This window comes from Prionailurus viverrinus, chromosome D2 (assembly GCF_022837055.1).
Source record: "Prionailurus viverrinus isolate Anna chromosome D2, UM_Priviv_1.0, whole genome shotgun sequence".
Lineage (NCBI taxonomy): Eukaryota > Metazoa > Chordata > Mammalia > Carnivora > Felidae > Prionailurus > Prionailurus viverrinus.
This window is the reverse complement of record NC_062571.1, coordinates 31,087,824-31,158,347: the sequence shown is the minus strand read 5'-3', so window position 1 is coordinate 31,158,347 and position 70,524 is coordinate 31,087,824. Positions and strand designations below refer to the sequence as shown.

The window sequence follows — 70,524 nt, the reverse complement described above, 5'->3', positions numbered from 1 at the left end:
GGCCACTGAATGGGGAGGAACAACCGGAGTGCTCTTAAGCTGTTCTACAGATGCTTAAACAGAAAAGGGAAATATGATCAACGGAAAATAAAATTTCTAAAAGGAATGAATGAATGAATGAATATCTGCGGGGTAAACAAATGAATAAATATGCAGAGACAAGTGGCATTTAGACAAGTGCTTGTAGTGGGGTGTAGGCTACAGAGGCAAGAGCACATGGTAGGTGAAGAACAAAGGTAAGGTTTGGTGAGGGAAGGGCACAGAAATCGCTAGCAGGGAGAGGTCGATGCTAAGATTTGGGTTAGAGGCATCTCTTTGCAGGAGAAAGACTGAGCAGTGACCCTCGTTAGGAGCCTGCCTCAGTCAGGTGTGAGATGAGGGAGACGTCGGGAATGGGGTGCTGATTCCAGAGAGACTCAAGAGGCAGACCCACCCTGGTACCTGGATGTTGGGGCTGTACAACAATGGGCTGGGGTAGGTGTGGGTCAGACAGGGGCGTCAGAGGTGTCAGGACAGAGGTGGATCAATGAAGACCCAGGAGGTTCCACTTTGGGAGCCTGAGACGGCAAGTTTCACGGTGAGAAGACAGGTTAGAAGGAACATGAGTTTGGTTGACAGTGTCTTGTGGTTTTGAGCTGGGACATCCAGGTGGATGTGTCCTAGAGGCCATGGGATTTGTGGGGGATGGAAATAAATTTGGGGGTTGTCAGGGAAGAGGTAATATTAAAACAATGAGAAGCCTAAGGAAAGAACCCAAGGCACATTCAATGCATGGGACCAATACTGCAAAATTCCCTCACTCCAGAAGGTATAGTCTTGAGACTCTATATATTGCACACACACACACACACACACACACGCACACCTTGACCGCAGAGGCCTGGGCAAGGTCCATAGGAAGATGCACATGGCATGCTCAGAGAAGTAGGAAAGGCCAGGGAGACAGCGATTTCCTGGAAACCAAGAAGACAGTATAAAAAGGCAGGGCTTTCCACGGGATCAAATGCCACATAAAGATGATGAATAGAGACTAGAAATGGGTAGATGGCAAAGAAATACAGGGCAAGCTCTGCCCTGACTAGCTGGTATTCTGGAGCCAGCCCCCTGGCCTCAATTACCTCCTACAGCAGGTAAATGAGCTGAGCCCCCGGAAATGCCTGGTGCGTGCTGAGGAAATGCCGGTACCTGCCTTATTGGTTATGGTTGTTCTCTTTTCACCTTCGCTAAGTTTCCTTGGCTGCTTCAGCCTGTGCAAACCACCCCCATCTTGGACCTCCCTCCCTGCCTCCCTCTCCAAGCATCCCATGTGACTGGAGATCTCCTTGAAGACTTCGGGGGTGCCCCTGGGTCTCTCATTCAGACCTTATCTCCCCAGTCTCCACTCTGCCTATCATTCTGAAGGTAGAGATGGCCTAGAGGAGCAGATGGGAACAGGAAGTCGCCAAAGCCCAGAGTGCTCCCTGATTGGTCAGTGGCCAGTGGGCAGGGCCGTTGTCTAAGCCACGCCCTTGGCATGAGCTGCCCCTCCCCCAGCCTTCCCAGTTTGCCGGATTTTCCCAGGGTCCTTGTGTTCTGAGCTCTTTTGGAGCTCTTCTGGAGCCAAAACTTTTCAAAATGCCCCCATGGATTAGGAGAAGCAAGCAGTGTTTCCTGTTTGGAGCGGGCATTGGCAAGGACACGTCTAAAATCCTGAATCCTGCACACTTCCGAGTCTCCGTGCCTCAGGAAACTCTGATCCACGTGTCCTGGGCAAAAGAGTTCAATTAGCCGGGAATGGGGGGAAAGGGGACAGGGGGAGAGCCACAAAGGGGCGCACTGTGTGGACTGGAGGTTGGCTGGCGTCTGCAAGCTGATTTCCTCTGGCTGGGCTAGAGGAACCAAATGCTAATGTCTTCCAGAAGAGGGTCTGCTTTCCTTTCTCCCTAGTCCAAAGGGGAGGGAGATGGGGAGGACTTTCTCCGGGAGGACGTTCTCGCTGCCCTGGGACCAACATCCTCCTCCACAACCCCAGGCTCCTCACACCCTCTGAGACCCCAGTGAGCACCGAAAGCGGTTCTATCTCGTATGTAGTAGCCCCGCTTTGCCCCTATTTCCAGCTCAGCAGTTGGGCAAAGGAAGGTTCAGGGCAGCCAGGCTGAAGCCACCACAGCCTAGCCACTGGGAAGAGAGGTGTTCTTTTTCAATCCTTTTGATCCTCCTGGATTAGGCCCAGGAAAAGTCTGGGATTGTTGCAAACACTCGCTCACACCCGCCCCAAGAGAGCCTGGGGGTTTCTAGCTCCAAAGCCCTGGGCTGCCCTAGCTGAGGTGTTAACAACATCGGGATATTTGAATGCCGTTTCTTCTTAGAATTAACTTCTTTCTCTGTTTGCAGTTAGGATATAAACTTTTCCTTTTATGTGCTTTAAGTAACATTAAAGAGAAAGAATTAAAAGTTTAGGTGGACGTGGTGAAGGCAAAAACTGTGCAGCGGGTCCGTGATAACTCCATTCGGGGAGCCCCCGGAGTGAGGGGCGGAGAATGGGGTTCAGAGAGGCTGGGGCTTCCCCGGAAGGAGCTGGGGGGGGGGGGTGGTTTGCACCACCCACGCAGCTACAAAATGGAGGCTTAGCTGCGCAGTGACTCCAGGGACCTGAAGCTTCCGAGGCAGATCCCGTGGCGGATCGGAATCAATTAAAAGCCCCCAGTTCCACTTTCCTGCCTGCTTGCCCCTATACCCCATGCCTCCTAGGGCTGAGGGCTTTGTTTCTTCCTGGCTTGGATGGGAGCCTCCCTACACACACACACACACACACACACACACACTCTCCCCATCTTCCCCTCCCCTTCTCTCCCTAGGCTGTGAGGCCCCTCTGGGAGCCCCTTTGTAAGGTAATTGGATTTCTCCCCTTGTTAGTTTGCAATGAAAATGTCATCTATTCCAGGCCACCGCCGCTGAGGAGGGGCCAAGCCACCATTCAGCTAGCCTGGCTGAGCTGTGAAGCTATTCAGGAACTCCCTGCCTCCCAGTCGGGCAGCTGGCTGCTTCCCTGACAATGCCCCCTTTCCCCTCCACCCCTACCAGTGTACCCAGCCCACCAGGGAGTGGCCTTGACAGGGCCAGGGCTTGGGACGCTACAGTCTGAGGTTCCTAGGTCACCACCACCCACTTCCAGCAAGTAGGCGCTGGAGGAATTTGATTTTAAGAGTATTCCCCACCCTTAAGTATGGGCACTTGGGAGGGGGCAAGAGAGAGGGAAGGGGCTAGGGGGAAAATTCCAGAAGTTCGACAGACCAGGCCAGAGCCGACCAATCCAAAGGCCACCGTGGAGCTACCTGACCTCAACTGGAAGTTCCTCGGACACAGCGCTCACTCCTCGCCCTCAGGGCTCCTAGTTGGAAACATAAGCAGGGGAAATGGCTCACACCCCATCCAGGCACCTGCCAGTCCTTCCCCCAGAGCTTGCGGACAAAGTGAAAAACCAGACGGAAATGAGATGCAAAGGCAGTCATATGAATCTGTAACCTGTTCCCCCAAAGGAAGAGAGATAAATCCCCCACCCTCACCGTCACTGTTAAGTGTGGAAACCGAGGTCCATACTGCCTGAGTAACGTGCTCAAAAGGGCACAGATGACAAATGGCAGAGAGGGGTTCAAACCTGCATCTGTCCCATTTTTAAGCCTACTGTTTAAAAAGCAAACCCAGTTTTGGATGGCATTGACCTTCCCTTCCCCATCCCAGGAGCCACACTGCCCCTTTCATCAGGTCATGCCGGGACTATTGTGGGGGGGGGAGGTGTGGCAACAATAGAGACCTGACCCGTCACCTTCCTGCTTCAAAAGCCATCAGTGGTTCCCATCACCCTCCAGTGCAAATTCCGAGGCGTGACCTAGCCCTGCGTCCTGCTCCAGCCTCTCTACTGTCGCCCCTTCCTTCCATCCTATGCCTCAACCACCCACAAACTCTGAATATGTTCTGGTATTTCTTTTTTTAATTTTTTTTTAATGTTTATTTATTTTTGAGAGAGAGAAAGACAGAGTGTGAAAATGGGGGAGGGGCAGAGAGACAGGGAGACACAGAATCCGAAGCAGGCTCCAGGTTCCGAGCTGTCAGCACAGAGCCTGACGCGGGGCTTGAACCCACAAACCATGAGATCATGACCTGAGCTGAAGTCGGATGCTCAACTGACTGAGCCACCCAGACTCCCCTGTCCTGGTATTTCTCACTGTCTGCTGTGCTGGAGTGTTCCTTCTCTGCCCAGCCCACTCGTTCTCCTGAAAGATGCCTGCTCAGTGGTCTAGTGAAACTCTCCCAGACTCCCTTCTCTGTCCGAGCAGTGACCTTGGAAGTTATCTGCAGCTCTGACACTTGCTAACTGTGGCTCGGGCAGTTTATTTTCCCTTTCTCTATGTCTCAGCCTCCTCATCTGTAAAGTGGGGCTAACAATAGCTGTTACCTCAAAGGGATTGTTGGAGGATCCAATGAGTTGATGGTAGCTGGTCTCCCAAGATAGCTGCTGATGATCCATGTTCTAGGCAGTCTCCCCCAACATTGAACCTGGGCTGGCCTGGGACTAACAGAACATGGAAGGAGTGTTTCTGTGCCAGTTCTGAGCCTAGTCTTCAAGGTAACTAGCAGCCCCTGCTTTTTCCTTCTTGCAATGCATGGCTGTGAGCTGCCACGGAAGAGGTCTAGATGTCCTGATGGAGCAGAGGCCACCTGACCAGGTCATTGAGAAGAAGTCCTAAGACGACTTCATGGAGAAGGAGTGAGGACCAGCCATGCCAACATTCAAGAGCTGCACTCCAAACGACCTCAGGTCCAACTGTCACTTGATAGCACCTGCATGAGACACTCCAAGGAAGACCAGAAGGAGAACTGTCCAGCTGAGCCCGCTCATCCCATGGAACTGTGAAGGATCATTAAGCCACTAAATTCTCAGATGGTTTGTCACACAGCTGAAAAGAACCAAAGCAGAGTTAAGCAAGTAGTGTGCTGAGAACGGCATCTGGCCCACAGTAAGCACTGAACGTGTTGGTTCATTGCCACTTATCCTAGAATCCTCATGGCTGTCATCTACACCATGTGTGCTCTTGGGGACAGGTGCAAGAAGCCAAAAGAAGAGAAATGTGGAATCGGAAAATGTACCCTGGTGAAGGTGGTTCTCTTGATATGGGTTTGGCTGGAGAGTTGATGCCTTGAGGCTAGATGCCAAACAGCTGGAGTTATCTTCTTCCAAAGTGGAAGCTGGTTTCAAGGTCATTCCCACCCTCACTGGCTACCATGATGCCCTGAGCTTCCCATAATTTCCCTTACTGAGCCCAGTCCACCATAGTCACGTAAGCTCAAGACTTTCTCCTCTGGGGACCATATGCTGGGTATCTCTAGGCCTGTGGATCCTGTGGGACATGTGCCATGCCAGGCTCATGGGGAAAATAGAAGCCCTTATATCATACCAGATATTCTATTTTATCGGCTGGAGTAAGTTTAGAAAGCAATAGTCCCTTTCATTTATTATTTGGTGTGTAGTATTCGTATAAGAAAATTGCTATAAATGCTTGATTGTTTCCATTGATTGATCAGGCTTTAAGACAGTGAATTGCTTTTCTGTCATCCTTCAAAAGAAACCAATTAATTGTGTGGGTTTTGTTGTTGTTGTTGTTGTTGTTCAGTATCATTATGAACTCATGGGTCAAACATCCAATAGATCGCAATCCATTATCATTATCAACCTCATTGAAACTCAGATTGTCCCATTTTGGCCAGTGGAGGCCTCTCTCAGCTGGCTCTTGGGTCCCTTTGACATAACCTTAGCAGCTTGATAAATTTCTCTCTATCTAATATAGCAAGATGTTCCAGACTCATCTGAGCCGCTTCTTGTCCCAAACTAGGAATCTTCTATTTCTCCAAAACCCTGGTTTCTTTTCTTGGGAAGTAGGAAAGATAGTGTAATCTGGGCCCTAGGAATAGTCATTGCTGCTGGGTTAGCCATTGTTCCCAGATGTTTTCAGTGGACAGAGATAGAAAATGTAAATGAGAAATACATAAATACTTTAAGATCAAATACTGCAACCGTTTCATACTGGGTCTTCCAAATCCAAATCCAATATTACACAGCTGTTATTTTAGCCTCTACTGTCTCCTTTTTCCATATCAAGATTCCTAGTTCCCAGTACTTGGGAGACGAAGAATTAGAATATCCCATAAACATTTGCTTTACCACACTCTCATATGCAACAGTATCAGAATAGTGATATTTATGTTACCACCATCCATATGATTATTGAAAGTGGTTTAAAATATCTCTGCATACGCACTCATATTTCTCCTCCTGCCCCATAATCTGTGGTGGACGGTGGAGACGAAGGGACATGCAACTTCAAGTTCCAGTGGGAGGCAGCCACCCACCAATGAGGGGCATCTGTTGGGGTCTCCATGTGAGTAAAACATAGACTCCTATTGCATTCAGCCCCTGGGATTTAAGGAGGGAGGTTACAACAGGTAGTATTGCTTTTAATCTTGTAGTTAACAGTCAAATTATCTTTTTTAAAGTTTTACCTTTTTAAATTTATTTTTAGAGAGAGAGAGAGAGCACAAGCGAGGGAGGGGTGGAGAATGGGGGAGAGAGAATCCCAAGCAGGCTGTCAGTGTGGAGCCCCATGTGGTGCTCAAACTCACGAACTGTGAGATCATGACCTGAGCCGAAATCAAGAGTTGGACACTTAATTGACTGAGCCACCCACGAGCCCCAACAGTAAAATTATCTTGATCTGATGCATTTCTAATCATACATCTTTTAACAGCTTTTTTTAAAGTTTTTATTTTTAAGCAATCTCTGCACCCAATGTGGGGCTCGAACTCACAACCCTGAAATCAAGAGTTTCATGCTCCTCTGATTGAGCCAGGCAGGTGCCCCTAAGAGCTTTATTGAGATGTAATTCACACACTATACAAATCACTCATTTAAAGTGCACGATTCAGTTGTTTTCTGTATAGTCACAGGGGCAACCATTATCACAGTCAATTTAGAACATGTTTGTCACCTCATAAAGAAACCTCCTACCCCTTTGCTATCACCCCCCTAATTCCTCTGCCCTCACCCCTAATTCTCAGCAACGATTAACCTACTTTCTGTCTGTATAGATTTTCCTATTCTGGACATTCCATATTAATCAAATCACATAATTATGTGGTCTTCTGGGACCGGCTTCTTTCATTTATTTATTTATTTTTAAAGATTTTTTTTTTCAACGTTTATTTATTTTTGGGACAGAGAGAGACAGAGCATGAACGGGGGAGGGGCAGAGAGAGAGGGAGACACAGAATGGGAAACAGGCTCCAGGCTCTGAGCCATCAGCCCAGAGCCTGACGCGGGGCTCGAACTCACAGACCGCGAGATCATGACCTGGCTGAAGTCGGACGCTTAACCGACTGTGCCACCCAGGCGCCCCTATTTATTTATTTTTAATGTTTACTTATTTATTTTTGAGGAGGAGGAGGGGCAGAGAGCGAGGGAGAGAGAATCCCAAGCAGGCTTCGTGCTGTCAGCGCAGAGCCCGACGCAAGGCTTACACTCACCAATCGGGAGATCGTGACCTGAGCCAAAATCAGGAGTCTGATGCTCAACCGACAGAGCCTCTCAGGTGCCCCTGGCTTCTTTCATTTAATGTGATGCTTTAAAGGTTTATCCATACTGTAGCCTGCGCCAGAATTTCATTATGTCTTATGGCCAAATAACATTCTATCGCATGGCTGTAACACATTTTATTCATCCATTCATCCACTGATGGGCATTTGAGGTGTTTCCACCTGTTGGCCATTAGGAATAGCGTTGCCGTAAATATTCGTGTACAAGTTTTTGCGTAGACATATGTTTTCACTTCTCTTGGGTTCATGCGCGGAGTAGCATGGCTGGGTCATATGGCAACTCTGTGTTTAATCATGCGAGGGGAACTGCCACACTATTTTCCAAAGTGGCTGAAGCATTTTACACCCCCACCAGGAGTGCGTACATGTTCCAGTTTCTCCACATCCTCGCCAACACTGAGCCACCCAGGTGTCCCTTGGCCATTTTTAAATTAGATGATTTATCTTTTTATTATTGAGTTGTGCTAAGTCATAGATCTTCATGACCTTTTAATCTTGTGTATTGTTATGGGTCTATTTAATTTGGGGGAGGGGATGAGTTGGGTGATTTATCTTCTAAAAAGCTATGCGTTTCTCTAGTTCTTTAAATTTATTGCCATACAGTTGTGGGTCATATTCACTTGTAATTCTTTTCGTCTCTTTCATGTGTGTGGTTCTATCACCTTTCTTGCTCCTAATATGCGTTTTGAGCTTCTCCCCCAATCTGAGTCAGGCTTGTTAGAGGTTAGCTTTTTTGTCTTTGTTAAAAGCTAAAGTTTTGTTTCATTAATTGTTTACTGTTTTTCTTCTTACTTATTTATTCCCTCTTGACTTTGTAGATATCCCCAATACTGCCTTTCTATTTTATTTCTTTTATGGCTATGTATCTTGTTTTAAGTCTTTTATTCTGAAAAACAAAAATGTGAAGGCTATGCATTTTCTCTTGTGAAGAGTCTTGAACGTGTCTGGTAAGTTTTATATAATTTGTTAATAATTTAAATTTTGAGTTTTGATTTCGTCTTTGACACAGTGTTTATTTTAAAAGTGATTGGGAGCATCTAGGTGGCTTGGTCAGTTGACCTCTGACTCCTGATTTCAGCTCAGGTTGTGATCCCAGGGTCGTGAGACTGAGCCCCACGTCAGGGTCTGTGCTGAGCATAAAGCCTGTTTAAGATTCTCTCTCTCTCTCCCTCTTTCTCCTTCTCTCTCCCTCCCTCCCTTTCTTTCTCCCTCGCCTTCTCTCTGGGGGCGCCTGGGTGGTTCAGTCAGTTGAGCGTCTGACTTCAGCTCAGGTCATGATCTCACAGTTGGTGAGTTCGAACCCCGGATTGGGCTCGTTGCTGTCAGGCACAGCCCGCTTCGGATCTTCTGTGCCCCTCTCTCTACCCCCTCTACCCGCTCATGCTCTCTCAAAAATGAATAAACATTAAAAAAAATTACAATAATCTTTCCGTTTTTGAGACACCTGGCTGACTCGGTGGAGCATATGACTCTTGACCTCAGGGCTGCGAGTTCAAGTCCCACATTGGATGTGAAAATTACTTCTTAAAAATTCTTAAAAACATTTTTTTAATAAAAATAATCTTTTCATCATTTAATTATCATCCAAACGAATTTAGATCACGTGAATTTGGCCTATAAAAGCTCTACTTTTGGAAATTTATTGTGTATCTTTGTGACCAAGTAAGGAATACATTTTTGTTAGTGTTTCGTATAGTTTTACGCGAGACACGATAATGCGAGATGCATATATATGTACATATAAGGTGCATTTATATATGATCTTGGTGTTTTAATTATTCAGACCCTCCACGTCCTTGCCTAGTTGTGTCTACTGAATTGTCCAATTCCAAAAGCTTTGTGTTTGGATCACCAGCGTGACTGTGGGGCCTTGCCAGTTCCTTATTTTTCAGTTCTGTTTGTATCTCTAGAAGTTTTTGCTGTGCTTATTTAACTGCTGTGTGGTTCATGCTGTTACGTTCTTCATGAGAAAGGAATTTCTCTTTTAGAAGTGCGTGTTGAATTTGATCTGCTGACACGTGGGAACGGAATCTCCTAACACCGGACCGTCAAGTGAAGCCATCTTGAACCCTGATACATGAGCTTTGGTTCCTTCCTGTTGAGTGCCCTGTGGTATATATCCCACAGCAGGAAGACATCATCAGGTGTCCTCTCGCTGTCTCGTGGTGGACACCTAGGAGTTTTCCCATTTTCACTGTTACAAACCGTGCTGCAAGGAATATCCTTGTAACCACTCCCAGAGCACCTATGTGAGTGTCTCCAGGGCTCGCCCGCATGTTGTGAGCAGACCACTGGCCTTTGAGATTCTGGTGCCCGAAGCCCAGCACCTGGGTGTCCTTACTCTTTACTCAGGAAACTCATAAATATTATCACTATTAATATTGAAGAAGAAACACTGAAGAGAACTGGGAAGAATTGTCATAAGGCTTACACATTTGTTTTAACTATTTATTTGAGAGAGAGAGAGAGAGAGAGCACCAGTGGGAGAAGGGCAGAGAGACGGGAGGAGAGGGGGGACAGAGAATCCCAAGCAGGCTCCGCACTGTCAGCATGGAGCCCGATGAGGGGCGCAAGCTCACAAACCGTGAGATGGTGACCTGAGCCGAAGTCCGGCGCTTAACTTACTGAGCCACCCAGGTGCCCCAAGGCTTACACATTTTTAACTCTATTGGATTTTTTCTCTTTTCAATCAAGAGTTTACTTCTTTCATAACTTTACTGCCTATCTCCTTTTCCCAACTGTGTGTGCGCGCATGCATGTGTTACGTGTGTGTGTGCGTGTGTGCATCTGGTGGAAGGCAGGGAATGCCTGTCGCACCACGGGCGAGCCTTCTGTGGCCCTCAGCTTGTCTGTTCTCAGGGAAGCTGCTGCCCTTACGCTTTTCCTTTGCATCCTGGAAATGTTTCTCCATTTGTATCTTTCAGTGGAAATTTACACTTTCCGTTCAACTCTCCATTGCCTCCGAGGGGAAGGTACATCAGCCACTGTATTTTTTGTTCATCGCTGTCTCTTACCATGAATTGCCCTTCTTTCATAGAAGCAATGTGTAGTAGGAACCTACTATGTGTTTGTGAGGTGCTACAGCGACGGTGATCACGAGATGCGGCCCTCGCCCTCGTGTCCTTCTTCCCCCTTTGCTGCACTGTTCCCCACTGGCCCCTACTTTTCTCCCGAGGACCCCTCCTCTCATGAAGAGTTCCTTCTCTGGCCCTTTGTCGGATGCACGGATTGCCACAGCGTCCGCATAGAACCCTCAGCTCCGATGGAATCTTCCTCACGGATCTAAGGTGGAAGACGTTGCGGTATGTGGTACTTGGCCAGGCCCTGGCCAGTATTCTTCACATGCTGGCTCCCCTTCCGGGTGTGGGACCCTGTGCTAATCCTCCAGGCAACAGGGGCCATAGGCCAGGGATCTGTCTCCTGCTCCTACCGCCCCCCTCTCTGACTTGGGCAGCTCTCCTCATTGGAGTTCCGAGACCCACGTTTGCTGCCACAGGGTCCACATGGGCCTGAAGGGACCTCTCCTGCCTTGCTCCGGAGGCCCCCCCGGCATTGCCCAGGTCAGCGTCAGGAGGACAGCAAAGCCAGTCATAGAACCCCATCCAGGACGCCCAGCCCCCACCCGCCCCTCACCAACAGCATCTTAGTCTGGGCCCTTGCTAGAAGCTGCTGCAAGATCTGCCCCGACACAGGCTTGGTCTCTGAAGCTGATACAGATACTGTTCTTATTTGCGGCAAACCCAGGTTTTTCATGAGATATGGGGAAGGGGAGAGGCAGCCATGACACGTTTACTTTAGAGACGGAGGAAGGGATACAGGAGCGGGGAGTGTCCGGGGACAGCGCGGCCATTGGCAGGGTGACCCGGTGGTGTTAAAGAGCATGCTTACATGTGGCATGGCTGCTCCCCGAGCCACCACATGTGGAAACCCTTAGGATGTTCCCTCTGGAGAGGAGAGAGAAGCCCTAAGGGGGACATGGCTTTGACCAGGCTGACAGCCCTTGGCCCTTTGGGGCTCGCGGGTGGAATGCCATGCGCCCACTGAGTCCCAGGGGAGCTCCTGGCCATTTCCATCCCCTCAGTCAGCACCTCCTAGGGAGCACCCACCAGGACCACACACCATTAGCTTAGAACTGGGGGGACAGAAGCACATGAAGCCAAGTCCTGCCTGTCAGAGGAGGAGACTGAAAACACTCAGATCCGTAAAAGAGGTAATATGCTCAGTGACCGCTATGTTCCGATCATTGCTTGTTAGCATGGCCTGCTAGGTGCAAGGGGCAGGGGGTGGGGTGGGGTGGGGTGGCGTGTTGAGCCCTCACAGGACCATGGCTCTACACAGTGGTCTCAGTCACCCCCCCCCCCCCCCACCCAGTGACCTGGCCAGCTGAGGGTGCTTGTCCTTTTTTCACAGACCAAGAAACTGCCCTCCAGAGCCCAGGTGCCCGCACTGTCTCATTCTGACAGGTAAGACCCCGCCACCCTCCCCTGGCTCATTCCAGGCCCCTCCGTGGCCGTGGAAAGGTGGAGGCTTTGCAGTTGCTGGATGCCGTGGGTGCTAAGGCCTCGCCGCCCGAGCGGGGGAGGGGCTCTTCACCCGGGGTCCTGTTTGGGGTGGGGGAGGGGAGGCACCGGAACTAACTGGCGACCCTGTTCAGATGCAGGCTGCTCCAAGCCCCGGTTCTTCCCTTCATTCCTCTAACTGGCCTCTCCAAGCCCTGGCGTCCTCACCTGCAAAACGCGCATAATGGAGCACCCGCCTCATTGCTCAAGCGACAGCTAAACAGGATGGAGAAGAAAATACACTAAGCACGGTGGATAGCAATAGTGTTGGCATCTGGCCTCAGCTTCCTAGTCTATAAAGTCGGGTCGGAAAGTCTCGCCTACGCCAGCTTCACAGAATGGTCACTGGTTTAACGACCATTTATTGAGCGCCTACGTATGCAGGCATTTATGGTGTTTTGGGCTCCCTCACCCTGTGTCTCACTCCTAGGGGGTAGGGGGTGGGAGGCTCACTGCAACTGCAGCCCCAGCACCCCAGACGCGGTGGGGGGGGGGGGGGGGGGCAGGCTCGGAGGGGAGGAGAGGGTGGAGGTGGCGTGCTGGACTCCAATCAGCGGTCCACAGCGCCACCTAGTGGCGACAGGCAGCCATGCCAGAAGACTTGTGCCTTATGTCTTTCCGGGCTCTCAAAGACGACCACCAGGCTCCCTTCAAGGGCTCACAGACTGTGGGGAGCCAGGACTCGGTGCCAGAGCCAGCGACCCCATAATATTTCTGGGCGCTTCCCAGGCTCCAGGAGGGTGGCAGGCAGAGCAGGGGCTTGGAAGGAGCCAGGCTCTGGGGTTGCTGGCAGGGCTTCTTGGCATACAACTTACCAACTAGTCTGGTCTTGGTTTCCTTCCTCTGCGAAATGCGTGATAGTAAAATACGTCCCTCCACACCCAGAATGGAAGCGAGGCCAGGAGGAGACAGGAAAGGGAAACGTGGAAGAGTTGGCTACGTCTTTCTCATGAGATGATGGGTAGTACCGTGTGAGCTAGGAATGAACTGGGCAAGTCCAGGAACCTACTGACTGAGCCAGGGTCCGGGGGTGAGGTTGGAGGGGTCAATGGGCCTTCCAGGGCCAGGCTGGCACAATGTGTGGGAGCAGGGGCTGCTTGGGGCTGATTTCCCCACAGAGCGTATCTCCCCAGCTCATCCTTTCTTGCCCTTCCTTCAACCAGTCTGAGCTGCTCCTGTGTGTCAGGCACTGGGCTGGGTGCTGGGAACACAGAGGGGACCAGACACCTCTACGCTGCGTTCTGTCCAGGACTGCCTTACCTCCAGCCTGCCCTGGGCTCCTCTGAGGCCGAGGGTCTGAAATGCCTGTTTTTGAAACAGCCATAAAAAGCGGTGGGGGGGGGGGGGCACCTGTCTGGCTCATTCAGTAGAGCGTTGCAACTCTTGATTTAGAGTTGTGAGTTTGAGCCCCACATTGGGTGGGGTTTTTTATTAAAAAAATAAAATAAAAACTTTAGCAAAGGGGGGGCGTGCATCTGGGTGGCTCAGTCGGTTAAGCGTTCAACTTTTGATTTTGGTTCGGGTCAGGATCTCATGGTTGGGATCTCAATGTGGGATTGAGCCCCACATTGGGCTTCTCGCCGAGTGTGGAGCCTGCTTGAGATTCTCTCTCTCCTTCCTTCTCTCTCCTCCTCCCCCGCTCATAAGAATGTCTCTCAATAAATAAACATTTTTTATTTTTTTTTTAATTTTTTTTTCAACGTTTATTTATTTTGGGGACAGAGAGAGACAGAGCATGAATGGGGGAGGGGCAGAGAGAGAGGGAGACACAGCATCGGAAACAGGCTCCAGGCTCCGAGCCATCAGCCCAGAGCCCGACGCGGGGCTCGAACTCACGGACCGCGAGATCGTGACCTGGCTGAAGTCGGACGCTTAACCGACTGCGCCACCCAGGCGCCCCTAGATAAACATTTTTTAAAAAGACACAGGGAACAGATTGGTGGTTGGCCAAGGGGAAGGTGGGAGTGGGCAAAATGAATGCAGAGGATCAGAAGGTATAAACTCCAGTTAAAACGAGTAAGTCCTAGGGACGTCCTGTAGAGCACGGTGACGACAGTTAACGGTACTGTATTGCATATTTGAAAGTTGCTAAAAGAGTAGATCTTAAAAGTTCTCATTACAAGAAAAAAAAATGTAACTGCGTGTTGTGATGGATGTTAACTGGACTTACTGAGGTGATCACTTTGAGATGCGTACAAATAGCGAATCGTCTTGTACCTCTGAAAATAATGTTTGTACTGCTATTTGCGCACATGGAATAAATGTTATGTGCCAATTATATCTCATTTTCGAAAAAGATAAGTAAGTGGTGATGGACGTGTTCATGAACTCAACGGTGGGGATCCTTTCACAGTGTGTACCGTCACATTGTACACTTCAAACACCTAATTTTGTCAGTAAAGTTGGGAAGTGAAGTTATTAATAGAATGAAAAAATAAATGTTAAGTGAATCTGAAGAGAAAGAGTGGATCAGAGGGGAGGAATCAGAGACAGAGTATGGACACTCTTTCAAAATGGTTGCAGTGGGAGGAAGGCAAGATATCGGGTGGGGGGCAGGAGGCTATGGAGAAAGTCGGATCAAGAGAGGAGCGCTTGTTTGTTTCCAGATAGGAATAGCAAAGCTTGTTTGTATCCTCATGAGAATGACCCAGCTGGTTCTTTGAAGGGATCAATACAATTGCTAACCCCCGGGCCAGACTCAGTAGCGAAAATGGAGAAAAGTCAAATTACCAATATCAGGAATAAGAAAAATGTGATCAGTACACATTCTGCAGATATTAAAAGGATTATAAGAGAAAGTTCTGAGCAATTTTGTGCCCATAAATTTGACATCTTACATGAAATGGGCAAATGCCTTGCAGGATTAAGCTGCCAAGCTCTCAAGAAGAAAGAGCCTGATTCGCCTAATATTCAGTAAAGAAATTGGAATTATTGGGCAAAATCTGCCTACAAAGAAACCTCCAAGTCCAAGTAGCTCCACTGGTGAATCCTATCAAACTTTTCGGGAAGAAATTACAACTCCGCACAAACTCTCCCAGAAAATTGAAAAGGAAGGAATACTTCCCAATGAATTCTATGAAGCCAAGACATTACAAGAAAACTACAGCCCCAAATCCCTCCTGAACATTAGTGCAAAAATTCTAAACAAAATTCTAGCAAATCAAACCCAACAAATTATTGTCAAAAAAAAAAAGTGAGGGGCACTTGGATGGCTCTGTCAGTTGAGTGTCCGACTCTTGATTTCAGCTCAGGTCATGGTCCCAGGGCTGTGAGGTGGAGCCCCATGTCAGGCATCATGTCAGGCTTGAGATTCTCCCTCTCTCTCCCTCCGTCCCTCTGCCCCTCTCCCCTGCTACACGCATGCTCTCTCTCTCTCAAAAATAAAAACAAAATGAGTGGAGCTTATTTGAGGAACGTGAGGTTGACTTAACACTTGAAAATCAATCAATGTAATTAGCCATGTTTAGAAATTTTAAAAGATGTAGAGAAAGCATTTAACAAAACCCAACATCCATTCTTGATAAAAATTCTCAGTTAAGTAGAAACACAACAGAACTTCCTCAAACTGATAAAGGACATCAATGAAAAACGCACATCTAACATTATATTTAAGGATAAAAGACTGAATGCTTTCCACACGAGATCAGAAGTAAGCTAAGGACAAGGTGCCTGGGTGGCTCAGTCAGTTAGGCATCCAACTTCAGCTCAGGTCATGATCTTGCGGTTTGTGAGTTCGAGCCCCACATCGGGCTCTGTGCTGACAGCCCAGAGTCTGGAGCCTACTTTGGAATCTGTGTCTCCCTCTCTCTGTCTGCCCCTCTCCTGCTCATGCTCTGTCTCTCTCTTTCTCTCAATAATAAATAAATGTTAAATTTTTTTAAAAAAAAGAAGTGAGCCAAAGGCATCTATTCTCACACTTTCTGTTCAACATTGAATGAAACAGAATAGAAAATCCAGAATAAACTCACACGTATGTGAACTGATTTTCAGCAAAGGCACAAAAGCAAGTTGGTGGAGAAAGAGCTGTCTCTAAACAAATGATGCAAGTGCAACTGGATATTCATTTACAAAATAACCGAATTTCGATCCCTACCTCACACCATACAGAAAAAATTAACTCAAAATGGGCCATTGCCCTAAATGGAAAAGCCTTACATCATTATAAAGCTTCGAAAAGAAAATAAAAGAGAAAACCTTGCAGCCCAAGGGTTTCTTAAGTGGGATACCCAAAACACAACGCACAAAAGAAAAAAAGTGATAAACCGGATTTCAAGTTAAAATCTTCTGCTTTGTGAAAAACACTGGTGAGAGAATGGAAAGACAAGCCATAGATGGGGAGAAAAGACTTGGAAATCCGATATGTGATAAAGGACTTATATCTAGACTATGGGAAGAATTCTCAAGCCTCAGTAAGAAAATGAGCAAGACAATTTTTTGAGAAAGATTTGAACAGATACTTCACAGAAATTAGTGCGTGGTGAACACAGCCATGAAAAGGTATCCAACGTGGTTAATCATTGAGGAAGTGCAAAGTAAAACCACGATGAGGTATCACCACACACCCACACCAAATCCTGGCAAGGACATGGAAGAACGTGGGGGACCCTACATGACTGGTGGAGGTGTAGAATCATGCAACCACTTGGGAAAATATGCTGGCAGTTTCTTATAAAGCTGAACATATACTTACAGCTTTCCACCCCCGAGTATTTGCCCAGGAGAAATGCAAGTGTGTGTCCATATGAAGGCATGTACGTGAATGTTCATAGCGGCTTTGTTTGTAATAACAACAACAGAAACCTGGAAGTAAGACGAGCGCCCATCAGTAGGTAATGGATAAGTAAGCTATGGTATATCCATTCAGAGGAATATTGCTGAGCAGTAAAAAGGAACGTGCTACTGATACATGCTACAAAATGAGCAAACCTCAAATTAATCATGTTGAATGAAAGCGGCCCAACAAAAAGAAGAGTACATGCTGTATAAACCCACGGGTATAAAATGTTAGAAAATACAAAGTCATGTATAGAAATGGACAGCAGATTCACGGTTGCCTGGAGATGGAGCAGGGGTGTGGCGGGGAGGCCGGTAAAGAAGGGATTCCCAAGGCAGGGCGCCTGGGTGGCTCAGTGGGTTAAGCGGCTGACTTCAGCTCAGGTCATGATCTCGCGGTTCACGGGTTTGAGCCCCGCGTTGGGCTCTGTGCTGATGGCTCAGAGCCTGGAGTCTGCTTCAGATTCTGTGTCTCTGTCTCTCTCTCTCTGCCCCTCCCCTGTTCACACTCTGTCTCTGTCTCTCTCTCTCTTTCTCTCAAAAATACATTTTACAAAAACATTAAGGAGGGATTCCCAAGGGGCAAGAGGAAATTTTTTCTTAGCATGATGGAAATGTTCATTATCCTGATTGTGGTGATGGTTTCCTTAGTGATGTTTGTCACTTTAAATAGGTGTGAGCCCCCCACCCCCACCCCGGGTGGCTCAGTCTGTTAAGCGTCTGACTCTTGATTTCCACCCAGGTCCTGACCTCACAGCTCATGAAACTGAGCCCCATGTCGGACTCTGCCCTGACAGCACGGAGCCTGCTTGGGACTCTCTCTCCCCCCTCTCTCTGTGCCCCTTCCTCTCCCTCTCAAAATAAACAAATAAACTTAAAAAACACGTGGTTTATTTTACCTCAAGTACACCTCAATAAACTGTTAAAAAATAAGTTTGGCGAATATCGTATTTGGGATTTGTATTCCAAGTCAGTCTTCTGGGACACGTGATTGTTTTGTTTCTCTTGGAATTATGGAACAACAACAAAAAAGCCCAACATTAAAGCCTACACACCTCTCCCCGTTCCGCAGCTATTGCGGGCTGCAGTAACAAGGTCATTTTCTGTATGTGCCACGGTGAGGCAACAGGATTAGTCTTGAAGGTCATGCTTCCATTCTTGTGAGATGAGGGGCCGAGAGGATGTTGTCGCTTTGAGCACCAAAAGAGGGCAAGAGCAGAAGCATCCCAACCTCAGGACTGAAAAAGTCCCCTCCTTGCGTCCCGTTTTGCGTTCTAGAGAGGTGAGTGGCTGCGGCTTGGAAGGAAAAGAAGAGTGAAGTGTCAGCTGGAGCTCAGCCCTCTGTGGCCACCCACCCCGCCCCCTGGTCCCTGTAAGCGGCAGTGTCACGTAGAGGGGCGTCTTTGCGCCTGTGCAGTGGTGGCAGAGAGAAGGAAGACAAGGTGACCAGAGGTTTTCAGGTTAGAGGGTACTATGACTTTGGATAGACACACTCTATCCAAAGTGGGAGTCTCAAACTCGCTCAGTGCCTCTGACGTCTTGCTGCCCCAAAGACAGCTGCCTCCCACTCAGCACAGAGAGAATCCTCAGAGAATAGCCAGAGCCAGGAGGCCACCAGCCAGATGCAGGGGGTGACCTGGCCTTGCACGCGTAGGTCAAGATGGGGACCGGGTGGAGGTTCCAGCAACAGCTGCTGTGACCACCCCTTGGGGACAGCTGCAGTATCGGCCATCCGTGCTTTGCACACCCAGGACCATGCAAGCGTCCACACCGCGGGGGAGATTGTACCTGGCCTCACATCACGGCTTGGTCACTTACCAGCCCTGTGCTTTGGGCAAGTTACTTGACATGCCCCAGTCTCTCCATCAATAAAATGGAGACAACACAGTTGCAAGACTTAAAGGAGCTAGTAGCTGCCCAAGGTCTAGACGGGCTCCCGACACAGTGCATGCTTGCTGACGCGTTTGCTATTGTTGCGTTATTCTATCTTTTTACACACCCCTCTCCTGCCCTTTTCTACACCCATCGGAACTCAGGCCCGTGTACGTGGCCGACCAAACATCCGACCGCTTCACTTCTGGGTGTGGCGGGCAGTTCCCTAACACAGACCGAGTTCTTCAGGTCTGGGGCTCTTGCTGTTTATATCTACCGCTCTAGCTACTAAGAACGGCACGGGAAACCTGGAACCCACGTCTTGGGGCAGGGAGGCCTGGGCGGGCTGATCCGTGCAGTTCCTGCCATCTCCAGCAGGGGGAGATCGGCACCAAGCTTTGCTGGGCATCCAGCGTTGTTCCTCCCGACCCGGGGCGGGGGGGGGGGGGGGGGGGGGGAGGAACCAATCGCTGCTTTCTGTTGGAGGGAGAGCGGCTCAGGTTCGAAAGCTGCGGGTGGATTTGAGGGCACAGCGCCTCCCCAGACCCCTGGCTTTCCTAGTTCCCATCTGTCCCCGCTTTCTGGAGGAGGAGCCTCTTGCCATAGGTGGCTTTGCCTCAGTTTCCCAGTGTGTAAAACAGGGGTTGTCATCTCTGCCTCCTCTGAGGTTTCCCGCAGGTGAATGAATCGCTAGCAAGAAGGGCAGGTCCGGGAGGCTCCGGGGCCAGCCCACGAACACAGCTGGGAAAAGCCATTTCCGTAAGAAGCAACACCAGAGAAAGGGAGAGGCTGTCCCAAACCCGGAGCAGGCGGCCTCCAGCCAGCTGCTGATGCACCAGCTGCAGTGTCCCCAACTGTCCCAGATCTTGGTCCCATAGTGCCCTTGCCCTTCCCCGCGTGTCCCACCCCACCCCCCTCCCCCGCGTCAATCCTTGCACCAAGGAGGGGCTTCTAAGCCCGAGTTGAGGACTTCCCCACTCCCTCCTGATCCTAACGGCACAAATGAAACACCAAAAAAAAAAAAAAAAAAAAAAATCAAATTTTATTGTTTGATTAATAAACTGGATTGGAGGGGCAAAAGTGGGGTGTGTGGGGACACACCCAGCTTTGATTAGTCAGAAACTCCTGTTAACCATGTACAAAATGTTACAAAAATCACGTAAAAAAGAGGGTCAGCAAAGCAGCAGCCTTAGGGAGGGCTCGAGGTTCCTGGGAGGCTGGGAAATGGGCCCAGCCTGGCCTCCGGGGTGTGGCCGTGGGACTGCGGGCGCCTGGGGGCCACACGCCCTCTCCACCACCAGGCACCCATGCTCTCCTCCCTCCTCGCGTACAAATTGCTACAAAATCGCCTTCAAATGGGCATAAACACCACAGGCCAAGGCACTGCCAGAAATGCCACGGGCCCTGAGCTGGGCGCTGGGCACCCCCTTGCCCGGTGGCCCAGGCCTGGAGAAGGGACGCTCTTGTTGTCCGCCCCTAGAGTGTGGGCAGGCACAGGACCCCGGGACTGGGGAGGGCCTCCGCTCCCCAGAGAGGCAGCGGCCGTGGGAGGTCCGAGCAGGCCGCCAGAGCAAAACACAGCCGGGGCTTTGGACAGTGCCAAGTCTGCGGAGAGGACCCACAGTCCTGTCCGGCCACTGCGGTGTGGCCTGAGCGGTGCTGTCGCGGCACGGTCCTGCGGGAGCTGCTGCCCCAGGCCGGGGCTCTAGTTGGGGTAGCACATGCAGCATCCTGTGCCTGCCGCCTCCACGCTGGCCTTGGCACCAGGTCCCAAGAGCCCGTCGGTGACAGAGTGCTCCATGATGATGTCCTCTACCCGGGTGATGTACAGGACTGTCAGCAGCACCCCCAGGAACTGAAGAGAAAGGGCAGGGTGGGCGAGAGCATGCAGGGGATCTGTACGGCCCTCTCTGGCAGCCCCCAACCCGGACCCTCCTCTCCCCCTCCCAGGAAATCCCAGAGACCCTCCGTGCGCCCCATCAGCAGAGGCCCCTCCGCTCTGGGACCCCTGTCTCCACCCAGGCCATGCCACTCACTATCCAGGGGACCTCGGGCAAGTCACTCAACCTTGCCAAGCCTCAGTTTCCTCCTCTGTAAAGTGGGCATGATAACAGCATCTACCTCACAGAATTGAAGAAGGCAGTGTCGGCGAAGCACTTGGAAGAGCTTTATAAGCAGAGCTACTGCCATTCCCCCTCCCTTCCAGCCCTTTCTGCCCTCCAGGTGAGCCCAGACTGATGGTACAAGAGCGTTCTTCACCCCACCCCGTTGTACCTTTTCTGCTCTCTGTCACCACCAAGCCATGCTTTCTCCGAACCGACACCTTGCCCGCCACCCTACTTCCAGCTCCCCTCCCTGGGTGGAGGGGGGACCAGCCCACCTGGGGGAGCAGGATGCCCAGCAGGAGGCCCGCCATGATGGTGTAGTTGTCCATGAACCAGATGATCACGGCGTTGGTGCAGCCTCGCACGTAGATGACATCCTGCACGCTGAGGCGCTGCACAGGGAGAAGCCTGGCTGACACCTGACCCGGCAGAGCCCCAGCCCCCACTCTGCTGCTCACTCGATGTCCAGGCAAGTCCCTCCACCTCGGTGAGCCTCAGTTTCTCACATGCACTATGAGCAGGTGGCTCTAACCGGCGGGTCTCAGTGGGCAGCAGTGTTCCTTAGAGAGCACCGAGGACATTCTGGTGGCGCTTCTGGGTGTCACAGCAGCTGGGGTTGGGGGCTGAGGGACTACGGAGCTAAGGGCGATCCTATCCCACAAACAACGGCCCTGTCTACCTGCCTCTCAGAAGTCCCCCAGGGGCATCTAGACGGCTGGAAACCCATCCAGAATTGTCTGAGCCACAAGCCCAACTTCAGGTACTTATAAAAACCACAGTGTTTTCTGTGTGGTTTTACTGTGCACAAATACATAGTATACATACATACACACACACACACACACACACACACACGCGTATGCTATATATAACTTTGCAGAAATACTACTATGTAAATTACAGAATGATTATACGGTATTTTGTCTGGAATTTTATCAAGAATTGGTCGCTATATTGGAAAAATAATGCCTGTGGTATACACGTTGCCACTCGCCCTGCCGGGGGTGTCAGCTGCCCCTGTGGTACAAACCCGTGACTGCTTTTTTTGTGTCTTCTGTTGTATCTAATGCCTGAGCATTTCCATGTGAAGTATGCTATAGGATTGTAAGTTGTTCTATTTCTCCTTTTATCTCGGATCCATCCCTCGTTCTGAAATTGGGTGTGTCGGTAGATTATATTATCTGTGGATTTCATTTCGAGATAATAACAAGGGCATTCCCACATGATTTTATAATACCTGGGCATCGGGTCTGATGGCTTGAGAACCTCTGCTAGTCTATGGCTCTCCAGCTGAAATGTGTGTCAAGCACCTGCTGGGCTCTGCCCCAGGAATGTGTGTTTCTGGCAAGTTCCCAAGGCTGCTGTCATTGCTGGCCCAGGGAACTCACTCCTCACAGGCACCTCAAGCCATCATGATTTTTAGCTCCCTCCCAACACCACCCCAGTGTCTCTCTTAGTCCCCGGAGTTGCAAGGCAGACCGGCGCTGAGCACGGCTGGGCACACGGGCGTGCGGGGGGCACCGGCAAAGGCACGCTGACCTCACACCGAAAACCCACAGTAGGTGCTCAGTAAACACAGGCAGGCAGCCCCTCCCAGCCTGGGGGGTTCTTGGCTCCCTGAGTCCTTCTGTATCTGGGCACAGGTGGAAAATCCTGGCAGCACCTGACTCCTATTCACAGCCAGGAGCCCCACCCCCAGGAACCCTTCCAGTCACCCCGCGGAGGGGACAGGAAGAGCAACCCTTCTCAAGGAAAGAGATCCCAAAGACATTACCTCCTTGTCAATAGTTCTGTAGCCGCACATGGTGTTGACAACTTCTGTCTGAAACAGAAATGTGTATTAGCTGACACATAATGGTTACTGTACAAGACGCTATCAGTCTCCCCTTTTACTGATGAAAGGACAGAGGCACAGAGTCCGTATGAATGGAGCTGAGATTCCCTCCCAGGCCATCTGGCTAGAGTCTGCATCCTAGCCTCCCCACCCCCCCGCGCCCGCCAAGAGATGCCCAGGAGGAGGGACAGGAAGGTTAGTTCTGCGGCATGTGGGGAAGAGGATGACTCCTCCACCAGGGGCAGCCCAGGAACCCGGAGAAAAGCGTGCCGTCCCAGGCTCCCTTGCCGCCCCAGGGCCACGGCTTTGCGACATGGCCATACTCGGTCTCAGAGATGAGGGCTGGGCTGTTCTTGCTCCGCGGACTCTTACGAGGCAAAACCTCAGAGGGCAGCCAGGACCCTGGCCAGCTGTGGTTTACCTGAGGACAAGGCTGAGGCCGCTGACCACACTTCCCTGCCCCTGCAGACCGCCAACCCACCAGCCAAGGCACCACCCGGGTGTTCTTCTGGGAAGAGAGTTGCTCTCAGGACAGGGAAAGCTGGGGTCAGCCCTGGACGCCCTCAAGCCCCTTCTCAGCGTCAGGACTGGCAGGGGCACATTCCAGCACTGTCTATGCCCCGTGCGGCCTCCTTTCATTCTACAAAGTGACAGAAAGCTAGATGCCCCGGCCCCACCCTGTGACATCCAACTGAGAGCTGCTGTCGCTCAGGGCACTGCAGGTGGCAGCAGTGAGAGCAGGAGAGTGGCCTGGGCAGCCTCTGGCATCATGCTTACCTGGTCCGGGTCTGGCTCTGCTACTTATGAGCTCTGTGACCCGTCTTAGATGGCGCTCAATCAGTATTTGTTGAATGAATGAATGAATGAATGAATGAGATTCCTTGGTGTCTTCGATGAAGCAATGGTGATCAGTAAACCCACCTCACGGGGCTGTTTTGACCATAAAGTGAGGTACACCCGTCAACAGCTTATCTCAGGGCCAGCCACGTGGAAGAACAAAGGGATGCTGGCTGGAGTGACTTTGGACATGATCCCAGCCCCTGGAAGGCAAGGAAGGCTGTCAACTCCCCTTCCAAAAGAGCAGGTTGGACCGCAGGCCTCATCTCAGATGTCAGGACCTGGTTTGTGGGCAAAATAACCTCCCTCAGTCTAGACTGTACCCCAGGCGCCCCCTGATCCCAAACTGGCCAGCATCCACTTAACACAGGTCAGCATTTGTGGCTCCTCCAGGGGGTGAACATGACCCCCATGGAGAGGGTCAGGCCTGGGAAGCAGGTGCATGATAGAATGACGGGAATGATAGAAAATGGTAGAAAACACCTTACTTGTTCATTCATTCACTGAACAAATATTAACTGAGCACCTATTATGTACCAATCAATGGTCTAGGTGTTGGGAATGTAGAAAAACAAAGGAAAGTCCTTGCCTTCATGGAACTTATATTCTAGAAAGGGGGACCCACAATGAACATAATAAGTAGGTCATCTGCATGGTATATGGAAGGCAACAAGATTAACCACTTTGCACGGTGCTCCCAGCCCTGGAGGCATCGCCCCTGCCCTCAGGGAGCAGACATGCACCTGGCAAGGCCTCCTTTGCACCCACAGCCCCACAGCCCCGACCCCTCCTCTGGACACGCCTCCCCTGCCAGGAGAGCCCCCTCCCCCGAGGGGTAAGAGGGGTAAGAGGCTTCCATGGCTCTTTCCAAAGGTAAAGCCTGTCTAGGTTTGAGCACAGAACGAGTATTCTCCAGAGCCTCTGCTGAAGGTTCGCAGGCCCTGAGACCAGTACTTGGTGGCCTTTTCCATCTGGCACAGGGCCACAGACAGGAGGTCACGAAGGGGGCTTCTGAGCAGCCCAAAAACGAACGCAGCAAAGTTCACAAGGGTTCTTCCCAAGTGCCGCCTCTCACTCTGGCACAGGGCTGATGAGCTGGGGTACCTGGGGTCTGAGAGGCCAGGCGGAAGGGGGAGAGAGGCCTTGGGGGACAGGCCCCCTAAGGGTAGCCAAAACTGAGAGGGTGGATATCTATAAACATGGGCCCAAGAGCTCAACAGGCACGGCAGTCTGAGGCCATTTAACGGAGAGGCAGAGTGCCCTCTACGCCAACCCAGGCCTTGGGGACATCACAGCATAACCAAATTTTACCCGAGTGATCCCTGTTGCTGTTTCCAGTCTCCTGTAGGAAGCCTTGTATAAGACGTTTCTTTTAATGCTGAGAGCTGGGGGGGGGGGGGGGGGGGGGAGTGACTTTCCCTGAAGAAGCAGCTTGCTTTCCTCCGTTGAACATAACAATGTATATTATGTTCACGTCTCCCCTTTTCCTTTGGCTGCCAGGAAGCTCTCAACCACCAAGCATAAGGCTCTGGCTTCTGATTATTTTCAACTTGAGTTTTTTTCTGTGTATTTCCTGTGTGTCCATTCAGACCCGTGGCTAAATGAAATAGGGTGAAATAAAAAGATCCATACACGAGTTCACACGCAGATTCTAGGAAGGAAGGAAACACCCTCTTTTCTATCGCGAGAGGAAAATCCCGTGGGAGACACAAGGTGAGCCCACCAGTGGTTCTGTAATACAGGACAGAGATAGCCCAGCTGGGTGAGTGTCACCTCCCCACCTCACTGTTTCCGTCCAGATGCGGACTTGACACTTCGCTTCTCTGCAGGGTCCGTGTTGATATGCCCAGCCTGGACTTTTCCCCACACTCCAGACGCCTATATCCACCTGCCTCTTGGACATCCCTGCTGGAATGTCACCCGGCTCCCAAGCTCCGCCTGTCACACTGAACCCCTGATCCCCCAAACCTGCCTCACTGCTGTCCTCCCCTCTCAGGCAACAGTAGCCCCGTCTTTCGTGTGGCTCAAACCAAAACCCGGGAGTCCTCCTCATTTCTCCCTTTCCCCCACCTCCCATATCTGAACTGTCGGCAAATCTTGTGCAATTACGTGCAAAGCCAAGCCAGAAGCTGACCAGGTTTTATCACCTCCGTTACCATCGCCTGACTCTGAGCCTCTGTCTTCTCCCACCTGGTGGGGTGGGTGCTTCCCGGAACCCCTGAAACACTGCGAGCACAATCGGCAGGAGCCTTAGCTGTCAGCCCTCGTGATGATTGTTACGTGTCGTTAATTTTATGTGTCAACTTGACCGGGCCCGGGGTGGGGTGCCCAGATATTTAGTCAAACATTATTCTGGGTGTTTCTCTGAGGGTGTTTTCCAGGGAGATTAATATTTAAATCAGTACATGGAGTAAGGCAGATTGCTTTCCCTAATGTGGGTGGGCCTCATCTGATCAGTGGAAGGCCTGCACAGAACAAAAAGGCTGCCCTCCCCCAAGAAACCGAGAATTCTTCCTGCCCGACGAACTGCCCACCTGAACTGAGACACTGGCTCTTCCTGGCTCTTGAGCCTCCAGCCCTCGGACAGGAACTACCCCGTCAGCTCTCCTGCTTCTCAGGCTGTTGGACTCAAACTGGAGCTAAACCCTTGGCTCTCCTGGATACTCAGCTTGCTGACTCGTCCTGCAGACCTTGCTCTGGCTAACCAGCATCTCAGAGCCTGCTTCCCGGACAGCCTGACCTGTGACACACGGACCGCCCCTAATCAGACTCCCCATGTTCACCTCTGCCCTCCCAGCAGTCAGCGTGATCCTAGTAAACCTGAAGTCAGATCTGCCACTTAGCCACTCAAGCCCTCCATTTGACTCCTTGTCCCTCCAGGGAAAACCAAAGTCCTGACCATGGTCTTCAGGGCACCCATGACGTCCCCAACTTGATCTGCTACTGTTCTCCCCCACGCTCACTCTGCTCCAGCCACAGTGGTTTCTGTGCTGTTTCTCAAATGCACCGGGGCAATTCCCACCCCAGGGCCCTTGCATGTGCACTTCTCTGCCAGGAAGTGCATCCTCCAGATATGCATGGCTTACTCCTTCACTTCCTTCAGGGTGTTATGAGAACTACCTTCTCAATATCTAAAATCACAATCTTTCACGCCCCTCCTTTATTTTTCTCCTTAGTATTTACCACCTTTGAGGGTACAATCTGGCCCATACTTTGTTGGTCTAAAACGTCAGTACCGTGCAGGCAGAGTTCTCCATGTGTCTACAGACCCCCAGGACCTCGAATCACATCTGGCACATAGCGGGTCCTCAACAAATATATGCTGAATGAATAAACACACGTAGGACTTCCAGAGCTTGACGTGGACATTCAGGTGCCACTGCCCTATGTGACGAAGTTCAAGATCACCGCCCCCCCCCACACACACAAACACAGGCTTCTCTGAAAATGCTGGGCTCTTCTCCAGCGCTCCCCCTTCCCAGAAAGCTACCCTAAAACGGCAGCTAAAATTTCCAAACAAACCTTCTCTCCTGGTCCAGGCTCTTTTTAGGGCCGATGCACTTGGCACTGACTCCCTGACTCAAGGGTGAGGCCCCCCCCCCACGCCCACCGGCAGCTGCTTGGTTTACAGAATCCAGCAGTGGGCACGGAATGGTAGAGATGTTCGAAAAGACATTTTCCATGACTGTCCAGGCATGAGTAATTGCAAAGCTCTCCACCTCGTTCCAATCCAGAAACCCAGCCGTTGGGGGACACGTTGGTCAAACACAGGATTGAAGAAGCCCTTCGTTTATAAGTGGCGACTACACAGGACAGCCTCCCACGAAGGCAGGCCCCTGATGTTTGGGTGCCTCAATTTCTTCATCTGTAAGTGGGTAAAATAACAGGACCCACCCCAAGGTGTTGTGGCTGAATAATCCAAGAGAGCCTAGGACGGGCCTGCACGTGAGAAGTGTTCACTAGCTGCTCACGACCACTGCTCTTAAAGACCAGCCTTCCACGCCCCCACCCCCAGATGCACCCCTGTCAGTGGCCCTGGGGACTCGGGAAGCCGTGGCAACCACCACCACCTCCTGCCCCACCCCCACCCCCTTCCTGAAAGACGAGAGGCGCCTGGCCAGCCCGGGAGGCCAGGAGCAGCGGGTACCGTGTTTCTGACGCAGCAGGTGTAAGGCACCCCGCAGGCCAGGGGTCCGGGGGCGTCGCAGGCGTGGTACTGGTTTTTGCTCCAATCCCGGTAGTCTTCCCCGCCGCAGCACTTAAACTGAGAGAGAGGCGAGCAGAGGGGTGCCGTGTCACCGCCGAGGTCCCAGGCACGGACCAGGAAGGGGCCCTGCCGGGAGACCCTGCGGCTTGTGATGGGTCTCCTGGTAGGGGGAGCACCCGGGGCCGCGGTCGGCAGGTTGTCCTGTGCTCTCCCGGGAGGCAGTGAGCACCCCATCGCCGGAGGGGCACGCAGGCCAAGGCTGGGCAGCCTCCCGGGGTGGGTATGGGGACGGTACCAAACACTGGAGGGAAAGTTCTCTTCGACCCCCATCTTCACGTCCCCAGTGCAGCTGCTCAACCCTGAAGGTCCCAGAGACTAGGGCTCCGTGGACGCCCCAACAGCCCAGTGGCCTTATGCGACAGCCACCCCAGCTCGGCCTGGGGGTGTTCCTCAGCAAAGGGACACACACACGGCCTGCCATGTGGGCTCGGGACCGAGGGTGGGGACAGGGCGGGCCTCCTTTCCCCCTGGCTTAGCTTCTCCGGGCACCAGCCCCTGCACTGGCACAGATCCGAGGAGCCAGTGGCTCCCTGGAGGAGGAGGAAGAGGAGGAGGAGTGAGTGGAGGAGGGGGAGCGGGGGAGGAGCGACCGTACGTTGGGAGGTCAGGGAGGCCCCTCTGAAGACATGACATTTAATCTGAAACACGAACAGCAGGGAAGAGCCAGTCACCAGTGCATAGGCCCCACAGAATGAGCCAGTGGTATGTGGGCAGTGGGCACAGAGGCCTGTCAGGAGCAGGGGGAGTGAGAGGGGAGGGACGAAGGGGAGAGGCCGGCCTGGGCCGCAGCACGCAGAGCCTACTGAGCCAGAATGAGTAGGGAGCTGAGATCATATTCTGAGTGATGGGGAGTCGCTGCAGGGTTGACTAGGGGAGTGATGATGCCAGACAGACACAAAGCAGACACCCTTCCGCAGCCCCCCAGGGAGCCCTTCCGGCAGTTTTTAGGACCTGGAAGTGCCTCCCCAGGGTGCAGTTAAAGGGCATTTGCTTTGCAGTCCAAGAGACCAGAGTTCAAATCCTCAGGCTACCCCTCCTAGCTGTGTGACTTTGGGCAAGCTGACCAGCCTCTCTGGGCCTCGGATCCTCATCCGCAAAGCAGGAAGAGCAATGCCAGCTTTGCACAGCTGAGCTGAGGGTGACAGAGCCAGGCCATACACGAAGCACTCAGCATGGGGCCTGGCACCAAGCATAAGTCACCCCCACCCCGCCCCACCCGGGGAGAAATGAAATCCCCAAGCCAGTTGAAGGCTGGTTCCAATAAAAACATCATGCTTCACCCGACGGTCAGAGCTGGCCGACACACCCCTGGCAGAGAGACGCCTCCCGGAGGCTGCACCTGTTGTGACCACAGTGAAGGCCTGAGCCAAGGGAGTGGCCACTGCGGGTGGCCCTGGGTGCGGTGAGATTTGGTTCTCACTGACGGCTAGCACGGGAACCAGGTCCCAAGGCCATGTCCCCAGAAGTGCAACGTCAAGGCACAATGACATCAGGACATCAAGAGTGAGGGCCCCTCCCTGATGCAGATGGGGAACCTGAGGCTCAGGACTAAATGAGACCGAGGTGTAGAAGCCACTGAGGGCTTATCATTGCATCGACAGACTTGGGTAGACGTTGTGGGGAGAAGGACAGTGTCCCAAAATGACAATCGTCACGTTCACAGAAGTGCTATGGGGGAAAAGGGGATGTCGTGTTCTGTTCCCCAATGCAGGAGGATGTGGGATCAGGGACGAGCTCTTTCCACATCAGGGCTGTCCCTGACTTGACAGGGAGTGAGCTCCCCGTCACTGAACGGACTCTGAACTGGGTGGCTTGGAGGTCACTCCCACCTCAAGGAAGGATGGTCTTTGCCCATCAGAGAAGGGTACCCTGGGACCCTGCAAGGTGGCTTTTGGTTTTACCTGACCTTATTCTTTTGGGGGGGAGGGGAGGGTAGTAACTAAGGAGAGACAAGAAGAGTAAGGACATTCTGGGCCAGGCACGTGGGCAGAGGACTGGTTGAGAAGGTCAGGCCCTACACTTGGTGGCTGTCCATGGCACACCATTGCCTCCCAACGTGGCCAGCTACTTGCTTTGGGAGCGGACAAGCCCCTGCTCTGTCACCCTCACCCTCTTGAGCAGGGTCCCGAGTCGGGGGGCAAAGGGCATGGCAGCTGTGTCTCTCACCCACGGCGCCTGGCTCACCTCCTTCTGAACAAAGTCCATGATGTTTTTGAAGTCCAGATCGTCATAGTAGTTCTCGATTCCTCTTCGAATGTTGTCATTCAGAAAGTCGATGGTCTATTTAGATGGAGACAGTATGAAAGAAACAGACCTCCCCTCCCTGAGCCCAACCCAAGGTCTCCCAGGACTCGGGATTGGAACAGAGTGCCCACGTGCCCAAGGAGCTCCCACCCCGCCTGCACGAACGCCCCACCACATCCCTGCCCACACCCTCTCCATGCCCCCCGTGCCCATCTGATGCCTTAGTCCCTCTGCCATGTCTAAGCAGGAGTGATTCACACGCTTTCCCATACAGATCAGATAGGCCAGGACCCAAGAGATGGGGCCCTTCCCCAGGGAAGCAGCCACGCCAGGCTAGGACTGGGCTGGCCCTGGTGCCTGCCTGGTGTTCCTTCCACTGTCCAAAGACAGGCCTGAAGTGAGTCTTCCTTTGGTCCTCCAGACCTCCTCTCCACTCTCGGCTGCTATCCAAGCTCTTGCGTTATAGATAAGGAAACTGAGGCCCAAAGAGGGGCCTGACTCTGCCAGGGCACAGAGCAGGCAGGCTAGGGGCCCGGCCAGGACTGGAAATCAGCTCTCCTCACTTCCCCAGCGGTTCATCGCTGCGGGGCTCTGGCCTGAACAAAGGGCCCACCCCCTAGCTCGGACCGGGAGGGGTGCTGGCACATCGCCCTCTCCCGGTCACACTGGGCCTTCTGGATCAACAGCTCGGCTGTTGTGCTGAAATCCAGGAGCACAAAAGGCCCCACAGCGGGCAGGGGTGGGGGCAGGAGTGTGGGCAGCCCAACCCCAAGCTCAGAGCAACAATCAGGGCTTTCAGAGCGGGGAGGCCCGCATATCACCAGAGATCGTGCTGGCACAAAGGGGGCATTCTTGGCTCTGGAGCCAGACGATCCCCAGGGGAGGCGCCTGTGGGCGCCCCTGGGAAAACCGGGCCCTGGGTCCCAGGCCTGGTCCTGGGCTGCGGGCCCCACCACAGCCACTTCTCCTCTCTGAGCCTGAGTTACCCACTGGTGAACCAAACCTGCGGGCCCATTTTTAAGGTAACTTCCAGTTCCGAGGACCAAAGACTAAGCTGAGAGATGCTGTCGAGGCTCAGAGTCAAGAACAGGCCCCCGCAGCCAGCCAGGCCGCGGACGCTGCATTTAATACCCGAGCCTCCAGTTCCTTACCTGCAAAATGGGGAGGAGAGATGTGAGTGTAGACGGCCTCCAGAACAAAAGCCAGCTGCTAGCCTGGGACCCCACAAACACCCTGCAGCCCAGGGAGGCCATCTGACCACAGTCACCTCACTGGTCACTGGCAGAGAGACGCTAGAACCAAGGTGGCGAACCCCCAGCCTGACAACACTAAGAAGCCGAAATAAGAACTCAAGGTTCAGTTTGGGGTCATCTCCCCACATCATCTCCAGTATCAGGAAGAGAGGAACAAAGGGTACATCAGCCACGTGCTTCCCGACACTCACTGCTCAAAGCCAAGACAATAAAGGAGACCGGCTCGGGGAAGCCTATCTCTGTGGCCAGAAGGAAAACCCTCTGCTGATGAAGGCCAGCTGCTCAGAGGCAGACCTAGGAGCCGACAACCTTGACGGTGGCCTGCGGGGCAAGTCCACTCACGGGCGCGCCAACGACCGTGCTCTCACCAGCCCTCAGCCCCTGCGCTGATCCCGGGGCAGGGGCCGGCTGGCCACACAACCCGCGCAGAGCAGGGACCCGCCTGGCCTCAGGCCCACGCTTCTCAGAGGCCCCAGGCCATGAAACCTTTCCAACCTTGGGTGCCCGCCCCTCTGGGTGATGAAGGGACAGGCCAGCCAGCTGGGACACTGTTGGGGGCACCTAAGAAACAGGACACTAGGGTGGGGCCGGTCTGCCACCCAGGGTAGGGCAAGGGAATGAGCTCATGGCATTGAACGGCACGCTGCAGGGGGCCCCTGGGTGAGCGGAGATGCAGGGGTGATGCCAGGGTCAGGGCCTGTTTCAGTCAACTCTCGAGGCATTGCAGACACAGTCCCCCATGTCCCCCTGGACCTACCCCAGTCCAGTGGCCACCTCCTCGCCCCTCTACTGGGTCACATACTGTTGGGACTCCCCCGGGGCTAGAGCTGGGGGGCAGGGGATGAGGGCAGGAGGCCCGGGGCAGGGTCAGCCGAGGGGAGAAGCCTCTCCCTCCCTCTTTGGTGAGCCGCTCTGACCTTTCTCTCCAAACCATCTCAGTCTCTGGGCACTTTCCAAACATGCTGACTCCGAAAAAGGCCTCTGTGAAAATCAGGCCTCCCATCTGGTAAGCTGAGCCGGGCCCCTGCAGGGAAGGGAGGCCCCGCCAGAGGTCCATGGAATGGGCAGGAGGAACAGATGTCCCAGGCTGCGTGGACCGTCCCCAGTTCCTCAGGGACCTCTTCGGATCACACTTGCTCTTGTGCTCTTGTGTGCATGAGCTGCCTGTGGCACCGTGAATATGTGGCCTCAGGGGCCACGTGGCCCGGGCTAAACTAAGCAAAGAGTAAGCAAACATCAAAGGCCACAAGATTTTCAGAGCACAGTGTTTAAACCACCAGAGGCAAGCTACAAAGAACTGTCCTTTCTAGTTCTTTCTTTTAAATCTAGTTTTAAAGTTATCCAAAGCCTCCACAGCAGCTTTCCCAGTAGAGGTGCTTTCTGCTTTTAAATGGAATTGGGGAGCCTGAGGAATCGGGGAGCCTGGGCCGCTCAGTTGGTTAAGGCGACCGACTCTTGGTCTTAGCTCAAGTCATGATCTCGGCTCAAGTCATGATCTCATGGTTCGTGAGTTCCAGCCCTACATCAGGCTCTGCACTGACAGCGTGGAGCCTGCTTGGGGTTCTGTCTCTCCTTCTTTCTGCCCCTCCCCTGCTTGTGCTTTCTCTCTCTCTCTCTCTCTCTCTCTCTCTCTCTCAAAATCAATAAATAAACTTTAAAAAACCGAATGAGGAATCAAGGGAGTGGGACCCGTGGCAGCCACAACCCAGGGCTGGGAGGCTGGGAGGCTGGGAGCAGGCGGAGAAGGGAGGAGGGGCAGGACGTTGGCAGGAGCCTCCTGCCTGGCCTCTGGGGATGGAGCTTCCGCTGCCTTCTCCTCAGCTCCCGAGACCCCAGGCTGCGGCCCCACTGCCACCAGTACCAGCCCGGTTCCCACAGTGTGGAAGGGGGTGCTCGGCCTAGGACTTCCTTCCCTTGCACCTGGGCTGAGCCGGCACCTCCGGGTTTCCCTCAGTGCCCCAGACTGTGGGGACTTGTCCTCTTGCCTCCAGTCCTGAGAGGGGGCCCAAATCTAACAAGCAAGACCAGAAGAGAACCCAGGAAGCAAGAAAAAAGGAGCAGAGAAAGCTACAAGGTTCTCCGGAACACGTGCTAGACCCTTCCTCAGACCTGGCCGGACGTCACGGGTTTAATCCCGAGGGAGAGGAGGCCTTGCTTCAGCTTCGCAGGTGTTTGGGGCTCCAGCTGTCCCTCCCACACTCTGTCCACAGCGGGGCACCCCGGCTGTGAGGGTCTGGCCAGATCTCAGCAGAACCTTCTCTACTTGGCTCCAGATGGGAAAGTTATATACGTTTGCGTGCTCAGCCAAGCGGGCCACCGTGCCTTCTCCTTTCTCCCTGCCCCTGAACTTCAAGGGCATGTCCAGAACCGGCTAGTGCCAGGGCCATGATAAAAAAAAAAAAAAACAGGCTGGGTGCTGTCCACCATTCCCTGGCCCGGTGTTGGGTGTGACCACAGCACCCTCTGGTCAAGGCCAGGAAAGAGGCCACTCTTCACCCCTGCCTTGGTAGCAGAAGGAAGGTAGAGGCAAGGAGGCCTGCGACGGGCATACAGGTGTACCAGCTACAGCCCGGCACCCTCTGGGTGTCCCGCTCAGCTCTGCCTGACTGGGAACACATGGGCAGGAGCTGCCCTCTTCCCACACCCCTACACCCTCGGGAGAGGTCCTGGAGCAAGCTGCAGCACTAGGAGGTCACGGTGAGACGCGAACCATCGTGGAGGTCACTCAGACTCTCCTCCCATTGGCTGGGGTCAGGACACTGCACTTCAGACGCCCGAGCCCTCGGGTCTCGGTGCCACTAGGCTCTGTGCAAACAGAGAAGCCGCTTCAGTCTGACCACCAGGTCATGCCTGACAGCAGAAACCCCACCCAGGGTCAGGGATGGAGACTTTCTTCCTTATATCCAGGGGCATGTTTATATATTGCTGCCTGGCTGGGGCCATGGCCCGCGCACCTTCCTGGGAACCCAGCGTGAGGTCGTTAGCCTAATTTGTCCTCATTTGTCACCAAGAGCGACTTAGACTTGACTGGTAGCCCGTGGGGCCAGACTTGTTAACAGTGTGTCTCAGAGAAATATGTCTTCTCCTCTTGGTGAGGAGAAAGGGAATCGCGAACTCACCTCCTCCTGGAAGCGGACCTTCATGGCTCCTCACCTTTTTCTCCACCTTACACCGCCCCTTCCTACTGCCATCAACAGCCAGGCTGTTTCCCTATCCTCACCATCGGCCAGTCTCATATTTTACATTCGGGTTGGGAGGGACATTGTTTTTTTTAGGTGGTATTTTTCCCATGATTTTAAGAAAAAGAATATTTGGGAGCTAGGGAAAAAATACAAAGAAGAAATAAAAATCACCCTAGCCCTACCCCTCAGAGGATATAAAAGTTAATATGATAATATTTCTATTATCCTCCAGATTTTTCCAGGCCTAGTTTTTTCATGGTGGAGATCTGACCGCATTTATAATTTCCTATCTCATTTTTCAATGATTTTGAATTCTGCATCACAGGCATATGAGAACGTGGCCCACGATGAGCCTCCAAAGAGCTGAGAGCCCTGACGGTGAGGGTCTTTCCTGGGTTGCACACAGAGACCCTCCCCTGACAGGCCCCATGAAGGGACACACCATCCAATCCTCAGGGTTTGGGGATAATGAGATAATGAGAAACTCTCAGCCCTGACCTTGACCCACGGCGTCCTCAGCTGTGAGGTCTAGGGGGTGGAGGTCCTTCGGTGGAAGAAGGAGTGGTGGGTGTCATGGCCCCTGCTGAGCGACAGGGCACTGGGAAGATGGCTGATCGGGCCGCCTTTGTGAGAGTGCTCTGGAAACCAGAACTGCTGCTCACTTAGGGTACCGTTTATGAAAACAGTCAATGCTGCTGACCACAACCTGGACCTGGCTCTAGCCAGGAAAGCACTATTCCGTAACCTCTGGAAAGCCACAGGCTGGCTGGGAGCCCAGCGGCTGCACAGAAACACATCCCCACGGACGAATGGAATAAACCTCTCTCCCCTCAGGCTGCTGAGAAATGAACCAACACCCCGATCTTCCAGCTCTGAGCAGACAGTCTGAAAAGCAGAAAAGGGGGAAAGGGAGGAGCAGGTAGTGACACCAGATCGAAAAGATAACTGATGAGGCAAAGAAAAAGGGAAATAAAAGAATATTTTGAGACAAACGAAAATGGAAACACAACATACCAAGACTTTGGGGATGCAGCGGAAACAGTCACAAGAAGGAAGTTTATAGTGATAAACATCTACCTTAAGAAAAAAAGAGAACAATGTCAAATAAAAAATCTAACTTTACACCTCCAGGACGCAGAAGGAGAGGAGCGAACCAAGCCCCAAGTTAGTAGAGAGGGAAGGTAGTAACAAAGATCTGAGCAGAAATAAATGAAGTAGAGACTAGAGAGTCAATTAAAAAAATATCTACAGGGGCACCTGGGGGCTCAGTCAGTTAAGCATCTGACTTCGGCTCAGGTCATGATCTCACAGCTAGTGGGTTCAAACCTTGCATCGGGCTCCGTGCTGACAGCTCAGGGCCTGGAGCCTGCTCTGGATTCTGTATCTCCCTCTCTCTCTCTGCTCTCTCTCCCTTTCCCCAAAATAAAATAAACATTAAAAAAATTAATAAAAAGACAAAAAATGAAAAAATCAAAGTTAAAAAAGAAATAGAAAATCTGAACAGACCAATCACGGGTCAGGAACTAGTAAACTAGTAAATGTCCAGGGCCAGACGCTTCACTGGTGAACTCTACCAAACACTTAAGGAATAATTAATACTAATCTTTCTCAAATTCTTCCAAGATATTGAAGAGGAGGAAACACTTTGAAGTCATTACGAGGCCAGCATTCCTCTGATACCAATGCCAAGCAAGGAGACTATAGGAAAAGACAAATATAGGCTAATACCTCTGATGAACGTAGCTGCAAAAATCCTCAGAAAAATACCAGCAAACCAAATTCAACAGTACATTAAAAGGATCATACACCATGATCAAATGGGATTCATCCCTGGGATGCAAGGATGGTTCAACATCTGCAAATCAATCCATGTGATAACCACATTAACAATGAAGGATAAAAGTCACAGGATCATTTTAACAGATGCAGAAAAAGCATTTGACAAAATTTGACATCCTTTTCTGATCAAAAAAACACTCGACAAATTAGGTATAGAAAGAATGTACCTCAACATGACAAACACCATACATAATAAGCCCACAGTTGACATCATACTCAATGGTGAAAAGTAAAAGCTTCTCCTCTAAGATCAGGAAGAGACAAATGTCCACTCTCACTACTTCTATTCAACATAGTCCTGGAAGTCCTAAGCCAGAGCAAAGAAATTAGGCAAGAAAAAGAAATAAAAGTCATCCAAATCAGAAACGAAGAAGTAACATTTTCTGTTTGCACACGACATGATCTTACATATACAAATCTTCAAGACTCCAGCAAAGATCTGTCAAAATTAATAAATGAATCCAGTAAAGTTGCAAGATACAAAAATCAACATACAAAAATCATTTGCATTTCTATACACTAACAATGAACTATCCAAAAAAAAGGAAATTAACAAACCCATTTACAATAGCATCAAGTTGAATAAACTATTTAGCGAGAAATTTAACCGAGGAAGTGGAAGATCTGTATACTGAAAATCATAAAACACTGATGAAAGAAATTGAAGACAACACAAATAAATGGAAAATTATCCCTTGTTCACGGATTGGGAGAATTAATATTACTAAACTATTCACACTACCCAAGGTGATCTACAGATTTAATGTAATACCTATCAAAATTCCAATGGCCTTTTTTCACAGAAATAGAAAAAATAATCTTAAAATTTGTATGGAACCATAACAGACCTCAAACAGCTAAAGCAACCTTGAGCACAAAAAGTAAGCTGGAGGCATCACACTTTCTGATTTCAAACTATATTACAAAGCTATGGGTATCAAAATAGTATGGTATTGGCAAAAAAAAAAAAAAAAGACAAGACAAGACATAGAGATCGACAAAACAGGATAGAGAGCCTAGAAATAAACCCAGTCATACCCACTAACTTTCGATAAAAGCACCAAGAATACACAACGGGAAAAAGATAGTCTCTTAAATGGTGCTGAGAAAACTAGATATCCACATGCAAAAGAATGAATTTGACCATCAGCTTACATCATACACAAAAGTCAATTCAAAACAGATAAAAGACCTAAACATAAGACCCGAAATTACAAAACTCTTAAAAGAAAACATAGGGGAAAAAGTCCTGCACGTTGGTCATGACAATGATTTTTTGGATCCGACATCAAATGCACAAGCAACAAAGGCAAAAATAAAGAAGTGGGACTACATTACACTAAAAGGTTTCAGGGCACCTGGGTGGTTCCATCGGTTAAAATCTGACTCTTGATTTCAGCTCAGGTCATGATCTCACGGCTTGTGGGTTCAAGCTCCACATCAGGCTCTGCGCTGACAGCATGGAGCCTGCTTGGGATTCTCTCTGTCTCCTCCACTCTCTCTCTGTCCCTCCCCTGCTCACATTCTCTCTCTTTCAAAATCAATAACATTTTTTTTAAGTTTCAACAAAAGAAATAATCAAAAAAAAATGCAAAGACAACCAACAGAATGGGAGAAAATATTTGTAAACCATATATCTGATAAGAAGTTAATATCCAAAATGTATAAGGAAACCTTACAACTAAATAGCAAACAACAATGACAACAATTATGATCTGATTAAAAATGGGCAGAGGAACTAAATAGATGTTTTCGTAAAGAAGACATCCAGATGGCCAACGGGTATATGGAAGAGACGCTCAACATCGCTCATCATCAGGGAAATGCAAACTGAAACCTCAATGAGATACCACCTCATGCCTATTTGAATGGCTATTATCAAAAAGACAGGAGGTAACAAATATTGGAGGGGAGAAAAGGAAACCTTTGTACGCTGTAGGTGGGGATGTAAATTGGCACAACCATTATGGAAAACAGTATGAAAGTTCCTCCAAAAATTAAAAATAATGGTGCAATATATCCTTTGGCTATATATAGTACAGCATTGTTCACAATAGCCAAACTATGGAAACAACCTAAGCACCCATTGACGGATGATGGAGATATATATGTGTACGTTTTTTAATTCATATATTTTTATTTTATTTTTTTACAGTTTATTTACTGATTTTTGAGAGAGAGAGACAGTGAACAAGCATGAGTCGGGGGAGGGCAGAGAGAGGAGACAGAGAATCCCAAGCAAGCTCCCGGCTGTCAGTGCAGAGCCTGACACGGGGCTTGATCTCACAAACTGTGAGATCATGACCTGAGCTGAAATCAAGAGTCAGATGCTTAACCAACTGAGCCACCCAAGAGCCCCTATATATTTTTATTTTTATATTGTATCGTACACATATTCATCCATTGCATATACACACAATGAAATATTCTGTAGCCATAAAAAAAAAAAAAGAAGGAAATCTTCCATTTGTAACAACACGGATGGACCTAGAGAGCATTATGCTGAGTGAAATAAGCCAGTCAGAGAAAGACAAATACTGTATGGTATCACTTATACGTGGAATCTACAAAAAAGTTGGGCGGGGGGCGGGGTGGGGGGTAGTGGAGCCTGGATGGCTCAGTCGATGAAGAGTCTGACTTCAGCTCAGGTCATGATCTTATGGTTCGTGAGTTCGAGCTCCATGTTGGGCTCCGTGCTGGCAGTGCAAAGCCTGCTTAGGATTCTTGCTCTCTCCTCTCTCTCTTCCCCTTCCCTGCTCATGCTCTGTCTCTCTCTCTCTCTCTCTCTCTCTCTCAAAATAAGCAAATAAACAAACAAATAAATAAATAATTTTTTTAAGAAAGGGAAACCCATAGAACCAGGGAGCAGAAAAGGAGTTACCAAGGCCTAGGTAGGAGTGGTGGAATAGGGAGACGTTGGTCAGGGGTACGAACTCTGAGTTATATGACGAATAAGTTCTCGGGATCTAATGCATGTCGTGGCGACTATAGTTAACAACAGCATATTCTGTATGTGAGATCTGCTGAGAATAGGTCTTGAGTATTCTCACTAAAGAAAAAAAAAATTACCGTCTGAGGTGACGGATGTGTTATTTAACTGGATTGTGGTAATCACTTCACATTGCACAGTTTGAATATATTACAATTTTACTTGTCTCCTATACCTCGGTGAAGCTGGGGTCGGGGAGGAACAAAGAACTGAAAAAGAAGACTGAGCCGACTCGATCCTGCTGTGTGCTCTCAGTTTTCCCAACCTCTCTGTGCCTCACTGACTCCACTGAGATGGGAATCTCCCCTCCCCTCTCCTGGAGTCCATGAAATGGAAAGAAGGCCCTGGATTCCAGGGGTGGAGACAAGCCTGTGTTTAAGGCCCATCCCTGCTCCCACCCGGGCCAGGATCCAGCTGCGCGCATGAGGAGCTTGGTAGGAGTCAAACACCGGGTCATTTGAGGGATCCGGGATAGTGATGCTGCCTTGGGCTCAACTTCTGATAAGAGCGACAACCTGGCCGCAGTCCTGACGCAACTGCCCCGCAGCAATGCCCAGGAGCGCCAGGGCCCAAGCTGTCTGGGTGGGGAGGGTGGAGGCAGGGGGTGGACAGACAGGGCAGAGGTTGTGCAGACTTGCCCTGCTCAAGTCCCACCTCCGACACCAAGGCCAGGATGAAGACAAAGGAATGGGCTATGGGACAAATGACAGAGCCTTGAGTTGGAAATCAGCCCTGCACAGCCACCAGCTTCTTGCAGGACCGTGGGCCAGTCCCTTCTCTTCTCCAGACTTCAGGACAGAGTTGCTAATGTGTAGCAAGAGTCCAACCGGGGGGGTCATTGCCACGCCAGGTTCTCACATGCATTCTCTCATCAACTCCTCACCCCACATCCCAAGAGCTAGGAATGATAACGCCTTGAGATCCTGAGGATCTGAGAGGCTAAGTGACTTGCCCAAGGTCACAGAGCCCGTGTAAAGTGGCCCCTAAAGCATGGCCTACGAGGACCTAGGGGGTCTGTCTTGGTGGCCCTTGCGACTTTTCCTTCCATGCCTCCCCATCAGTTACCCACTTCAGCCCAGTGGCCCGCACACTGGTCCACAAACCTGCCAAGCTCCTTTCTGCTTCAGTGGTTCCCTCTGTCTGGACTTCTGTTCCCCCTGCGCCTTGCCTACCCCAGGCACTCACCTGTCACCTGTTCTGTTTTCTTGTTCTCTGGTTTACTTGTTCAGCGCCCGTCTCCCCAGCAGAATGGACGCTCCACAAGGAATTATCTACCCTACTGTCTGCACACCCCTAGTTGACAGCCCAGGGCACGCACGGTGGGAGCTCAGCATACACATGGCTGATACATGCACCAGAGGCCCACCTGGTTCCGGAAGATCAAGGCCACCACGCCACCAATGAGCTCAATTATGAGGCAAATCCCAAGGATATACATAAACTGAAAAACAAAATTCAGAGATTCACTTAGAGGGATGCTTCACTTAGAAGCATCCTTTGCCCCAAGGTCAAGTGCGATGAGGAGAATCCTCTCTGTTGGAGCTCCTCTGGCTCCCGGGCCTTTTCCTCCTTCCTCCTGTGAGGGCACGGGATGTGGACAGATATTCCCCGGGAAAACCCATCTCTGGGGCCAGTCAGTGGTCAGGAAGTGTGACTCAGCTGTCCAGGCCAGATGGTTGTTGAGGTTTATCCCACGGTCCTCAGCAGAGTCCAGGCAGAAAAACACCCTTCCTACCGCCACCGCCACCAGGAGAGCTGACCCAGAGTGGGCAGGCCTGGCTAGATGGGCAGCCGCCACAGCATTTCCAGCTCTGCCCGCAGAGCCCCTCAGAAGTGGCGTCCCAGCACCCCCCCCCCCCAGAGTGGGTGAGAGAATGTCTGAGGCTTGAAGGATATATCCCCCCACCCCTGCCCCATCACAAAGCAGGTATTGTCCAAACTGATGCCAGCAACTTCCAGCCTCAGGCAGCACCAACACACTGCTTATCAGGGCTTTTCGGACCTTCCCACGTGAGAGGTGACAGTGAGGTCAAACACACACGTGGGTACAGAGTGAATGGATCTGCCTACCCAGTACCCCCAGCTTTGGGGAGCCATCCCTCACTGTGCAGAAAGGGGGGCAGGTAAGGCTGGCGCCATGGCAGGCACTTACTTGGCCCGGGCAGGCCCATCAGAGTCCTGGGACTTCGGCCATAGGTTACCAGGAAATGCTCTCTGGGATCAAGGGCCATAAACCCTCTATTGGCCTGAGATGCCTAGTGACCATTGCAAAGAGAGCCTGAGGACCCAGCCTGGCATCCAGCTGGGAGGTGGCGAAAGAGCAGGAGCCCAGGGGTACCATCTAAAGCCCTGGTCTCAGTGTGGGCTTGCTGATTACGTGAGCCAAGGACTCACCACCAACATCTTTGGGGTTTGCTTGCTCCCGTTTGAGTATGGTTTCTCCCACTCGCAGCAGAGAGTCTAGACCAACACAGGGTTTAAGTAAGAAGAATATTCAAGTCAGCCTTTATATACAAAAGTGGAGGTGGCCTGGTCTCTCTTGGGCCAACGTAACAGAGAGGTTGATCCAGGAAACCCTCTAGAAAGTGTGGTTTGAGGCAAGGACTGAAAAAAAAAAAAAAAAAACCGGGCTGCCCAAAGGCCCAAGGGCAGTCTCCCCAGTTCTCTAGGGACTCCAAGGACCGCCCCCCACCCACCGGCTGAGGGGTGCGTGGGGCCAACTCACCGCTTGGAGAAGGCACAGGTTGTCGCGGAGGGAAGCCAACACTCCAATGAAGGACACGATGAACATGATGACCCCCAGGAGGATGAGGATAATGGCTGGGGCCAGAAAGGCACTTTCAAGGGTTTTATATTTCTGCCGCTCAACTTCTGCGTAGATCCCCACCGACAGGATCAGGCCCCCGATCAGCTGCAGCAAGAAAGCAAGGAGTGAGAGCGAAGGACTGGCAGTCACTTGATTTTCCTACAAAGAGTTCGTCTGGGGGTTATGGTGCCCGTCACGGGGGGGCTCACCCCGGATGACCACAGACGAGGGAACGCGCTATGGGCTGAACCGTATTCCCCCAAAGTTCATACGGGGCACTGCTAACCCCCAGGGCCTCAGAATGTGACTATATTTGGAGACAGAGCCTTGAAAGAGGTAATTAAGTTAAAATGGGGTTATACGGGTGGGTCTTAATCCAGGATGACTGTTGTCCTTGTAAAAAGAAGAGATGAGGGACAGACACACACAGAGGGAAGACCACGTGAGGCCACAGGGAGAAGGCAGCCACTTACAAACCAGGGAGACAGGCCTCAGAGGAAACCAACCCTGTGAAACCTTCACCTTGGACTTCTAGCCTCCAGAGATGTGAGGAAATAGACTCCTGTGGTTGAAGCCACACGGTCTGTGGCGTTTTGTTACAGCAGCTGTAGCGCGCTGATACAGGCTCTGTTTGGAAATGCCGCGTTAGAGGCAAATACTGGTGAGTCGGGAGAAGGGCCACTGGTTGGAGGGTCAGAGGGCCTGGGTTTGAGTCCCAGCTCCGCCGTTGCTAACCGTGGGCCTTAGACAGGTATTTGAGCCTACGGTTCCGTGTTGCCATCTGAAAAGCGGCAGAATGACACTTGTTTCTGCCCTGCTCACGCCCCAAGTTTCCGCAAGGCTTTCGTGAGATAAGGAAAGTGGAGAAACAGAAACCTAAATGCTCGGGGCCGCTGTAAGGACTACTACCCGGGCAGGTCACCCCGAGGACGTTTCAGAGCTGCTCAGGGGGACGGGCACCGCGCAAGCACCGTAAATATGGACTGTATTTGCAGAAGGACCGTCAGGAAGGCCGAAGGTTGGAGCAGGAGGAGTTTTGAGAGGATTTTTAAGTCAAATTCCTTGTTATCAACTTTCCCAACAGTGGAAAGACGACTCTTATAGCACTCCATCAGGAAAATTCAGGTGACAAAGTCCCCTTGGAGGGGCTCCTCCTTTCTCTCAGCCCGAAAACTCGCATACTAAATTTTCAGGGATTTTTTTTTTTTTTACTTATTTTGAAAGAGAGAGAGAGCACGAGTGGGGGAGGGACAGAGAGAGAGAGAGAGAGAGAGAGGGAGAGAGAATACCAAGCAGGCTCCACGTGGTCAGCACAGCACCCGCTGCAGGGCTTGAACGCTGGAACCGTGAGATCGTGACCTGAGCCGAAACTGAGAGTCGGGCACTTAGCCGACTGAGTCACCTGGGCACCCCTAAATTGTCAGGGAGTGTTATCAGCTGACACCACTCCCAACCCTCAGACAAGTCTGGGGCTCCCTCGCCTGGGATCCCGTAGCAGTGTCCGGACTGACCCCCTCCAGCCCATTCTCCACACCAGAGTGACCAGGCAAACCCTCATCAGAGCAGGCTGGTTCTCTGTAAGAATAAAAACATCAACCTCGATCACAGACGATAGGCCCACATGACCTGTCTGAGCTCACCACTCCCTCTCCTCCTTTTCTCTGCTTTAGCAGCACTGGGTAAAACACGCTAGCGTATAACCCCAGGGCCTTTGCCCGGGCTGTTCCCCCTCCCCAGAATGCTCTGCCTCCTGACATCCACATGGCTCCCTCCCTCACCTCCCTCTTGTCTTTGCTCAATTGTCAGCTGCTTTGTGAGGCCTTTCCGGGCCATCTGATCTAGAAGGAGAAAATCCCTCCCCCTGAAAGTCCTGACACCAGTCTCCCTTTTATTTTCCTCCTTTGCACTTACCAGTATGTAACAGGCAACTTTTTTCTGTTACCTTTTAATTGCTTGTCTTCCCCCGTAAGACTATAAGCTCCAGGTCAGGAGGGATTTTCCAACTCTTTTGGGCATCCCCAGCACCCAGAACCGTCCTGACATTTAGGTACCACCAGTGTTTACAATCCACGTGCGTTGAATGGATGCGAACCGGACTGTCCAACCAACCCCCTTGGGTTTGAGGCCAACGCTGTCTACCCAGTCTCCTGTCTGTCCAAGGACCCCGACATTCCATGCTACACGCTGCTGGGGGCAAGGACACCTCATTAGCTATGCTGCACTTCCCCTCCAAGGAGAAGCTGGTGTGAGAGAGTAACCAGAGCTGAGGTGCAGCCAGCTAAGGTGCCCGGAAAGGAAGTGAGGGATCATACAGACGGGATGTTGGCGAGATATGCCACGAACATAGCTACCCTAGAGTCACATCCAGAACACTGAGGAGGCCGCCCCTCCAGTTACTCACCGGTCTTAAATTGGCTCAATGTGCCTTCAAAATAGATCTCCGTGACTTCCTTCTAAAGAGCACTAAGACTGCATCCTGGGTAAAGGGAGGTGCCTGTTTTCCCCTCACTTTTGACAAGTAGTGAGGATGCCAAAAGTCAAACAGACCAAGCTTATTTAGAAACCCCCCCCCCCCCATCACAGAGGATTGCCAGGAAGCCATCTCCCCCTGGGGGTCCACTGTATTTGAAAAGATAATCCGGGATTACTGAGACCCACTTCCCCCCAGCCTGAAAGGAAGAACTTTCCAGCACAGGAGGTGCTAACCCAGCTGACAGACTCAGCCAGGAGTCACTTATTAACAAGTTGACCATATCAGGAAAACCATGAGTGAAACGATGTCATCGAAAGTACCCACTTGGGTAAATGTTTACATTTATAAGGCAGAACACACACACACACACACACACACACACACACACACGGAAAAACTTCTATAGGAAATAAAATCTACCTTTAACAGAGCAAGGTTATCTGGTCAGTTCACGCTCCAAAAGCCAGAACAAGGTAAAATGATTGTTCGAGGCCGTCCTGAGCCCTGTGGGTCCTCTGGGAACAAGAACAATCATTTTAAAAAGCCCAGTCTCCCCCTTCTGAATTACTGGACTGCTAAGGAATCGCCCACTGAACCCTAACCCTGAATCAGACCCAGAGCCCGGAGATCCCTCCACCCCAAAGCTGAAGATCGTGCTTAAAGAAGACTGCACAGGATGGAAGTCTTCACAGCCCAGGCAGGGAGTGAATTAAATATGCAAGGACACAGTGTACTTGAGGGCTTCAGAGGTGGGGTTTTATCCTCTGTCTTGATGAAAAGTGAAATTCTCCTACTGTGGCTGACCCAACAGTCAAGATAACATCTAAGTATTTTCAGAATTGCTTCCATATACTTCTGCGAATTTTGTGTTTCCTGTTTTAAAGATTTTTTTTAAGTTTATTTATTTATTTTGAGAGAGAGGGAGAGAGCGCACGAGCAGGGGAGGGAGAGAGACAGAGAGAGAGAGAATCCCAAGCAGGCTCGGGGCAGACCCCGATGCGGGGCTTGAACTCATGAACCGCAAGATCGTTTCCGGAACTGAAACCAAGTGTCGGACACCTAACCAACTGAGCCACCCAGACATGCCACTGTTTCCTGTTTTAAAGGAAAACAGGCTCTTCTGGGCCGGGGGGACCCAGGTCCTGACATCTAGGCTGTCCCTCATTCCTGCCTAAGGCCATGCTTCTGGGTTAAGGTAGCCTGCTTTGGAAAACCATCTCCAAAACAGCAGAGCAGAACTGACCCCAGCCCTCTCCATAAAGGCAGTCAGTGGCTTCTTCTATTTTTACAAGCTCCCTAGAGCCCCGGGACCCACTCCAGAACAGCCTTGCCGGCAGGAAACAAAACTTCCTTTGGTCTGAGCTCCCTCCTGTTGCAAAGCATCGCATTTTCCCTGCCGGTCAGCCTTACAACATTTCCAGACCACCAAAGCCCTAGGAAAAACTCCTGTGGCAAACTTAACCCAAGCCTCCTGGCTCCACGAGCACTGTGCACTGAGTCGTCACACGCATACTTCTCCCGGCCCACCCACTTCTCCTGCCACCCCAGCCCCCCTAGCAGCCTGGCAGACAACCCCTGAGGCGGCTCCAAACTCAGCACAGGCCGCTCTGGTTTCCTCATTCAAGTGATCAAGGGGCAGTGGGCCTGGGGAGAGGCAGCCATACCCCCTTTCCAGGAACTTTAAGATTTCCAGTGATATTTACATATCCAATGACATCGGTTTATGTTTACATTTGAGTATAAAACTAACTGTCATTGTAAGCATGCGATCCCATCCAGTCCTCTCTGCTAATTATAGCCTTTCCCCCAAGGCTGCTGGGGGACCATTCCAGCTCCAGCCAGAAGCAAATGGCCCATCTGTCATGCAGGACATCTTCAGCTACAGACAGCTGTGGGGGGGGGGGGGGGGGGCGGGCAGGGGGTGACCACATGGCCATGCCCATGTGGGGCCCAAAGCGGGGGGGATGCTGCTGGCAGCCACAGGCCAGGCCCAACGCCCCAGGCTTTGCAAGCCCTATGGCATCATCAACAGGCTGTGCAGGAGCCCTGTGGTCCAGCATCAACTGGGCCTGAAGGTTCCCGCTGAGCCCTGCAGCTTGGAACCAGTTTCCTTCTCGGCAGGGAGAAACCCAGCTTCACACAGCTGCCGGGAAGCAGGAGGCCCTGTGACATTCCAGCCCCGGCGTCTCCTCCTTCAGGAAGCATCTGGTCACCAGTCTGCCAGCTCACTCCCAGCTGACGCATGTCTGCACTTACAGACCCGTTTCACCCCCAAAGGCACATACCAGGCACCTAGTATGTCCCAGGTCCTGAGGTCACAGGGGTCACAAGACCAGATAGGGGTCAGATAGGGGTCAGAGAGGTGGGAATTGACCTCTACAGTCCACTGGATGGAATTCAGCGGGTCTTTGAACTGGGGTTGGAGAAAAGGTCATACCTTTACTTTTGTTAACCTCTAGCTGAAATGTTTCTGGCACAAAAAAAGTTGCCGATTCCCTGGTCCATGGGAAGCGAGCTGCGATTCTTACCATGGAGAGGCACAGGGGGCTCTGGGAATTCCATAGAAAGTAATGGGGAGAAACAGAATGTCAGGAAATCAGGATGGGCTTCCTGGAGGAGTCAGTGAGTGTTTCCTGGAAGATCCCAAGAACGGCTCCATTCTGGAACTGTTTCATGAGGCCACTCAAGGCTCCAGAGTTCTCTGTTGGGCCCAAACAAAGCACTTTTCTGCGTTTCCGGCTTTGAAAGGATGTGAAGGGTAGCTAAACCCCAAGGCCCAAGAGAGATTTTAGATAAGACGGGGTGAGCAGGGCCCCTGCATCCGGCCAAGCAACCCTGAACCTCGCATGTACCAGCCCTTCTGCCCCGGGTCAGTCCTGCCTGGCCCTGGCCAGACAGCCCCCTCCTCCACAGGCTTCGTACCAGCTTCTCTCCCGTACAGACAGACGGGGGTGCCGGAAGGAGCGGCAGAGGGGAGACAAGAGGTGGGAGCTGGCGTTCTGGGCCTCCGTTACCAGCTCAGTGCTCCTGGCCACGTCACGTCTCCTCTTTAAGCCTCATTTTCCACCGGTAAAGTAGGGAAGCCCGCTGCCGCTTACAGAGCGGTTACGCTTACCAGCAGGCTGCATGCGCTATACCAGGTCAAGAAGGCTGGTCTGAGATGTCCTTGCAAAATACACCGGCGCCCATAGCGGGACAGCGCTGCGTTCTAGGATGACGCTACTGTCCAAGATCATAGCCACTTGTCACGCTCTCGAAGTGTGACTCGTGTGCCTGAGGAACAAATTTTTCGTTTTATTTCATTGGGCTTAATTTGAATTTGACCACGTGAAGCTCGTGGCCACCATAGTGGACAGCACAGCCCTAGAGTGTGCCCCTCACCACTCCCCCCGCAGTGGTCCTTTCTGAAGTCACAGAGGCCAGCCTTATTTAAAAACCATGTGCCCCAACCATCCAGCCACTAGCTAGAGAAGGTTCAATTAATATTCACTGACCTCACTCAGCAGAAAACAGTCTCTTTGCCCAGTTGCCCCAAGAAAGCTCAGCTCGTGCTGGCCCACTCCTCCTGCCCCTAAGGAAAGCAGGACCAGCAGGATCCAGAAGGTCCTGGCAGTGTCCCCAACCCAAGCTGACATAGGGCCCATTCTGTCTCCTCCGGAAGACTGCCAGCCCCACCCCAGGACCACTGAGCAGTATTCCCTGCCCTTGGGTGCTCGACCCGGTGTCCCGCCCTGGCCCCAGCCCTACCCACAGTCAGCCTGTGCTTGGGGAAACCAAACCAAAGGCAGCCCTTGGGGAAGCAGCAGTGGCTGTCCCCTCCTGCCGGTGAAGGATCCAGTCTCTGGTCTTCATCACCGGACTCTGCTGACAACTCTGCCTTGACCCTGGACAGGACTTCTTTAAAACAAAAAAACTAGACATCAAGTGCAGAGAACCTGGTTAATTGCAATCCTTGGTCCATGACATTCTCTGACACAGCCCGCTTTTGCTTGTAATGTAATAAGCACCACTTATTATCCAGTTCTCCTGTCCCCGCTGATTTGGCACGACTCTGTTGTCACACATTAAGGTTCCACATACGCTTAGGTCTGTTTCTGGCTCCTTATCCAGTCCATCGGTCAACCTGGCTATCCCCAAACAAACCTCTCCGTCCCAGCAACTCCCGATTGGTAACACATCTGGGCATCTGGTAGGCCAATTGCCTCCTTTATGTCTTCTTCCCAAGTGGCCAGATATCCTTGGACATTAATTCTTCCATACACGTTTGAGAATCACTTTGTCAAATTCCACACACACACACAAAAAAAAAAACCTGCTGAGGTTTGACTGGACCACATTGACTCCATAGATCTCTTTGGGGAGGATTGACATCTTTACTCTGTCAGGGCTTCTGGCCCATGGGCATGGTGTATTCCTTCTTTGTGTCTTCTTTATTATGACTTCTCTATAAACAGTGCTCTCCATCCTCCTCCAGGCAGAAATGGGGAAAGGCCTCTAGAAGGCTGGAGGGCCCGCCAGCTAGGTCCAGGGGTGGAAAACACAGAAAACAAACCTCTGGGAAGCAAGGTGGGCACATCAGTCTGTTTTGTGCCCTCTCCCGTCCCCAGCAGTCAGGTAGAGGCTCGATTTAGAAGACCCCTCCATGGACACAGAACGTTCCAGGCTACGAGGGAGCTAAGCTGGGAGGTCTGGCAGCCCCAGCTACTAGAGCCAGCCATGGCTGAGAGCGGAATTTCTAATTAAGAACCCCCACATGTACTGAGCACTGTTGGTAAGCGCCGACCCAGCTGGGCCTCTCCTTAGGAAAAGTTGGGGGGCAGACATGTGGGCAGTGGCAAAACAGATAACCAATAAGGATGTTCTGAGACAAGAGGCACAGCAATCAGGTCCTCCTGGGAAATCAGGAAAGGCCCATTGGGGGTTCCCACTACTGGACCCTCCACGAGGGCAGGGACCACCGGCCCAATGCACCTGTCGGAGGGATGAATCTGAGAAATGACCTTGCTTCGGATGCCCAGAAACCCAAAGAAGAAACCCCGGGGATCCCATTCTAGAACAGAACGTTCCACGGCTTACGAATCAGAGTGATTTATGGTTAATCTGAAACCCGGGGAAAGAGCCAAGGCAAAAAAGGAGAGTCCAGGGCAGATCCCCTCCACCCAACACACTCCTCTCCCTGGTTTCCTTTTTCCCTCTCCAGACCTCTCTCTCCCCCCCCCCCCCCCCACGCCTTCACTGTGTCAGAACCAAGAGAGCCAGAAGCCACATCCTCCCGGGGCTGTGTTCCCATGACATCTGAGTGATTATCTCAGCCCCAGGTGGGTCCCAGCCAGGCGGGCTCATTAGCAGAAGCCAATCTGAACAGAAGCCACTGAGCCCTGGAATGCACCCTGGACAGGTGGGCCTGGCAGTGGGGACAGGAAGCCCCCCAGCTCTGGCCTCTGCAAGCAGCACCCTGGGCTCAGGGCTGTGGCTGTTGGCGGGAGTGGGTCAGGTGGCCCAGGCCGCCCCACCTCTCAGACCTTTTAAAAGGACACACAGGCTCACAGAGGTGACGAAGGGGCTTTGTCCCAGACAACAGGCCCCAGCAGCCTTTCAGAGCATACACGTGTCTACCAGATACCGGGCCAGACATCCCCGATTCTTCCACTGGCCTGGGGCTTTTCCCAGAGACAGCATGGGAATCATCCCTCAGAACCCGAAGCGAAGGCAAGAGGAACTTCAGGGATGGGGTCGGGGAGTAGGCGGGGGTCTCCTGTGACCTCACTTCTCCCTGACTCTCCGGGCTGCTGGAAGGAGAAGCTCCAGTAAAGGAGGCAGCTGCCTGGAAAGGACTGGGCAAGGGCAGGGCAGGGCAGGGCAGTGGTAGAGGAAGGAAGGGAAGAAGGGCTTCCCAGCATCAGCGCAGAGGGCATTGAGGCCCCACAGTCAGGCTACCGCCTCCCAAGGGTCACGTGGCTGGGTTGGGCATATACAAATTCGGCGTTGTCTCTACGCTAAGTGTTTCATGCTTCTTATTTTTAACGTGAGGTATAGTTTTATATCGAAGAAAAAAAAATGAATCAAATTGCTTTTTATATATACGTGGCCCTCGGCTCGTTCTTTCCCCCTCTGCCCCTGAACGAGAGTTGGAAGGCGGAGGAGGCATTCAGAACACAAGTGTCAGTGCTGGGACACTTCAGAACTGCCTCCACGCCAAGGGCTCGTGACTCCAGAGACACGAGGAGACAAGGGGAGAGCGTCACACACTGAAAGGAGCACTGGGGGTAAGGGGAGACTATAATCCCAGCTCTGCCGCTGACTCCCATGTGACTTTGGGCAAGCCCCTTCCTATCTCTGGGCCTCAGTTTCCCTGCTCCAAAAGGGAGGGCGTTGGCTACAAGCTCTAGAATCCCTTCACTGCTCTAGAAGTCCATGAAAACTCACAAGAGAATAGCCCCGCCTAGAATCCCGGCCACTAGCAGACAGAATGTGGCCCGAAGTCTCCTCTCCTGGGGTCCCCTGCTCTCCTACCTGATCCAGGATGTCACATTCGGCATGAGAAAAAGCCCTGCAGGGGACAGAGGTCCCCCCACCCCAGCCTCCACCAAGACACGCACCCCAGGGCTGTCTCCTACAGCAGCAATGGAAAGGAGATGAAGAGTTGTTTGGAAATAGTAAAGGTGTAAGGGGCTAATTAACACCCATCCTCCAAAACTCAGCTCAAAGCCCTCCTCCCCTGGGAAGCCTTTCTGGATCACCCCAGCAACAGGGATCTCTCTCCACTCCCGATCCCCTGTGAAACCAACAATGGGAAGCCCTCACTAGTCCTGATATTTACAGTATGAATGATGCCCATTGAACAGATAATTCCAGGTGTTTATTCCCTACTGCACACAGGCCACGATGGCAGGACCCCGCAGCACCCATGCCGTCTTTGACCTCAACAACTTCAGAGTCTTCACAGTTCCACAGGTTCGCAGGACGTGTGGTGGCTTAGCTCCCAGACCACACCCTCCCCACAGAAGCCACATGACAAGCGGGTAGGGCCCACACCGGCTCACAGTGGCCTGATGAGCCACAATGTCCCTGGAGCTCCTGACACCCAGCAGGTGTTCAATCAATGTTATTTCTCCTTCCACACTAAAGATACAGGACTGTTCTTTGGTTTCTGTGTTGTTTTTTTTTTTAAGTTTATTTATTTTGAGAGAGAGAGAGGGAGGGGCAGAAAGAGGGAGAGAGAGAGAATCCCAAGCAGGCTCCTGGCTGTTAAAGCCCAGTCCAAGGCAAGGGGAGGGGCTCAATCCCACCAACCTCGAGATCATAACCTGAGCTGAAATCGAGTCAGCCTCTTAACCGACTGAGCCACCCAGGCTCCCCAAAGGTATAGTACTCGTCTAACACCGACGTTTCAAAACTCAAATCAGATGCCAGAAACCATTTCCCCTTTTAGAGACACTTTGGTTCACGGATAATTCGGGGAAAGGGGTGTCCCTATTCTGAAATCCAAGGCAGCATTCACTGATTCAACATACATTTCTTAAGTACCTATTATGTACCAAGCCCTGGGAATAAAAAGAGAAGACGTAGTTCCTGCCCTCAAGACACCTGCTCACCAATACATGTAGCAGGGTTAGGGAAATACAATGCGGGAGTCGAGTGTGCAGAGGGGCCAGGGAGGAGCAGATGCTAAATCACAGGCAAGACCGGTGAAATCTAGGAAGGCTTCCCGGAGAAGGTGACGTTAATGGACTGAGTCCACGGAAGGCATGTAATAGACAAGCAAAGATTTCTGAAGTGGATGAGGGGTTTCAGATACCCATGAAGGTGCCATGGAAACAGCAGGTCGGCACAGCTGGAGTCAAGCACGGGTAGATGGAGGAACAGAGGAGGCCAGGCAAGCCCATAGCCGCCAGGCCACCAAGGCCAGGACTCTCGGATTAAAACCCAAATGTCCATTCACTCAACATCTCTTCACTGAGAGGATTTGTAAGCCAGCGGTTCTCAACATTTTTCATCCCAGGACTCCTTTTCACTCTTCTGGAGTGGAGGCTCCCAGGGCTTTTATTTTTATGGACATCTATCAATCAGTTACTACCTAAGAAATTAAAACACATATTTTAAATATGTATTAACTCGTTTAGAAATACCAATAGATTTACGTATTAACATACATAGCATGCTTTGTATAAAAGATTTTCCAAAAACAACGGAGGGAGAAGAGGGGCACGGGCTTTACATTTTTGCAAACAGCGGGGGCTGATGGGAAGACGGCTGCTCCCCACTCAGTCCGCCGCCACGTCACCACGCTGTGCCCTGAAACGCTCCGCGGAACACCCCCCAGGATGAGGGTGTGGGAGGCCAGCAACGTCTCAGCGTCACTATAAAAATGGTTCTGACTTCGCGGACCCCTAGAAAGGGTCCCCGCAAGGATCGCTGGGGGTGCACACTCTGAGAGCAGCTATTTGGGGAACGAGAGGCGGTGGGGGACACAGCTATAGCAGCGACCCAAACTCGAAAGTCCCCGCTCTTGGGGGCGGGGGTTCACATTCTAGCTGGGGAGAGACAAATAAGAAAAACGCAGTATGCCATGGTTATAAGTGCTATGGAGAAGAAAACAGGAAAGGCCAGGGAGGCTGGGGGGGGGGGGGGGGAGGGGGAGGGGGAGACTGCCAGTTTAAATAGCTTAGTCAGGGAAAGTGACATTTGAGCAAAGCTTGACATAGGTGGAGGGCTCTCTACCATCCACGGGGATGTATGGATGAACGGTCAAGCAGCTACCAACACCTGGGAATGTGCTCCCGTGCTCACAGAAGAGCAGCCACGGGGTGACAGAGGGGGAGAGTGTGGGAGAGGAGGTCAGAGGGCAGGAGTGGGGCAAAGCATCTGCCGGGAGCCTTTGAAGCTCCCAAGAGGACTCTGACTTCTGCTCTGAGTAGGTGGGAGGCACACAGGTTTCTAGAGGAAGGTCTGCCTGACTTTGATTTTTTTTGAATGATTATTTATTTTTGAGATGGGGGGGGAGCGAGGGGGAGGAGGGGCAGAGAGAGGTGGGGACAGAAGATCCAAAGCTGACCCTGTGCTGACAGGAGAGAGCCGGCTGTGGGGCTCTGAGTCTGAGCCACGCAGGCACTCCCTGACTTTGATTTTTAAATGAGTTACTCTAACTGACTGCTGGGCTGGGAAGAGACAGGGTAGGTAGGGGTGGGGGTTGGGGGGCGTGGGGGGAGGGGTGGAGGTGCAGAGGGAGAACAGTCAGGAATCTCCTGCAGTCACCCCGATGCCAGGCGGCAGTGGCCGGGACCACGGTGGGCAGGGGGAGGTGGCGAGAAGCAGGCAGACTCAAGATAGACTTTGAAGTTGCAATAGGGAAATAGCTGAAATAACTTAAGCAAGGAGTCACATGCTCAGATTTGCTTTCAGAAGTTCTCTCACTGAACAGAACATTCACATGGCCCGAAGAGCCACCTCACAGCCCATTTGCCATGGAGGGGGAAATGCATGTTAGCAATAGAGGGGGGCTGGCGGTCTAGCTTGGCACGGCTGGCGGTGCGGCGGCCAGGCATCATATGCCTCTGAACGCAGCATCCCGGACCTTCTGCCAAATCCCCTGTGCGGCGCTTATACGGGAAATGTGTGTGGCCTGAGCCCAACGACAAGGAACCTGTGAAACGAATCCAGAACGCTGGTGTTCTGCAGATCACCAGCCTGGAAGGCATCAAAAAGTCAAAAGCAGTGGGGTTGAACTAGATTGGGGGATTCCAGAGACACGCCACAGCCAAGATAATGTGTGAACCTTGAGTGCGTCCTGGTCGAGTCAAATATCTGTCCCAAAGGACATTTGAGGAACAACTGGGACATTTGTGGATATGACCTGCAGATTAGATGAGGTTTTATTTTACAGTGATTTTGTTTTTTTTCAGATGGAGAGTAGCAGCGTGTGGGAGAATGCCTTTTTTGGAAAGCTGAACGCTGGAGTATCTAAGAGTGAGGTCACAAGGCTGCAGCTTCCTTTCAGCTGGGTTGGCAAAAAAGCATCGCACGGGGGGGAGAGAGAGAGAGAGAGAGAGAGAGAGAGAGAGAGAGATGAGGGAGAGAGAGAAATGTTAAGACAAGATGTTAACAATTGGTAACCAAAGGCATGCAGGTGTTCTTGAAACTCTTTCAACTTTTCTGTGGGTTTAAAAAAACTGGGGTGGAGGGTGAGGGCGGCCCTGGGTGGCTCAGTCGGTTGAGCATCCGCCTTCGTCCAGGTCAAGGTCTCGCAGTTTTTGAGTTCGAGCCCTGCGTTCTGAGAGCTCAGAGCCTGGAGTCTGCTTCAGATTCTGTGTCTCCCTCTCTCTGCCCCTCCCCGGCTCATGCTCTCTCTCTCTCTCTCTCTCTCTCTCTCGCTCTCGCTCTCGCACTCGCTCTCTCTCAAAAATAAATAAGTAAACTTCAAAATAAATAAATAAATTTTTAAGTTCATTTCCCCTTTCACAATTCGATTGTGGGACTACTGATTTGAGGCTTCTCTAGCAACCAGGGTTCTCCAGCTTGCAAAGGAGAAAGGACCTCTCCTGACCCCACCCAACCACGCCCCAGGCATCAGAACCAGGGAACAAAAGAGTGCACCCTACATGCCCCTGGGCACGCGGACTTCCTGAAAACCTGCTGTATGCACTGGTTGTTTGCGGAGTGCCCCGTGATGTAGCAACCCAGGGCATGTCGGGTCTGCCCAAGTGGACTGTGGACAGCCAGCCCGGGGGTTTGCAGCAACTTGGAGCCCCTCCCCCAGTGCCTGGCGCAGGGCCCAGCATGTGCAGCTGGTGATTAAGGGTGAACGCTCAGGGAGTCCCCAGCACGGCTTCCAACAGGAAGAGGGCTCACGCAGGCCCCCTCCACCCCTGCATTCCACATCACCACCCAGGCCCAGCAAGCCTTGCCCTAGCTGTGTTGCGAATTTCCCTAAACAAGCAGAGAGCAAGGCCCCAGTAGGTCTTGGTGGATGGGGCAGGCAAGTAACTCACGACCGTCCTGCCGGGATTCCAGAACGTACAACCTTCAGGGATTCAGAGGTACTTACCCTCATGTTTCAAGTGCACCGGGAAACTTTTTTTTTTTTTTTTTTTTTTTGGCCAAAATGAGATTTGATGCAATGCACGAACTGTGGTGCTGTTGCCTGATTATTTTTAATGCAGCTCTTTGTATCGTTCTTTCACCATCTCTAATGTTTTAATCTTTTCACTATAAACCGTTGAGAAAGCGGGCAAGAGCCTTCTCTGGCCTGGAATGAATGCCCTAACCAAATGTATCAGTAACTGCTAACCAGAGCTAAATATAGGCTATAACAGGAACCTACCTATTATCCCTCCAAGAAAGCTGACTAGAAAACAGGCCCCCGTGGGCTCCGGGACAAGCTCCTGCCTATGTAGGAAGAGAGGCCTGGAGGAAGAGAGAAGGGGGTCACTCTTCACCATCAGTTCCTCCTCCCCTGCTTGAAAAAAATTAGGACCAGAGAACACACACCACGAGCCATCACGACGCAATCCTGGCGCTCCAACTGCCAGCGGAGGGAGGAGGTGAAGGTCGCTCACCACTCGATGAGGCTGGCCTGGGGCCACCTGGCAAAGAGCGCAGCCAGCCGGAGGCCCTCGGCCACTCAGGAGCTGTGTGACCTTGGACAGGCCACTTCCCTCTCTGAGCGCCAAACAGGAATGCTAACGCCAACGGTCACTCAGAGGACCCCAGGAGAAAGAGAAACTCCTTTGTAAACTGTAAGGTGCTATAACACATCACGAGAACCGCCATTTTTTCTTTAAAAGTCAGCAGATACAAAGACCGTGTTACGTGCCTTCACCTGACCAGGAGGTACCTACTCTATTCCTTTCAAACAACTGCCGTTTCTTATTAAAATAAACACGATCCTGACCTCACCTACCGACGTGCATGAAATCGTAGACTTGAGGTACAAAGTATTTTCTTACACACATATTACACTTCAAAATGTTCCCGCAGGGACCACCTAAAAACCTCTTGTGAACCACCAGGAATAAGCAGATGGACGCTGCTCTGGCCGAACCGCCTTATTCTGCAGATGGGAATCTGAGGCCCACAGAGAGGTTATCGCTCCCATGAGGTCGCACAGCATATCAGCCGCTGGACGGCAGCTGTGACCCGGGTCTCCAGACTCCCAAGCCAGTGCTCTCGCCACCCCAAGCTGGCCTCTCTTGTCAGGAAAGAGTTCTCACGCCCTGGCCTACCCTCTCCCGATGGAAACGTTAAAACCACAGGGATGGACACTGAAGGATAGTGATGCCAGCTCCATTTCTGCCTTCCTGCGCTTCCATAACCAATCATGACCTGAGCCTAAATCAAGAGTGGGACACTCAACCGAGCCAGCCAGGAGCCCCGATTGCTAGCTTTAAAAAGACAAAACAGTAGGATCCGGAAGAGAGGACCGGACTAGACAGCGGGCAGCATGGGGGGACTTCCCGACTGCAAAAAGGAAAGTTCAGTTCTAAGAGAGGCCAGCACCAGAGGAGACCGCAGTGGGGACAGAAGACAGAAACAGGCCCTACTCCTACCACAGGGACTGTAGGTTGCTGAACAACCCCTGTCTTCATCTTCCTTCTGCCCTGATCATGAGTCTCCCACTCTTGGGATGGAAAGAGTCAAGTGGCCACCGCCACCCCTTTGGGAGCCCAACTGTTTGTCCACCCCTAAGTGTCCCCGCCAGAGCCTCCTGGGAGCCGCTGGCCGGCCCCGCCCCCATCCCAGGCTGTCTGCAGCTGCCCTGAGCTCTCTGCTAGGACTCCGTGAGTGACAGCCTCTCAAGGGACACGGACAGTGCTGGCTCATCTCTCCCCCCTCCCCGCCCCCCCAGCCCAGCGCAGGGCCAGCCAAACAGTGAGCCTGGGCCAGAGGCTGGGCAGAACCAAAGTCAGAGGCCTGAGTTCCAGGCGGCTGCCTGAGTCCTCTCTGGCCCTGCAGGGACCAGCCTTCCCTGCTGCACACAAGGCCACACATCAGGCCTCTGTCCCCGGGCACAGCAGCAGTCCCGTTTACGGTGTGGACACCGGTACCCCAGATGGAAAGGGTAATACCGAGTGAAATCGCCGACTGGTGCCCATCGTCCCCTCTGAACGCTCAATGGAGGTTGTCCCATTGGCCGCGGAGTTTTAGCACCAGAAGCCGTTGCTGTGTGGTCTGGTGTATTTCCTCCCCTTTGAAAAGAGCAGGTCGCACCAGATGTCCTCTCTGGCCTGGGCCCCGAGGGGGGAAACAGAGAAGACTAAGGTGTCATTTTTCCACCTAGAGGGTCAGCCCTTGACAGAGATGGAGCTGACCTCCGGCAGACACAGCCAGAAGTGATGTGTGGTTTCCTGTCCCACTGGATGGCCTGGACTGTAGAGGAGCTTCGGGGATAGCCTTGAGGAGGTAGGAAAGGGGCCTGAAGGACCAGGAGGGGGCCGGGCAGAGAGGAGTGCAGAAGGGAGCCTGCAGGAGGGAGGGCGGGACCCTGCAGAGGGTGACTGCTGGGCCTGGACGTGGAGGTCGGACACCCCCTCTGCAAAGGCTAGGCCTGGAGGCAGCACATTGGGGGAAGAGCGCTTCTCGATGGATGGGAGAGGAGAGAGTCTGATTGGCTGCATGACCACGGACACGTCACCCTCGACTCTCTGTGCTTCAGATTCCTTGTCGGTGGGAAGCGGACACCGTTGTACCTCCCACAGGGGCCTGGCAGGTGGGGCGGTGCCCGCTGGGCTCCGAGCGGAGCGTCTCGTGCACCGGGCATCAGCACAGGTGCCCGGAGCAGGCGTCCCTGGGCAGGAGCCCTGCGCTCACGGGGTGTGGCCCAGAGGGAGGGGTGCCATCGTGCGCCCTGCCTCACCAACACTGTTTCACCTCTTTGGATCCTCAGAACAACCGCTGTGAGCCTGGCAGACAGGGGCACTTGTCCCGTTCTAGAGCTGAGGAGACTCAGGCCCCCATGAGGGGAAGTGACCGGCACAACCTACCATTTGCAAATCGCCCCCCTTCCCCACCAGACTATTTCACTGTGGAAAAGTGCCTGCTGTGTCTTCTTTCGTTTTTCCCAAAGGGGACTTGCTCGTCGAGGCAGGCATTTGCATCTTGGCCTGCAGGAAATAAACATTTGCTTGGAGGCTGGAAGGGAAACCGCTTTGGCCTGGTCAGGACTCCGGGGGCTCAGAGCCCTCCTCCTTCCTGCTGGGAGAGCCGGAACCACCTACTCTCCCCACTGCTGGAAGCCCCTCCCAGGATGCCATGTGTGGCCTCGGACAAGTCACATCGGCTTTCTGTGCTCCTTCCTGTCCCTTACCAAGGGATGGGCTGTGCTGGTTGCAGCACAGTGGGGCCACGGAGGTGCTTGGGTCACAGTGAGCTGGGTGCTGTGCTGGGTGCAGTGTGCTTGGCAGAGGGCAGAGGCCAGCCCCCAGGCCCTCCCATTGCAGACCCCCTGCTCGAGTGGAGTCGGGTGCTGGCTTCTGGGGCTGGTGCCAAATTCTGAGCCTGGGTCACTTCCTGAGGTCCAAAGGACCTTGTCGATCAGTGGGCCTCATTGACTGTGTCTGGAGGCTTCTGATCCTGGAGGATTTTACAAGTACACACCAGGCCCCATCTTCAGAGTTGATGCAGTGGGTATGGGGGGGACCCAGGCACCTATCCTTTTTAAACCTACCCAGGTGATTCGAGCATGCAGGTCGGCGTGGAAGATGCCGCTCTGATGGTGCCCGCGAGGGAATTCTGATGAAACCAGCCAGGTTTCCAAGCCAACGCTCTCTCCGTGTGAATCCAGAGCGACACACTGAGCCTTCCCCAGCCTCCTGGACCATCTGGACAGAGTCTGGGAAGTTAGCACACCACGAGGGAGAGGCTTGCTGCTTCAAATGGTGAAGGGAGAGCTAGGGGATGTGGGAGATCACCTGGGAGGCCAGGCTTCTCCAGGGGACTGGGATGTGCCCAGGGAGCGGGGGGTGGTCGCTGAGCTCTAGAATTTTGCTTTCCTTTTGGTTATCTTTCCAACGTTCTTTTATCTGGTCTAAAGGTAACCCTTCTCTGGAGTTAACTTTGTAACTTAAAGAAGTTTCTATAGAACCAGACTTGAGGGGTCTTTCTGAGTCGGGAATTCACACTTGGGGAGTCGAGCTATGATTTTTTTCCCCTTTAAATTATGTCCTCAGCTTGAGAACTACTGACACCCGGGCATCATGTTGGAACACTGGTTGTGATCTCGCTGACCTGCAGCTCTGTGCCCGGGAGGAGAGATGTGGCAGGGGGTGGCCTAGCCCCATTTTCCAGATGGGGAAGCAATTCCAGATAGGCAAGATGTACTTGTTTGGGGTCATGGTGATTTTAGTTAGTGAAAGGATGGGGACCCCATTTCTGACTCTGACCCCTGAGCTCTGCTGTGGATTGAATGCCCCCTCCCCAAACAAGATAGGTTCATGTTTGTGAACGTGACCTTATTTGGAAAAGGGGTCCTGGCAGGTATAATTAGGTTCTGAGTCTTGAGATGAAACCATCCTGATCACCTGGGTGTGCCTCCAGTCGAATGACAAGCGTCCTTACAAGAAAAGGCAGAGGGAGCTTCGAGACAGAAGAAAGACACAAGCACAGAGGGAAAGACCACGTAAAAGTGGAGGCAGAGGCAGGCAAGCCACCAGAAGCCTGTAGAGGCGGGGAAGGATTTCCCCCACAGCCTCCGGAGGTAGACGAGCCTTGTGACACGCTGGGTTTAGACTTCAGACCTCCAGGATGGCGACAGCACATATTTCTGTTGCCGTAAGCCGCCCAGTTGTTACGGCCGTCCCGGGGAACTTGTGATTTGCGGAAACAAAACACAAGCCCCTTCTTTCGGCTGCACCAGGCGGTCTCACTAGGGAGAGACCCAAATGAGCAGACAAAATCTCTTTCCCTTCTAGTGGGCTGTGCTGAAGCCTGAGAAGACCCGGATAGGGCTTGGGGGAGGAGCAAGGCCGGCTTGGGGGTGAGGCCTTTGGTCCTGCCCCTCCCTCGGCCCCGCCCCCTCCAGGTCCCTGCCTGCCCCACAGGCCAATGGCTGGGCTCTACATCTGCTTTCTTAGGGGATTCCGGTCTTCAAGGAAAGCCCTGATGGAAGGAGGGGAAAACAGGGGAAAGGAATGTGAGTTAGCTCTCAGGAAGGACTTCCTGGTTGTAAAAGCAGTTTAATCGAAATTGCTTGCCAAGCGGGGCTGTAAAACATTTAGAATTCTCTTACAGACTTTCAGAACAGGAGTGTCACCTGTTACTTGGCAGTTAGAAGGTGACTTGGACTGCCATTTGGGCCAAACCTCCAAGGACCGTGGAGGGCATCTGATGCAACCCCTGCCTTTCAAAGGGGGAGGAAATACACCAGACCACACAGCAACGGCTTCTGGTGCTAAAACTCTGAGGCCAATGGGACAACCTCCGTTGAGCGTTCAGAGGGGACGATGGGCACCAGTCGGCGATTTCACTCGGTATTACCCTTTCCATCTGGGGTACCGGTGTCCACACCGTAAACGGGACTGCTGCTGTGCCCGGGGACAGAGGCCTGATGTGTGGCCTTGTGTGCAGCAGGGAAGGCTGGTCCCTGCAGGGCCAGAGAGGACTCAGGCAGCCGCCTGGAACTCAGGCCTCTGACTTTGGTTCTGCCCAGCCTCTGGCCCAGGCTCACTGTTTGGCTGGCCCTGCGCTGGGCTGGGGGGAGAGATGAGCCAGCACTGTCCGTGTCCCTTGAGAGGCTGTCACTCACGGAGTCCTAGCAGAGAGCTCAGGGCAGCTGCAGACAGCCTGGGATGGGGGCGGGGCCGGCCAGCGGCTCCCAGGAGGCTCTGGCGGGGACACTTAGGGGTGGACAAACAGTTGGGCTCCCAAAGGGGTGGCGGTGGCCACTTGACTCTTTCCATCCCAAGAGTGGGAGACTCATGATCAGGGCAGAAAGAAGATGAAGACAGGAGTTGTTGAGGGACTTTATTAAATCCTAGCTGGGTAGTGTGGTTTATATAGGCTGTGAACCCGAGTTCTATCTGCCACCTGCCTGACATTCCCGGGCCGAGGAACGCCCTGCGCCTGGGCTCCTGGAAGTGCTTCTCCCAGCCCCACTTGTCCAGCTCTCAGCCTTGCGGGACACTTCTATGACGGCCTGCCTGGACCCACGTGCCCATCAGGCGGCACACGGCTTCTGCCGATAGGTACACCACTACAGCCCAAGAACTAAGGGGTGGGAAGGACCGGGTTCCTGTAAAAGGCCATCTGCACTCCCAAGGGGTCAGACTTCTCCACCTAAGAGTATGGCCACGTCCATCTGCTCTAAGCAGACAGAGCATCACCAGCAGGAAGTGGCCTCCTCTAATAAGACAGACTCCGGAAGTTCTCACATCTTCTATCCCAGCCCTCCTGAGCTCTGCAAGGCCCCAGCGGACACCAGGCCCTACAGTGTGCATGGTGCCTTGGCATCTCTCCTCTTGCAGAAGCCTCCCCAAGGCCTCTCGGGTATCCACAGATGAGAAGTCTAGAGGCTCAGAGAGTCAGTCCTCTCTAGGTAGGGTCACACAGCAGAACGAGCACTTGATCTGTCTCCAACTGGCCCTGCCATTGGGTCCTGACAATGAAACCTCCCTTTCAGTCACTCAGACCCCATACTCCTTAGAGAACCAGGAGCCACCCTCTCCACTCACAACATGGCCCTTCTTAAGCTTCCCCATCTGCTTCAGCCATACTTGCCTACCTCAGGGCCTTTGTACACACTACTCCCTCTGTCGGCGATGTTCTCTATAGGCCTTTTCTATGGCTGGCTCCATCTCATTCCTTGGGCGTCAGCTGAAATGTCAGCTCCTCACAAAGGCCTTCCTTGACCATACCATCCCAAGTAGGAACTCCCATCTCCCCCCACTTGCTCCCTAATTTCCTTTTTAGTACCAGTCACAAGCTACACTTATTTACTGGTTTGTCTGTCTTCCAAGGCCTGGACTAAGTCTGTCTTGTTCATAGCTGTTTCCCAGTAAACATCACAGTGCCTGGCATAGACACTAGGCATCAAGTAACTATTTGTTGACCGAATAAGCAAAGAACCTTCTTCACCCTGGAGAGAATGGCAGGTCAGGACCAGACTCTCCCACCTTCCACTAAGATGGAGGTTCAAACCCACTCACAGCCACAGGTTCTCTCTGGAAAAGGTTAATCTTCTCAATCTTGTGTGTCCTGGGCTAACCCAGAAGACACCTTTCCCCTGTCTGTGGAGCCAGTTGGGTACAGAAATTTCATTATCAGTCTCTTATCTGGTTTACTCTGAGCCCCACCCCAGGTTGGCATTGTGAGTCACCTGGAGAGAAGAGGCGCCAGGCAGGGGCACGAAGGAGGGCGGGTGGTTACTCCTGCTTCTCAGCTTCTCAGGAACAAACAACCAAAGATGGCGAGGTCCCAATCCAGTCCCACAATTTAAAACAATGCCTCTCCTACAGCGAGAGAAGGGCTGGTGCACCGAAGCCTAAGCTAAGAGCAAAGGAACTTTCTCGAGGCCTTAGTTTGCTCATCGGCAAAAGGGGTGCATTGGAAGGCTCTCCAAATCCCTTCCAGGTCTGCCTTCTTGATTCTCTGGATTTTTAAGGCCCCTCGGCCAGGCTGGGGGAGGGGACCCCAGTCCCATTGCTTCCAGGTCTTCTCTGACAGCCTCTTAGGCATGGTGGCTGCTTCTCCAGGGTGAAGTCACTTTCTGCTTGCATTTCACTATTTTCTCTTTGAAATGCTTGCCTAGAACAAGAGGAAAATGGACCTGCCTGAGGATTCAAGCACAATGATAAGTAATAATTCAGGAAATAAAGTAGGTACGCATGCGTACAAGGAGATGGCCAAATGAGTGTTTGCCAGCACGTAACAGTGGTTCTCTCCCAGTGACAGAACAAAGGTGACTTTTACTGTCTTCGGTGTACTTACCTGAATTGCCTGAAAGGTTTTTAACTATATGCACATATTATTTTCACAAAAACAATAAGGCTCTTTTCCAAAGTTGGAAATTCCTGCTGGAAACTAAATCTCCTTTCTTTTTCATCTGGCTTCATCTAGTGCATAACTGGGAGGCCAGGTACACGGCTCCTTCCAGAAGTGCTACCCTCCACCCACACCCCGAGCCCTGACAGCAGGGGGAGACCACGGGTGTGGGGGGAAGGGGGGCGGCTGGTGAAGGTCATGGTGACCCAATGAAGAAACTTCAATCAGGCAACTCCGGTCCTGTTCTTGGTCTGTCACGAACTTGCTATGGGGTCTAAAGCAACCTACTTCCTCTCTCCATGCCCCTGTTTTCCTCGGTAAAGTGAAAAGCTCACTCTAGAGGTGCCTTTAAGGACCCTTCTATGCTCAGTCTTTGGCTTTTGGGTACCTAAGAAAACAGAGATGGGAAAAGATTGGCTAATCCTTAAGTAGTTGACGTCATGTTTATCACGTGCCAGGCATTGTTCTAAGCTCTTCCTACATATTCATCCATTTCATGGTCCCAGCAACTCTCTACTATCACCCATTTTACAGATAAAGCAATTGAGGCACATAGAAATTAGTGCCCAAGTCACTCAAATTATAAATGCTAGAATTGGGATTTGAACCCATGCAGCCTGATATAGAGTCCACACTCTTAAACATTAAACTATAGGAAATATAGGGGCGCCTGGGTGGCTCAGTCAGCTGAGCATCCGACTTCGGCTCAGGTCATGATCTCGCGGTTTGTGAGCTCGAGCCCCGCATCGGGCTCTGTGCTGACAGCTTGGAGCCTGCTTCGGATTCTGTGTCTCCCTCTCTCTCTCTGCCCCTCCCCCGCTCATGCTCTGTCTCTGTCTCTGTCTCTCTCTCTTTCTCTGTCAAAAATAAAACATTAAAAAACGGGAAAAAAAAAACCAACTATAGGAAATATAAAGAATCACAAGCCAAGCTATGATAATGGTGTCCATCCTTGGAGAAGGCAAAGAATTAATACTGCCCGTGGCACTTCTTACCTCCCCCACTTAGCCATGCCCACTTCCTTCCCACTCACCCCCCAAGTCCTTTTCTTCCTGGTTAGTCAACATTCCCCAACCCTGACACCCTTTTGTACCCGACTGGAAATTCTACCGCATTGTCAAGGCAACAGGCTCACGCTTTCTGGATGGCCCGTGTCTCCATGATCAGCCCAGCCCACTCTGCAGATTCAAAGCCTCAGCAATTCTGACCACCGCTGGCTACACACCCAGCTCAGCCCCTGATCCAGGTGCCCCCACCTCAGGTCCTTACAAGACACAAGTTCGGACCTGACCACCTTAATGCAACAAGCTTTCCCCGAGCATTTCCTGTGTCCCCAGCCCCAAGACCAGCATACGGAAAAGGATATGAATGAGCTGCGCCCCTGACCTCTACGAGCCCACAGTTCAACAGGGAAAAACAGTCGTGTAAATGGATCTCTAGGATACCCTGTGGTCAACGCTAAAATTAGAGATGTGTCCCCAGTGGGTTGAGGGCACATGTGTCAGAATGATTCACACTGCATGGTCGGAAGAGGAGGCTCCAAAGTGCCTCTGGGTGAGCTCATTCCTCACGGAGACATGCTCAGAGACCTACCGGAAGGAGCACTGAACTGGGGATATGGAGATGTGGGGACTCACACCAGCTTTGCGGAGGGACCCTGAAACACGCCCTGGGCCCCGAGGTCCCCATCTGAAAACAAAGGGGACCCCAGGTGTGGGACAGGAGCTCCTGTAAGTGATCAAGGTCATATTCACCTTGACTCATAGGCTGAGAAACGTCTTCATGGCTCACTGCCCTTCCCATCCTGCCCGCCGCATCCAGGAGCAAATCTGTCTTGGTGTCAGTTTGTCTTTCCGCCTCTCAAACACTTGCCAGCCTGCCTTTTGAGCACAGAACTCAGGTCCACAGCCTACATCACCCGAAATATCCGGCCAGGATTTAATAACGTTTTGTTTTCCCTGCACTATTTACCATTACAGTTACATGCTATTTTTGATGATGCATTTTGGTTTCCCATTGGCAGTGATGACATACATAAAGCCTCCTTTGGAAAAAATATTAACATTAAAAAGTGAGTCAGTTTAAAGTAATATCGTAGATAACACCATAATTGGTAGGAACTCTATGTAGGGCAATTTAACAAACATCAAAATTTTAAACACACATACAAAAACAGGCAAAGCGGTTCTAGGCCATTTGATATTCTGACTGTGATTACCGCCGGAGGGAAGGGGTGGTGACGGGGGTGGGAGCAAGTGGGGGGCTTCTGGCTTCTGCTTCCCGTTCTAGCGGTTGACCTGGGGGCTGATGATACATGTGTGTTCACTTAGTAAAAATCCATCAGGCTGTGTCCACTTATCATCGGTGCATTTCTGTATGTCGATTGTACGTTCACATATACCTCAGGCCAGTTCTCCTTCTAGAAACTACCCTGCAGATAGACACACACGGGTGCAAAATGACACATTCAAAGCTGCTCATTGCACTGCTGTTTGCAGTCACCTAAGATTGGAAACACCCCGAGTTCCCCAGCCGAGGACTGATTGAATGAGTTTCGGCACAGCCTACAGTGAATTCTATCTCGTCATCAGACCGAATGAGGCAACCACTCCCGGATTCGCTCCCGAATTCGCATAGACTTCAATTTAAGTGAGAAGGGAAGGGCAAAACTGTGTATAATGTGCTACCTTGTATGGGGAAAAAAAGAATATATAATACATGCACATGTTCATGCCTAGGGCATCCCATGGCTAGAGTATTATCTTAGAAGAAAGTGACAGGAAACTGACCAGGGCAGAACAGGGGAGAGGGGCGGGAGAGAGGCTTATCACCAATGACTGCTCTTTGATAGTATAAAATTTTGCACAGTGTCCTCGCATTTCCTATCTGATAATAAGTTCTAAAGCAAAAGTCTTACAGAAGGTGCCTGCCTCTGGTGAAACTTATGGTCCCTTCCAGACCTAAAGACTGAGTTGAAAGTGTTACTACTTTGAGCTTATAAAACAAGTAACCCCTGACCCCACCCACATCCCAAGGGATGGTACCAGAGCTAATGGGCCTTCCTAAATGGGTCTCCGATTAACAGCAAGGCCAGTCTAGGACAAATTACTCACTCACACTGGCCTCCGCCCTGCAGAGAAAATCTGGCACCTGGAGCTGCCCTGGCACAGCCGGCAGGTGGCTGACCTCTTGGCATGGGTGGGGGAGGTTTTTAAGCAGAAACACTTCCAGGAATGGGAAGTCAAGGATTTAGTAAGGCAACCTCAGTTGACTAGAGAGGAAAGATTCTGAGTTCTGAGTCCCAGCTGGCCCCAAGAGAAGCAAAGCAAGGGCCATTGAGTGGTCTTCTCTCCAGGCTACAGGGACAGAGACAGAACAAGGCCTTGAAAATTCGAGTTCTGGAGCGCCTGGGTGGCTCAGCTGATTAAGCATCTGACTTTGGTCCAGGTCATGAGCTTGCAGTTTGTTGAGTTCCAGCCCCGCGTTGGGCTCTGTGCTGACAGCTCAGAGCCTGGAGCCTGCTTGGGATTCTGTGTCTCCCTCTCTCTCTGCCCCTCCCCTGCTTGCACTCTCTCTCTGTCTCTCTCTCAAAAACAAACATTAAAAAAAATTTTTTTAAAGAAAATTCGAGTTCAATTGTACCTGTGTAACTTTCTTTTGTACAGCACTAGTCACACCCACATGTCACTATCTCCCCATATCACGAGTCCTAAAAACAATCCAATGAGGTGTGGGGCAGGGTATCAATTGCCCATTTTATAGATAGGAACATGGAGGTGCAAAGGAGGTTAAGAGTAAGAGACTGGTCAATGATTACATCTGGAGGGTGGCAGTGAAGCCAGAAACACAGCCCCCACCTTCTGGCTTCTGATCTTCCCACCTCCCCCCCACCATCAACCTTAGCCTTCTCTCAACTGTGACCTTCAGAGAGTAGAGCTCCTGTGGCCTGACAAGCAAGGAGCAGGCAAAGAATCCAAGAATCCGAACCGAGGGGCCTATGAGACCATCTGGCCCCGCAGTTTATAACCCTGACTACAAATCAGAATTAGCTGGGGAGCTTAAATAGTTTAAATAAATATCTGTGCCATGGCCCAGGTATCCGTAGGGTTTTTAAAAACCTCTGGTTGGTGCTGATGCACCTTTGGGAGAGAATGACCCCCACCCCAATCCCACATACAACCTTCTGCCTCCCTGGAGCTTCCACCTTCCTCTGCTCCATCCTCTGGCTCCCAAATGTACTGCTCATCTCTCTTCCACATTACCTAGAACCAGGGAACCGGATTGGGAATTGGGCTGAGCCTCGTCCTCCAGACAGGCAGGCAAGTATTGAACAGCTGAGACCCCAAACGAGGAAGTGACTTGCCTAAGATCTCCCAGTGAGTCAATAACAGGACAAGACTAGAATCTGGATCTCTTGACCACCAGGCATCATCATATCCATTGAGGGGTCAAGTGGAAAGCCAGACCTGTTTGCTATCAGGCAGATCTAGCTGTTCCTGCTAGGAGAATAGATCCAGCGAGGGGCCCCAAGAAGAGAATGGGGTGTGCATATATTTCAGGAGGGATGGGAGTGAGCGATCTCCCCTGCAGTCCCTGTAGCATAGTGTAGGGGGGTGGGGGGCAGGAGACTATCCTAGAAAGGCAAGGTTCAAGCTGGCCTCTAGAAAGAGGTCCTCGTTTCTAGGTGAGGGTCCAGCCTAGTCTGAAATCTTCATGAAGAAATCAGTCTCTGGGGACAACTTACCAGGAGGGCCCAGCTTCCCAGGCCACAAGAGTAATAATGGCTCACACTTGAGCTTTTCACTGGTCCCTGGGCTCAGCACTATAACTTGGCCTATTTCATTTAATCTCCACGCCCATCCTAAAAGTTAAATATAATTACTGTGCCCGTTTGCAGATGAAGAAACTATGGCCTAGGGAGTTTAAGTAACTTCCCCAAGATCACTCAGCCAGAAAGTGACAGTGGCAGGGTTTGAAGCCTGATTCATGTCCGACCACTAACACCCTGCCTCCCAGCAATACACAAGAGGAGGTAAAACTCAGTGGCTGCGGGAAGTTACCCAGCATCCAGGAGCTGCTGGAGACCTCCCCAGAGGTGGCCTGGTGGAATCCTCCTAACCACTCCTCACCAAGGACAAGTCACGCCCATTCTACTTCCACCGAAAAAGGAAACCGAGGCACAGTGGGGAAGCATCTCGCTCTGGGGCATCTGCAAGAAGCTAGGGCGGACAGGACCGGGAGTCCAGGTTTCCCGCCCAATCCGGACCACAAGCTGATCGGGAGGCAAAGTCTAACACTGGCGGGGCGGGTGGGCGCGGCCAACCAGCTAACCGAGGCCTAGCGCACCCCATGCGCAACAGACGCGGAAAACCAACGCTCTGGGCAGGTGCACACAGGTGAGCCAGGTAGCGCTCCTTCGTTGTAGTCAACTGTCTCTATCGCTCTGGTCCCACCGGCTGCTGAAATTCAGGCTGAGCCGGGTGCCAGAATTTCCTGGTTCCCAGTGAAAGTGAGACGAGAAACTAGGCGTGCCCTCCCCGCGCCCTCCCTGGAGCAGCCAAGTCTGGACCCAACCCCGATTCGGCGTGGGAGCGATCCAGGGAGTGTCGGCAACCCCTCCTCCATCTCAGGACCCCTGTGGGGTCACTCACCCAGAACACCGTGGAGTAGATGACCAGCGAGAACTTGAGCCAGAGGTAGGAGAGGCGCGCGCAGTAGCGCACCTGCTCCGAGTCCCCGCGGGGCATCCTGGATACTGTCCGCGGGGCTGCGGGGCTCCGGGGCTCCCGAGTTAGGTCCCTCGCCGGGAGCAGCCCCACCTGCGGCTGCTAGCCGGGCCGCGCGCCCCGCCACCGGCGCTCGCTGCGGGACTGACATCTGCTAGCCGCAATCACAGCCCCGGCTGGGACCAGCCGGCCCAGCGGCCAATGGGCGCGAGGCCCCGGCCCCGCCCTCTGGAAGGGGGCGGGCAGGGGGCGGGGCTGAGGCCGGGGCCCACCGGAGGCAAAGGGAGCGGAGGGGACGAGGGTTAGGCCAACCGGGTCCTGCGCAACTCGGGTGAAGCCTGTGCGAAGTGAGCGGAGGGGGCCGTAGGAGAGCGTGCACGGTTGGACGCTGGGGAGAGACCAGGCGTACCTAATTCGGGGTACAAAGAAATGAGTGCTTCCCACTGTTGCCAGGAGAGAAGACTGCACGAAGAGGGCAGGAACTAACCGGGAAGGTGTTAAAAGTGTGCAAATGAATGTGCAAAACGTGAATGGAATAAGGCAGTGGAGGCGCTCAGCCTGAGTGGGGCGGAGGACAGAAATTAGTTGGGAAGGTGCAGCAAACCAGGGTGGGACTGAGGGGTCCTCTTGCAGCTGGGGCCACGAGTTCACCTTTGTCACAGATCCCCGACCAGCCTTTTTCCAACAAGCCTCCGGGAATCACCTTCTCTGAGTCCGGTAGAGTTCCCAACCTTGCCCCGAGGGCCCCCCTCCCCTGGGAAGCGCTCCCCCATCCATCCTCGGGCCAGGTCCGAGACCCCTAGCGCACGCTTGGCCCGGATCTGACCCAGCCTCTTCCCTCCCTGCGTTTCCTCTGCCTGGGGTCAGAATCTGTCTCCCATGGCCCCATCTTGTCTCATTGCTGTTTCATTGCCAAGCTCAGCCTGGGGCTCGGGAGTCAGACAACCGTTTGTGGCATTCGGTAATTAAATGCGTGGCCCAGAGGTCACGAGCTCAAGGCAGTGCTGGATGGGGTCCCTGGTGGTGACTGAAGGAATGGCACCCTAGTCCAGGTCCCTTTTTTACACCCCACCCAGAGAGAGACACCAAGCCAGAGCCAGCCCCAGCCCCAGCCCCCCAGGCTCTGCCCTAGAAGGAAGAAAGTAAGATTGGGGTGCAGAAGTGTTG

At 52.2% G+C, this 70,524-nt stretch overlaps 1 protein-coding gene across 4 annotated transcripts; it reads right to left on the bottom strand.

Annotated features, from left to right (window-relative positions):
* Positions 1-19,856: 19,856 nt before the first annotated feature.
* TSPAN15 (tetraspanin 15) lies at positions 19,857-69,537 on the bottom strand. Of its 4 annotated transcripts, XM_047825637.1 has the most exons (10): positions 69,283-69,535; positions 62,967-63,394; positions 42,106-42,291; positions 40,747-40,821; positions 35,567-35,629; positions 30,058-30,153; positions 27,754-27,870; positions 22,710-22,757; positions 21,211-21,327; positions 19,857-20,685 (listed from the first exon to the last, which is right to left on the bottom strand). In XM_047825637.1, the coding sequence occupies exons 3-10, from the start codon at positions 42,169-42,171 to the stop codon at positions 20,536-20,538; spliced, it is 732 nt and encodes a 243-aa protein (XP_047681593.1). In that variant the 5' UTR covers positions 42,172-42,291; positions 62,967-63,394; positions 69,283-69,535; the 3' UTR covers positions 19,857-20,535. The 4 variants fall into 4 exon arrangements, with proteins under 4 accessions (XP_047681593.1, XP_047681590.1, XP_047681591.1 ...); XM_047825634.1 differs by lacking the exon at positions 62,967-63,394 and having other exon boundaries at positions 69,283-69,537; XM_047825635.1 differs by lacking the exons at positions 62,967-63,394; positions 69,283-69,535 and adding an exon at positions 67,812-67,865.
* Positions 69,538-70,524: the final 987 nt, after the last annotated feature.

What these genes read in the sequence shown, in the direction of transcription:
- TSPAN15 (XM_047825634.1), bottom strand. Translation starts at nt 69,378, where the DNA reads ATGCCCCGCGGGGACTCGGAGCAGGTGCGCTACTGCGCGCGCCTCTCC. An exon ending in CCTTGATCTTCCGGAACCAG is followed by an intron (nt 35,630 to 40,746) that starts GTGGGCCTCTGG and finishes TTTTTTCTTAAG; the next exon opens with GTAGATGTTTATCACTATAA. An exon ending in TGGGCATCCTGCTCCCCCAG is followed by an intron (nt 20,686 to 21,210) that starts GTGGGCTGGTCC and finishes CTTTCTCTTCAG; the next exon opens with TTCCTGGGGGTGCTGCTGAC.